The sequence below is a fragment of the Mus musculus genome, chromosome 7 (assembly GCF_000001635.26).
Source record: "Mus musculus strain C57BL/6J chromosome 7, GRCm38.p6 C57BL/6J".
Taxonomy (NCBI): domain Eukaryota; kingdom Metazoa; phylum Chordata; class Mammalia; order Rodentia; family Muridae; genus Mus; species Mus musculus.
The window spans coordinates 10,686,377-10,758,465 of record NC_000073.6 but is presented as its reverse complement, the minus strand read 5'-3'; the positions used below and the strand labels follow the sequence as shown (position 1 = coordinate 10,758,465).

The 72,089-nt window shown below is 38.6% G+C and overlaps 2 protein-coding genes and 1 pseudogene across 3 annotated transcripts; 1 reads left to right on the top strand and 2 right to left on the bottom strand.

Moving 5' to 3' along the window:
• The first annotated feature begins 8,927 nt into the window (after positions 1–8,927).
• Vmn1r71 (vomeronasal 1 receptor 71) lies at positions 8,928–10,964 on the top strand. The gene has a single exon (NM_145848.3). The coding sequence runs from the start codon at positions 9,707–9,709 to the stop codon at positions 10,628–10,630; it is 924 nt and encodes a 307-aa protein (NP_665847.1). The 5' UTR covers positions 8,928–9,706; the 3' UTR covers positions 10,631–10,964.
• Positions 10,965–12,163: 1,199 nt separating this feature from the next.
• On the bottom strand, positions 12,164–22,758 carry Gm5130 (annotated as a pseudogene).
• Positions 22,759–28,297: 5,539 nt separating this feature from the next.
• Nlrp4b (NLR family, pyrin domain containing 4B) lies at positions 28,298–70,673 on the bottom strand. Of its 2 annotated transcripts, none has more exons than NM_001355151.1 (9): positions 70,610–70,645; positions 70,306–70,404; positions 48,064–48,382; positions 42,763–44,317; positions 39,768–39,926; positions 39,175–39,339; positions 33,384–33,554; positions 32,496–32,666; positions 28,298–28,916 (listed from the first exon to the last, which is right to left on the bottom strand). In NM_001355151.1, exons 3-9 carry the CDS (start codon positions 48,338–48,340, stop codon positions 28,823–28,825), a joined length of 2,592 nt encoding a protein of 863 aa, NP_001342080.1. In that variant the 5' UTR covers positions 48,341–48,382; positions 70,306–70,404; positions 70,610–70,645; the 3' UTR covers positions 28,298–28,822. The 2 variants fall into 2 exon arrangements, with proteins under 2 accessions (NP_001342080.1, NP_766069.1); NM_172481.2 differs by lacking the exon at positions 70,610–70,645 and adding an exon at positions 70,648–70,673 and having other exon boundaries at positions 28,308–28,916.
• Positions 70,674–72,089: the final 1,416 nt, after the last annotated feature.

The following is a 72,089-nucleotide window of genomic DNA, read 5'->3' as shown; positions in this document are numbered from 1 at the left end:
AAAAAAACAGGCGAACACATCCTCCAAGTTATAGTGACACAAAACAAAAGGAATGCATACATCAAAAGATGGCAGGGTCCCTTCAGCAAAATCCCCCTCCCCCCGCCATCTTTTGATGTATGCAACACAGGGCCCCCAGTGGAGAAGCTAGACAAAGGACCCAAGGAGCTGAAGGGATCTGCAGCCCTATAGGTGGAATAACAATATGAACTAACCAGTACCCCCAGAGTTTGTGTCTCTAGCTGCATATGTAGCAGAAGATGGCCTAGTTGGCCATCACTGGGAAGAGAGGCCCCTTGGTATTACAAACTTTATATGCCCCAGTACAGGGAAATGCCAGGGCCAAGAAGCAGGAGTGGGTGGGTAAGGGAGCAGGGTGGAGGGAGGGTATAGGGAACTTTTGGATTGCATTTGCAATGTATTTAAAGAAAATATCTAATCAAAAAATCAAAAATAAAAAAAAAAAGATGTTGGGGAGCAGGCCGAGTTTACCACTTAAAAATGGAGCCAGGTGAATGCTCTGATGCAATGCTAGTCTATTGTTAAACCCACCACCAGGGGTTCTTTAGTAAATACCTGATTATGTTGTTCCTCTGGGCCTAGGGAAGAAACCTGTACCAGGGGAATTCCCTTCCACTAACTCTTTCATGTGACAACCTGAAACCCACCTGTTTGCTAGACCATTGTGGATTCCTGTATTTGACCTGTGTTTGTCCTAAGTAATCACTATGCAGACCTGCCCAGAGCTTTTCTAGCTCTGTTCTTTGTAATGCCTAGTTATTCTCACTGTCTCTACTAGAAGTGAATTTGAATGTTACTGAATAGGTAACATTCTTACTGAATTCCAAGCTCACCATGGCTTCAAGGATTTTCTAGGAACCATTGGAACACTGGTGGAGGTTTAGCTATGTCAAAAATCAATCCTTAAAGGCACTTATAATAAAACAATACCAAAAGAGAGCACATGGATTCATACATCAGATTAAAGCAGGGACAGGGTCTGAATATTCGGGCTATGGGAATGCCAAAGTTCCAGGACGCATACTTTCCTTGAAACGCTTCGCCTGGTGACTGCTTTCAGGCCCTTAGGCCTACCAAGCAGACTACACTGGAGTGGATGTAGCAACACAACAATTAAAAACAATGACTTCATGAAATTCACAGGCAATTGGATGGAACTATAAAATATCATCTTGAGTGAGGTAACACAGATACAAAAGATCACACATGGTATGTACTTACTAATAAGTAGATATTAGACCAAAAGCTCACAATGCTAGTGATACAACCCACAGACCATATGGAGCATAGAAGGAAGGAAGATGCTTTGGATGCTTCAGTCCTTTATTGAGGGGGAAACAGGATGATTGTGGGAGGTAGAAGGAGAGGGGGATCTTGGACAGAGAGAGGAGGGGGAAGAAATAAGGGGTGCAGTAGTAGGAACTGGAGGAGATGTTACAGAGGTACAGAGGGTGGGAAATTGAACAAAAATATGTAGCAGGGGAGGTAAAAAACTGGGGATAGCTCCACTGTAGGATCCCAGACACCAGGGCAATGTGAGGCTCTAGGGATCCCATGGGAATGACTTTAGCTGGAATGTGCAGAGAAGGAGGAGATAGAACCTGTTGAGGTAGGCATGGCTCCTGTTTGAGGGATGGTGCCATCCACCCATGTCAAAGTTTTTTAACTCAGAAATGTTCCTGTACAAAGGAAGAACAGGGACAAAAAATGGAACAGAGACTGGAAGAGGGGCCAACCAGGAGCTTCCCTACCTGGGGATCCATCATGTCTCAGACGTCAAATCCAACACTGTTGCCATGATGAAGAGACACTTGCTGACAGAAACCTAAATGTGGTGGTTCTTTGGAAGTTTTGGCCAGCAACTGACCAATACAAATGTGGATACTTGGAGGCAACCATCACACTGACTTATAGGAACATTGTTGGGAAGCTGGCAGAAGGACTGGAGGAGTGGAGGGGGATTGCAACCCCATTGGAATAGGTTGCAACATAGTTTGGTCTGACCACCCAGTTCTCCCAGGGTCTAGACCACCAAACAAGGAGTATACATTGAAGGATCCATGTCTCCAGATACATACCACCTTCATTCTGCTAAATACAGACAATAAAACTGATCCCTAAGGTCTTATTTTTATAATGGTGGACTAGTACATCTCGTAGCCCTCATAAATGAAAGTACTGTTTGCAGTCTAAGTGATTCATACCAAGACACACAATCAGACCCATATTAGAGAATGGCCTTACCTGACAGAAACAGGAGGGGAGTCCCTTCATTCTGGGGAGGTTTGAAGCCACAGCATAGGGGGATGCTGGAGCGGTGGGATGGGAGAGTGTGGGAGGGTGGGGGAATCACCCTCATATAGGCAAGAGGAGGAAGGAAGGTGGATGTGGGTTGAAGGTTGGGGGAGGGGTAAACAGGAAGAGGGATATCATTTGAGATGTAAAAGGGTGGAATGATTAATTAAAAAAAAACAAAAGAAATAAACTGAAAAAAATCAATATCAATTCCAATAGCTTGTACTATTTAGGAATCAATTATCTCTAGAGACTAAGAGCCCATTATTAAAAATATTATATACTTGACTAACAGAGCATAAAGAAATCTTCTGGTCACCATAAAACTTTGTCTACTAGATAGTTTCAAATTGCTGGAAATAATAATGAATATTACCTTGGTATGGACCCTGACAGGTATAACAACAGCAAGCTGGTGCAATAGTGTTATAAATATCATGAGAGTAACCAACCAATTTAAGGTTGAGGTCCACTTCACAAGATGGAACTTATATATGTTAACATTTTAAGGAACTAGAACATGTAGTTGGAGAGGACAAAGACCCAGGGACGAATTTACCACCTTCATTCTGCTAAATACAATAAAACTGACCGCTAAGCTCTTATTTTTATAATGGTGGATTAGTACATCTCTCAGCCCTCATAAATGAAAGTACTGTTTGTAGTCTAAGTGATTTATACCGAGGCCCACAATCATTAAAGATGCTGAGAATAAGAGACATTGGAGGCCACAGCTAAAAATTAGACATCTATTTGATACCTCTTCCTCTCAAGACTCAGGGATGATCATGCAGGAAAAGACAAAAAGTGTGTGATAACCACAGTTGGCAAATGATTTCAAGCAAAGATGTTTTGTAAAGACAGAACAGGACACTTGCACATGAGATTTCATTTGTTATAACAGTATGCACAAAACCTTCAAAAAACCAAACCTGACAAAATTCCAGCAGACAGGAGGTTGTCAGGATATACCACTCCTAACTGAAGAGTTTTTGACCAGAGAATGTGTCCTGTTTTTTTGGTTTTGTTTTGTTTTGTTTTGTTTGACTCAAAATTTGCAGGGATATCCCCACACTTTCATAGATGCCCTGTACTAGCCACACATTATTATCACACATTAGAATTAATATATTTGTTGGTGTTGTTATTATCTATCTATCTATCTATCTACCTATCTATCTATCTACCTATCTATCTATCTATCTATTTATCTATTTACATTCCAAATGTGTCCCTGTTCCTCATCTCACCTCCCAGATTGTCTTCCAACCTCCCCATATCCTTCTTCATCATCTTCATTATCTTTGTTGTCATATTTGTCTTAGTTGTTGTTGATGTCCTCCCTCTCCTCTTCTTAGTTGTTGTCATCATTGTCATTTCCTCCCCCTCCTCCTTCTTCTTCCATTTTTTTTTTTTAATTAAAGGGGATAATGAAGGATGAATTTGACTAAAATACATTTAGATGTATGAAATACTCAGATACATTTAAGTATTAATTGCTCAAAATATTTTCTTTTTTAAATTAAATTGATTTGGTTTGAAAGAAGTCAGAGAAGCCTGAATTCAATGGGACTTACAAACTTTTCTAAAGTTCTCAATCTGACCTCAAAGTTTCTAGAACCTTCTACAGGAGAGCTAGTCAGTCATCCTCCAGGGATCATGAAAACTTGGCATCTTTTCAAAGCACATAGTCCCTTAAGAGATATTCATGAGAAACTTTAATTTTAAGACTTTTTAACTCTTAACTTTAAGACTTTTAAGTGTCTTTTTTAATTAGCAACTGGGGAAAGATTCATGAATAATGTTGTCTCCCTAAGTCAGTGCTGTTATTGTCATTGCAGGTGAAATGAAAATTGTCATTCTGGAGGGAGGTTAAGTCACAGAGTCACAGACCTTTCTCTTAGGCTTCCGTTGTCTGTGTCTCCCATGATGCTGGTTATATATACTGAGTCAGGATATATACACTGAGCCCAACCTTCTGCACAGGTAAGAAGCCAGGCGAGGATTCTTTCTTTCAGAATTTGTTGTAGAGCCAGCAAAGAAGAAAAGCATGTGAAAGTCCTCATGTCTGATAATGGCAACCTGGGGTATAAACACATCTATGGAACAGACAGACAAGGCACAAGTATAATTCAACAGCCAACAGGTGAGTGAAAAAGACAGAAATGTTTATAAACTTGTGTCAGTCCTTGTTGGTTCTTACTATAATATAAGCCCCCCACTGAGGGTGACTGTGGGTAACACCAGGGAAATGCAGCCTGTCTGTGAATATGTTTAAGGACTGTGGTCATACATCAATGTGATAATTCAAGTTACATTACATTATGTGTAGAATAATGTTGCAGATATTACTATAGGTGAACTTATCCTGGATTCACAACATAGTAAACACTCAGATGAAAATATAAGAAGCATACAACCGTGGGAAGATACAGGATGTTCTGGAGTAAAATGTATTTTATGTGAATTTTTATGTGAATTTGTCAGTACTTTTATGAGTTATAGAGACAATAACTGTATTGTATGATCCCTGATACAATAACTAGTTTGAATCCTCTCTCTTAAATTGGGAAGAGATGACTGAATTGAAGTTGAAGACTTAGTATAACAGCAATGATATCAAATGTATGTTGATTTAGTCATACTCTAATGTTAATCCTAACCTCATTATGGTTTCCAGTGCTGTTTTGTTGTTGCTAATGGAATGCAGGGCAATATACATGGAAAGTTAAGGCTCTACCCCACAGCTATGTTCATCTCCACATGTAGTTCTTTCTTTCAGTTTGGAAAATATTTATCTTTTCACATATTTCCAAGGTTTGTTTCCAAGGTTTGTTTCTCTTCTATTTGGATGCATTGCCAATTTTATTATAATAGGTTCATTAATATAAGAAGTAGTTTGCATAGAATTTTAAATAAGATATTTTAGTAACATAATTTGATCTAAAGGCATTTCAGCACACTTTATTTTTCATGTTGTGCTTTGTACAAAATAATGGTGGTACTAATTCAACTGTAACACTAGAGCTTTTACTCCTAAATTATAACTGTGCTTTTTTTTTTTTCTTGTGAAACCACAAATACCAGGCCTTGTCAGATGTAACTGGGATGGGACAACTGTTTCTCAGGTAAGATCATAGTAAAACACTATATTTTATTATTATCTCAAAAGTTGTATAAGCATTTGTCATCTGCCTATGAAATCAGATGTTATGTGAAAATGAAAACACATGTGAAAGATTAATTCTTTATTTATTTTTTCTTTATATTCATGAATGTTTTGCCTGCTTTTAAGAGTCTTTAGAACAAGAAAAGAAAGTACCTCTCATAATGTGACTTATGAGGTCACTGAAAATGGGTCTGATGTGGTCAGTGTGAGAACTTTCAAAGCAAAGAAATTGAGGGAAGCAAATTAACATATTGTCTGGAGAAGAAATTTACACATATGAGCCAATTTAAATTAAATTCATTCCTGACTTTCTAGCTCTTTGCCATTACTAGGATCATGCTGGTATTTTTGGTGGATATGTCAATGAATATAAGGGATTGAATGATGATAGAATGTGATCAGGCATGATTGTGAGACCTGGGCACAATAGAGGAAGCTTTTCATGTCTCATTCACTGAGTGGCATAGAATTGTGTTCACTGTCAGGAGATGAATCAAATCAGGGGAACAGCTGCACAGGATATATGATATCATTTTAGATAAACACTTTCAAAGAGAGAACATGTGAAAAACCAATATCATTGGAAGCTTAGTTTTTGTTATTATTCTTGTTCGAGTTTTGTTTGTTTGCTCTATACATGGTCTGTCAATGTTTCCTGACATTTGCTATATAGACCAAGATTATTCAATCTCAGAGAGATTCCCCTGCATCTTCCTCCCAAGTGCCAGCACTAAGAATACACATCTTTTCATTCCCTGTGGATCCACACTATTATCAGGTAAGAGAGGATGTAGAATTTGTGGTACAGATTGATATGCATACAATGAAAGTATATAATTTTTCAAAATATATTTACCATTAGACATTCAACTGTAAACAGAATAAAACGAAGGGAATATTTACCAGTGATGATATTTTATTTCAGTAGATATGACCACACTGTGCTTTTGAGTGCAGAATACTATGGCTATGAAGATAATGAGGCATTTCCAGATTGAGCTCCGTGACCTCAAAGATCTGAGCACAGGAGTGGTACCACACTGTGGTGGATGCTGGTTACTGTTTCCTTCTGTTAATATTGCTTCTTACCTACATTCTTTTCTACATTGAATGCAAATGATAAACACTTACTTCTCAAACACATTGTGCACATAGTTCTTAATCTTTATTGGTTAAGGAGTTTCAAATGTTATAGCAGGTTTTAGAATGTCAATAACTGTGAGCAAATTTTGCTACCTAGGTGTTGCAGGTTGGTTCCACTGGAATCATCCCTTGGAAATGTAAATGTCTTGTCATTAAGAACAACTTGAGGTAGGTAAAACTTTTAAAAACTTCTAAGTTATAGGCATAATGACTTTATGCACTCAGTAAATGTTATCTTTGTGTTATACAAGTGCTTATTTCTCTGTTCTCAGATCTTGTTTCAATTTGGACATGGCATTGAAATGCTTATGTGAAGAATATCCTGTCTCAATTTTTACCATATATTCATTGCCTTGTCAATACATGTTGATCATCCAATGGCTGAATAGAAGAGAGAATAGAACTGGACTTCTGCTATCTAGGGGAAAGAGAGAGGGGGACAGAGAGACAGAGACAGAGACAGAGAGACAGAGACAGAGACAGAGACATAGACAGAGACAGAGAAAGAAAGAGAGGGAGGAAGAAGATTCAGTTTGATCGGCAATGAGTAAGTACTTTGTAAGAGTTCGGTTGAAGCATGGAAGGACCCAAATGCAAGTATCTTGGGTATTTTTGCTGGGAGGTAACCAAATTGGTTTAGGGGGTTAATATAGATCAAATGACTGCCCAGGTATTATGGTAAAGCTTTAAAATAAATCTAAGTCTTTCTGTGTCGTTATTGGGGAACTAGCTAGGATAAAGAAGTACAGTCACAATAATAATTTCCAACCTACATTTATATGAAAATTAACATTTATACCAGGGATGTTGACTTTTTACTTGTCCTATGTTGGACTCTGTGTATCCTAAATGATCTCACATTTCCTATATCAATGTTCATCATATGGGAACTTTAAAATATTCCCTAGAAGCCTGCTGTTGTATTCTTAGTGCTGGCACTTGGGAGGAAGATGCAGGGGAATCTCTCTGAGATTGAGTAATCTTGGTCTATATAGCAAACGCCAGGAAACATTGACAGACCATGTATAGAGCCAACAAACAAAACTCCAACAAGAATAATAACAAAAACTAAGCTTCCAATGATATTGGTTTTTCACATGTTCTCTCTTTGAAAGTGTTTATCTGAAAATGATATCATATATCCTGTGTATCATGGTAAGATGGAACATCAAACATATAGAGAATGGGTTTATGATACTGTTGTAACAATCTTTAAGTGGATTCACACATCAATAAGCATAATTGTTCACAAGTATTGGAGGGTGTATGTTGAGATTATGGTCTCATACTATGATTCCATAAGGTTCAAGTACATTTACCAGCTCCGTTCATCCAGAAACATAGCTAAATTACCCACAATCTCTTTTTCCTTCCTTTCTTCTCATTTTTCTTCATGTATCTTTCCTTCCTTCTTTCCCTCCCTTCTTTGTTCCTTGCATCCTGTCTTTCTTTTGTTATTTCTTTCTTTTCTTATTTCCTTTCTTTCTTTTTTGTTCATGACATGCACTAATAAAACAAAAATAGTAACCCTCTCAAGAAATTTTTACAGATAAATCATAATGTGGAACACAGTAGATAGAGTGAAAAAATATTATAAATTTCTCAACAGTTCCCTTTAACTTTAACCAAATCAGATCTGTTTCATTTTTGAATGTAGTAGACTCATTTGTAAAATTATGAGACTGGGCCACATTTTACTTGTATGTGGCTTTTATAAATGCACAACAACAACAACTATTGTATATGTTGAAGGTTTTCTTAGTCTACATGATTTTTGGAATGTGTGAATCTGTGAGATTGCATCAAATCAGAAGCCTTTTCTCACTAAGTCCCATGACCTGAGTATGTGTGTGTGTGGTGTGTGACTTTTCAGCTCTTAATTTGTTACTTGTACTATCATTCTGATATATTATACAATTTAAGAATTTTATTATTGAGTTTAATAATTTTTAGTTATTGAAGATAAATATAAGTTCGTGGCAACTCAAAGACCACTGTGCTCAAGAAAACTTCACAACCTGGGCCTGTATTTAGCAGGCTTGATGACTGCCTAGAGCAAAAAATTTTTTACAGAGTATGCTAGAATGCATTTTACATCCAGCTTTTAAAGGCACAAATCCTGAAAAAAAATCTACATCCTGATTGGAATTTGTTATATGGAATCAACGTAATCAAGCAGTAGTATAGAATCACGTTTTATGCAGTTAGCTTTGGCATTTTGACCCTCATTGTATACAACTGAGGTAAGTCCTTTTTGTGAGTCTGTTCATGGAGGGTCAGTTTCAGATTAAAACCAACAGGACCCAAGCAGAAAAAAGACAGAGGAAACTTAGATCCTTTAGAAGACTAAAGATATATTCTGAGTGATGTTAGCTATTTCTCATTACTTATCACTTGATTTCAGATGAATTATACATCTGAATAAAACATTATTGTTTTATTAAGGAAAACTGAACATGCTTCAGAGAGTATATAAGCAACAAAATTTGAACAGCATTTTTTTTTTCTTTCCTTCAGGTGAGGTCAAAATGGAATGTGGTAGATGTGGGAAGTGTAAAAATGAATTTGATCAGGGTAAAGTATATGAAACACCCAAATGAATGAAAATATTTTGTTGCAAAAAATGGAGAATTGCTTTATTTAAGTTTTGTGGTTTTTACTGAAGTTGATTTCTATATATATTCTGAAAATTCTTGTTTTTTAATATTGACTATCACTTTTCCTCCTTTCTCATAGGCCACTATTGCATTATCCTGAGTGCGGCACATTCTAGAAAACTTGACATATTTCCTTTTATTGATACATACATTCTCAGGTATTGAGTAATCCTACAGTAACAAGCATGGAAAGTAATCACTCCTTTCAATGATTTTGGCATGAGGGTTTTGTTGTTGTTTTTAATGTGGTCTATGTTGGCCTTGTACTTGCAAGTATAAAGAATCCTCTATTTTATCCTCTTAGTAACTCCATGGATTAAAGGTGTCCTCTTTCACCATAGTCTAGAACCAGATACCATTATTCATTTGACCAGAAAAATACAGTGGCTATGTTGTAAAGGAAACTGTTCTGAATCACAAAATGGACTTCTGGAATCTGGCAATCAGAATTATTTTCTTATTACAAACTGTGATTGGAATTCTGGGAAATGTTTTCCTTATTTTCTACTATCTAGTCCTTTACTACAGAGAATGTACATTAAAGCCCACAGATTTGATTTTAATGAATCTAATGGCAGCCAATCTGGTGATACTTCTCTCTATAGGTGTGCCCCAAAAAATGGCAATATGGGGACTGAAGGAGTTCTTGAATCATTTAGAATGTGAGATTCTATTGTTCGTTCAAGGATTTAGTCGAAGTATGTCCATTTGCACCATCTGTCTCTTGAGTGTTTTCCAAACCCTGACCATCAGTCCCAAGAAATTTTGTTGGAAGTATTATAAATCCAACGCAGCCAAGTACATTGGCAGTTGTACTTCCCTACTCTGGGTCTTGCACGTGTTGATTAATTTCATTTTCTTTCTGTACACATTTACCAAGAGAAATAACACAAATGTGACAAGGACACGAGATTTTGGGTATTGTTCACTTATAGGGAGTGATGACATCAGTGACTCACTCTATGCAGCTTTGGTGGTATGCCCTGAAGTCTTTTTTTCTGTGCTTACTGCCTTGGCAAGTGTCTCCATGATTGTCATTCTGTACAGACACAAGAAGAGTGTCCAACACATCCGTAGCACTCATGGTTCCAGTCGATATTCCCCAGAGTCCAGAGCCACTCAAAACATCCTCACAGTGGTGTCTACTTTTCTGGCCTTTTGTTCTCTCACCACCATCTTAAGAGGCTTTGTAGCTCTTTTCCATGGTCACAGTTGGTGGCTGATGAATATTAATCACCTCACTTCTCTGTGCTTCCCCACTTTTGCACCCTTTGTTCTTATGAGTCATTACTCCATTGTATCTAGACTCAGTTTGGTCTGGTTAAGGAAAAAAAATATCTCATAATTCTCTTATTACCCAATTGTTTACTCACTCTTAACCCTAATAGGTCAATAAAGAACATTAAGAGAGCCATTCCTTGTCTTTCTAAGATTAATAATGTATGGTGAAAGGGTATTTATTTGTATCACCTGCCTCTTGAGTGTCTTCCAGACAATGACCTTCAGTATAATGAAATCCCTTTGGAAGGTTCATAAAGACAAACCTGCCAAGACCATGAACAATTCCCTTTCTCTTCTCTTGGTCTTGCACACGTGGCTCAACTTCATTTCCTTTGTGTACACATTCACCAGGAATGGACAAATGTGACAAGAATATGAGGTTTTGGATAGTATTCCATTACAGGCACTGATGATATAAGTTGACTCATTCTCTACTCGATTTATCCCATTGTACTCTTCAAGTACAGCTACTACAGTTTTTCCTTTGTGTGGATGATGTGCAAGGAAGCTAGTAAACCAACTATCCATAAAGCTTCCCTTCTTGTGGCTTTCACGCTATCAAGTATTCTTGACTGCCTGACTGCATCACAGACATCTGGTGGGTAGTACATTTTAACTGCAAGGCAAACTAAAACCATGGCTGGTCATAAAAATGTAATTCATGTGACCCTTGTCCTAGGACAGCTGTTCTGGCCTACACCAGTACCAGAAAACTGCTTAAGTGATAATTCCCAGGGCCTTTGTTTGTACTTTTGCCAGAAGCAATATTAATTGGCTGTTCATGATCTTGTAGAAACAATCCTCCACAAAGGCATTATCCCTAGCCACTGAGAGCAAAATGTTGACTTAGATCTTTCACCTTGTACCAAAACTGATAGAAAATGAATGATACTTTTAAGTCATCCTGGCACTGTTTATTAGTATTTCTTCTTTGCCCTGTTATTAAACATAGATTGTTTTCTCATACAATATAACTATGATACAGCTTCCTCTCCCTCTGCCTCTTCCAGTTTCTTCCTACGTCTTCACTCATCTTGATCAACTTCCTTTCTATTCTCATTAGAAAAGAGCAACAGGCTTCTGTGAGAAACGAAAAAGCATAAAAACACAATATATGATAATAAACAAAAACTATCATATTGAAGTTAGTCATGACAAGCTAACAAAGAAACAAAAAGTCCTTGAAAGAAGGCAGCAGAATCAAAGCGTCTTATTTCCACATAGAAGTATGAAACTAAAGTTATAGCGTATATTCTAAAACTATGTAAGCCCGGTGATTGCTGAATTAGTCTTATTGAGTTCATATGAGCTTTTTATAGTGGGAGATTGTCTCCTGATATCCTCTGTCTCCACTATCTCCATCTTTTCTTCCTCCAGACTCTTCGGCTGGAATCTGGATTTCTGACCCGTAAGCAGAGAAATTTAAAGGAGACATCTCTTTATTTTATTTTATTTTTTTTTAGGCTGAACATTATAAATACAAATTTTATTTAAACTTCTTGTGTGATTCAAGTAGAAAAGTCCGCCCTTGACTGTTACACACAATGGAGAGCCAACGACTTCTGCCTCCTGACAACCACTTCTCTTTCTCCCATGCTGTCATCTTCTTTCTTGTAAATCAAGCTTTTAATAAATTACAAGTGTGTAATAGGTCCTTGTCCGTTGTCTTTCTAGCTACTTAATGCACTGCTGCATAGCAACAACCTTGTTTTCTGCTGTATCTTTGTTGGTAGTCTGAGAGTCTGAAATCTGCACTGGCTTGGGTGAGCGTGGGAATTTTTCTGGTACCACACATGCAAATATCCATTGTAGAAATCAGTAGCTGTTAGTGTTTTCTTAAGCATTAGTGATTGAACACCGATCCAGCCATCCTTACAGTGAACTAGTAGCATTTGTGATGGTCTGTGGTACACCACGGACCTCGGAGTTACAGTTTGTCCTGTTAATTTCGGATCTGCAAGAATGGAGTTGTTAACTTCTATGAGATCCAGAAGTTTAATGGTGTTCTCCATCCACAGCATCCGCAGTGGGACTATATCCCCAATGGCAAGGTGAAGTCTGAGTACTTGCTCTGAGGTTTGCTCCTCCCACTTGACACAGATGGTGCCAGCAGAGACCTTGGTTGCATTTGTCACTCCCTTGGTTGCCTGTGGCCTTCCATTGTTCAGACTTTCAGACAACTTTTTCAAAACTGAGATAAGCATGTTGGCACCAAGTTTTGACAACACTGCTTCCAATTCCTTTGATGTGCTCTTGGGAGGCACAGGGATGGTTTCCTGTTGGAGAATTGGGCCTATATCAAATCTTTTGAGTCTAATTTGCATAATCGTTACACCAGTGACAGTGTCTTTATGAAGCACCTTGTGGATTATTGGAGCGGAACCATGCCACCTCGGGAGGCAACTGGGGTGCACATTCAGTATGTCGTCAAAAGCCGGCCAAAGGAAGCCACTACCCCAACATCATATTCTCCAGATTCCACGTCAGGCCACTCATACACCTGGAGCTGAGACTGAATAGCATATTGCTTCACAGGTAGTCTTTTGGGGGATAGGGAAGGCACTGTGACAATCTCCAGTTTCTCAATTAGCTTTTCCTCTTTGCTGTCTCAGGCAGCGTGCAGCGCTAATAATTTTTGAGTTAATTTTGTGTCTAATTGCAGATAGTTTATATGAGTTATAAGAGACTCTGACTTTTGACTTTTACCTTCCTAATATTTACCTCCTTAATCTCTGTCAGTTGTTTTATTGGTGGCACTGAAACTGAGCAGTAATAGATATGCCGAGAGTAAACAAGGTTGATTTGTCCCTGACTTTCATGGACTTGCTTTGTGTTTCTTTCCATTTAAGTTAATGTTGTTATGAGCTTCCTGTTCACTGCCTTTGTTATACTTTTCTATAATCTTTGTATCTTAATCTTTCCAGGATTTTTATTTTATTATAAAAGGGTGTTGGATTTTGTCAAATGCTTTTTCTACTTCTAATGTGTTGATCATGTATCTTCATTAATCTTTCATTTGTGTATATGGTGGATTACATTTATTAATTTCGATATATTGAACCATCCCTGAATCTCTGGGATGAAGTCTAATTGATTATGGTGATTATTCTTTTTGTAATTCAAGTATTTTATAGAAATTTTTTTGTCAATGTTTATGAGGAAAACTGCTTTGTAATTCTCTTTCTTTGCTACATCTTTATAATGTCTGGATATCAGGGAAGCTGGCTTTATAAAATAAACAGATCAGTGTTCCTTTTATTTGTAATTTGTTGAATAACTTGAGAATTATTGGCATTAACTCTTCTTTGAAAGCCATGTAGAATTCTGTGATAAAACCATGTGGCCCTGGGTTTTTTCTTTGTTTGTTTGCATGGTTGGGAGAACTTTAATCCCTGCTTATATTTTTTTAGAGTTTATTGATTTGTTGGTTTGTTTGGTTCGCTTTTTTTTTGTGTGGGGGGGCCGAGGGTTATTTGATCTCATCCTGATCTTGATGTAAATTTGCTAAGTGGTATGTATTGAGCAAATTCTTCTTCTCTTCTTCTTCTTATTTATTTTTTTTTTTTTTACATTAGGTAGAGTACAGATCTTTAAACTATATCCTTATGATCCAGAGAATTTACTCAAGCTCTATTATTATGTCTCCCTTGTAATTTCTAATTTTGTTAATTTGGATATTCTTTCTGTGTCTCTTAGTTCATTGGATAATGTTTTGCCAATTTCCTGATTTTTCTTAAGTAATCAACATTTTGTTTCATTAATTCTTTGTGTTGGTATGTTTGATTTTGTTATTTCTATTTTATTGCTTTCAATCCAGAGGTTGATTATTTTTGGCATCACTTGAGTGTGATTTTTTTTTTTTATTTTATTCTAGAACTTTCAGATGTGCTGCTCCCTAGGTTAATTCTCTCTGCCTCTGGTGATATGTGTTCACTCAAGGCAGATTAGATTTTATTAAAGACAGGATATTAGGAAACTGCTCTCAGGAGAGAGATCACCACAGAGAGAGAGAGAGAGAGAGAGAGAGAGAGAGAGAGAGAGAGAGAGAGAGAGAGAGAGAGAGAGAGAGAGAGAGAAAATGGCACAAAGTAGCTGAGAGAGAAGAGGAGAAGAAGCAGGGAGACAGAGACCAAAAATGTTTGGATCATACTGGTGGAAGGATAACCCATCCCCTGGGCTAGAATGTTCAAGGTAGGGCTCAGGATATGCCAGGTAGGGATGCTGAGAGAACCTTGCTTTGGGGTCTAAAATATGGACCTCAGTGCCCCCCATCCCAATCCTAGCCCTTGTTGATGATAAATGTATAAGAGAGGGCCATAATCATTCATGACTACTTCCTGTTAACTTTGGAACCAAGATTTGTTTTAACTCACTATGAAGTTGCACTTCTTAGTATAGTATTTCTTTGAGACTGGAACCAACTATTTCATCTCAATTTAAATGTATCTTTTGAAGAATTCTTTTGCTCTTCTGCTCTGCTCTTAATCAAGGTGGTGGTATGGCCACAACTTGACTCTCTTTATCCCAAATTCAAAAGAGTTATGTGCTGTCACCAAGTGTGTACACTTTTTCCTGTCATCATGTGTGAGATTTAAAATGAGGAGGTTGGTTGTTTGTCATCACCTTTGAAATGAGTGATTTCCATAAAAATGTGCTTTTTACATGCACAAGGTCTAAACCAAGGATGGAGAATGGAGTTGGGTGTGAAAATTCCACTCCTCTCTGTTGATCTGTAATTGTTAGCTTCTGGGAAGGTCAATTTTCGTTAAGAACTGTCCCTGTCCACATTCTAGTAAAAGACCACATGTTCAAGAATACTTGGATAATACATATTGGCATTGATGGGAGAGCAAGGGATGACATAAATTTGGGTGGAAAGAGAAAAAGGATGGATTTGGGAAGTGTTAAGAGGGTGGAGAGCATGAATATGATCAAAACACATGATATTAAATTCTCAAAAATAATAAAATTATAAAATGTGCATTTTAAATACCTTCATCAGGAAACAGAAGAGAATAACACCTAACTCAATTGCTAGTAGGACTAAAAGTCAAGTTAGCCTTTCTCAGGATCTCAGTATTTGCCATTATCCTTGGAAGGTAAGATAGGCTGAAAGTTACAGAGATGACCCAGCAGTTAAGTTCCTAGACTGTTCCTGTAGAACATAAGTTCACTTCCAAATACCTGTGACAGACACTTCACAGCTACTTGAAACTTCAACTCTAAGGGATCTGACGTCCACTTGTGGCCATTGCAGTTACGTATGCTCATGTATTCACACACACACACACACACACACACACACACACACACACACACACACACACACAAAAACACACACACACACACACACACACACAAACCTATGATGCATTAATATTTGAACCAGTAGATTTGGATAATGCCGAAGGGACTCTTTAATACAAAACATAAAACATCAACAATATCCGTTATCTTGATGTTCAGACCTTGGTTAAGGGCTTTTCATGCATAGCCAATTAAAACTTCCCTAGAAAACTTTTAGGGTAACATTATTGCCTGGACCTACACTAACACTCCACTAATCCAAAAAAAAGTCAAGTTTCCTGTTAAGAGATTCTAATGCAGTGCTTAAAGATACTTACCATTTTATTGAATGCTTAAGAAACCAGTGTGGGCAACAGTCAAAGAAACTGCAAAATGCATAAAGCTCCAAAGCCAAAACATACAGAAAATCCAGGACATAATGAGAAGACAAAACTTAAGGATAATAGGTATAGAAGAGAGTTAAGATTCCCAACTTAAAGGGTCACTAAAAATTATAGAAGAAACAAAATTATAAAAGAAAACTTCCGTAACCGAAAAAAGAGGTGCCCATGAACATACAAGAAGCCTACAAAACTCCAAATAGATTGGACAAGAAAAGAAATGACTCCCATCACATAATTTAAAAACACCAAATGCACTAAACACAGAAAGAATATTAAGGTGCTGGCGAGATGGCTCAGTGGTTAAGAGTGCCTACTGCTCTCCCGAAGGTCCTGAGTTCAAATCCCAGAAACCACATGGTGGCTCACAAACCATTGGTAACGAAATGATGCCCTCTTCTGGAGTATCTGAGGATAGTTACAGTGTACTTACATATAATAAATAAATAAATAAATAAATAAATAAATAAATCTTAAAAAAAAAGAAAGAATATTAAAAACAGTAAGTAAAAAGGTCAAGTAACATATAAAGGCAGACCTATCAGAATTACACCAGACTTCTCACCAGAGACTATGAAAGCTACAAGATACTGGGCAGATGTCATACAGACCCTAAGAGAACACAAATGCCAGTCCAGGCTACTATAACTAGCCAAACTCTCAATTACCATCGATGGATCAAGCAAGATTTTTCTTGACAAAACCAAACTTACACAATATCTTTCCATAAACCCAGCCCTAAAAAGGATAGTAGATGGAAAACACCAACACAAGGAGGGAAACTGCATTTTAGAAAAAGCAAGAAAGTTATCTTTCAGTAAACTCAAAAGAAGATAGCCACACAAACATAATTCCATCTCTAACAACAAAAATAACAGGAAGTAATAATCACTTTTTCTTAATATCTGTTAACATCAATGGACTCAATTCCCCCAAAATGTCATAGACTATTAGACAGAATACGCTAACAGGACTCAGCACTTTGCTGAATACAGTAAACCCATGTCAGTGACAAACACAGACACTACCTCCGAGTAAAAAAGTTTTGGAAACAATTTTCCAAGCAAATGATCCCAAGAAAAAAAAATAAAGGAGCCATTTGAATATAAAATAAAATCAACTTTCAAACAAAAGTTATCAAAAAAGATAAGGAAGGACACTTCATCATGGTCAAAAAAAAAATCTACCAAGATGAACTCTCAATTCTGAACATCTATTCTCCAAATGCAAGGGCACCTACATTCATAAAAGAAACTTTACTAAAGCTCAAAGCACACATCACACCCCATACAATAATAGTGGGAGACTTCAACACCCCACTCTCAGGAATAGACTGATCATGGAAACAGAAACTAAATAGAGACACAGTAAAACTTACAGAAGTTATGAACCAAATGAATCTAGCACATTTATAGAACATTTCATCCTAAGGCAAAAGAATATACCTTCTTCTCAGCACCTAATGGTACCTTCTCCAAAACTGACCATATAATTCGTCACAAAACAGGCCTCAACAGATACAAGAAGATTGAAGTAATCCTTAGCACCCTATCAGATCACCAGATATCTGACAAGGCTGGTCTTTAATATCAACAAAAACAATGAAAAGCACACACACACATGGAAGGTGAACAATGCTCTAATCAATGATAAATTGGTCAAGGAAGAAATAAAGAAAGAAATTAAAGGTTGTTTTGAGTTTAATGAAAATGAAGACACATCATACCAAAACTTATGGGACACAAAGAAAGCAGTGGTTAGAGAAAAACTCATAGCTCTAAGTGCCTCCAAAAAGAAACTGAAGAGAGCTTATACTAGCAGCTTGACAGCACACTCTAGAATAAAAGGAAGCCAATGCAGCCAAAAGGAGTAGATAGCAGGAAATAGCCTAACCCAGGACTGAAATCAACCAAATGAAGCAAAAAGTACTATACAAAGAATCAACAGAACCAGGACCTGGTTCTTTGAGAAAATCAACAGGATAGATAAGCCCTTAATAGACTAATCAGAGGATAAAGAGAAAGTATCCAAATTAATAAAATCAGAAATGAAAAGGGAAACATAACAATGAAACAAATTTTACAATAATTATCATTTGTTGAATATTAATAGTTGAAAATATTAAGATCATATATTTATTTATTTATTTATTTATTTATTTATTTATTATGTATAGCTCTGGCTGTCCTGGAACTCACTTTGTGGACCACGCTGGCCTTGAACTCAGAAATCTGCCCACCTCTGCCTCCCAAGTGCTGGGATTAAAGGCGTGTGCCACCACGCCTGGCTTTAAAATCATATTTTATAAAAATGAATGCAAGGTAATTTGAATACATTTAGGCTGTAAAAGTAATTAGCATTTAATAAATAACAGTATATTTATTAGAAATTAAAAAAAGAAACCAGTGTGGAATACAGGAATAAGACAGGCATTTTAGTATGACTGTTTTTAAATGGCCTGTCTGAAATTTTAGTGCAAACAAAAAGCCACATTTATCTTGTAAAACATATCTGAATGAGATAAAAATAAATCATATCTCATTGGAATGCTTTTGACCTGTAATTTTTTTTTATACAATAGAATAAAATAAAGATCTTCCTTTCTTTCTTTTGGAAAAATTTTAAATTTAGAATACACGCATGGTGCATGTACTTGCATCAGAATGTCTACCCTTGTTTTCTATTTCTGCTTACACACTGCTGCTGATGCACAAGAACTGATATTTTTTCTTTGTCTCAGAAACTACAAATGCCTCAAATGCATTATCAAAGTTAGAAATTTACAGTATAGAAAGATGTTAAAAAAATAAATCAATAAGGAGAGAGTGGGCATCCTTGTCTTGTGTCCAATTTCAGTGGGATTGCTAAAAGTATGTCTCCATTTAATTTAATATTGGCTGTTAGTTTGTAGTAAATTATTTTTATTATGTTTAGGTATGGGCCTTGAATTCATAATCTTTCCCAACTTTTAACATTAAGTGGTGTTGTATTTTGTCAAATGCTTTTTCTGCACCTAAGGAGATGATCAAGTGATGTTTTTCTTTGAATCTGATTATATTGTCAATTGTGTTAATGAAATTTTGTATATTAAGCCAACCTTGCATCCCTAGGATGAAGCCTACTTGATTGTGTTGAATAATGGTTTTGATATGTTCTTGGATTCAGTTTGCAAAAATTTTAATTGAGTATTTTTGCATTGATATTCATAAGTGAAATTGAAGTTCTCTTTTTTGGTTGAGTCCTTGTGTGGTTAGGTATCACAGTAATTGTGGCTTCATAGAATTGTGGCTTCACTCTTCTTTTACAATTTGATGTCTTTATTGTTTTTTTATTATACATTTTCTTTGTATACATTTCAAATGGTATCCCTCTGCCCTGCTCCCCTACCCACCCACTCCTGCTTCTTGGCCCTGGAATTCCCCTCTACTGGGGCATATAAAGTTTGCAATACCAAGGTGCCTCTCTTCCCAGTGATGGCCGACTAGACCATCTTCTGCTACATATGCAGCTAGAGATATGAGCGCTGGGAGTACTGGTTAGTTCATATTGTTTTCCACCTATAGGGTTGCAGACCCCTTCAGCTCCTTGGGTGCTTTCTCTAGCTTCTCTATTGGGGGCCCTGTGTTTGATCTTATTGATGACTGTGAGCATCCACTTCTGTATTTGCCAGGCACTGGCATAGCCTCATGTATATGTATGGCTGTATGAGTTTATGTGTACCACATGTGTGCACGTGTCCGTGTTAGTCAGTAACAAGATCCCCTATAATCAGTGTTATGGAAATTGTGAGCTGTCATGTTGGGTGCTGCGACCTGAAGCTGAATCCTCTGTGAGAGCAGCAAGTACTTTTAACTGAGGAGCCATTTCTCTAGACCCTCACCCCACCTTTTGTGCTTTAAAATTCTCATTCTCCCTCCATATTTTTTCTAAGTCCAAGTTCAGGAGATGCTGATATTTCCTCTAATAGAGTGATATATCCATGCTATGAGATGGTGTGCTGATACATGTTTAACATCCAGAACCTTCCATAAAACACTGACTTGGTGACTGGAGAGATTGCTCAATGCTTAAGAGCATGGGTTATACTTGTAGAAGGCCCAGCTTTAATTCCCCACACTTACAACTATCTGTAATTTCTGCTCCAAGGCATCTATTACCATCTTCTGGCCTCTAAGTCAGAAATAGTCATGAAGGCAAATTCCAAACACATATAATTTTTTTTAAATTAAGGTACAATTTTAATTTGTTATTGTACATGTGTGTGTGTTTGGGGGGGTAGTGGATGTGCACATGAACATGTGTATGCCTACCAGAGATTAATATAAGGAGCCTTCAACTGTTTTCCACCTTATATTTTGGAGACATTGTCTCACAGTGAACCTACCAATCATAAACTGGTCAGTTACCTTAAGGGAGCCCACTGTCTCCACCCTTCACCCTGGCCCTAAGGTTACAGACATATGAGACCACAATCAACATTTTTTATCTGGATGCAGAAAATCTGAACTCATGTCCTTCTAGTTCTTCTGCAAAAAACTATTTGACTGAGCATCTTTGCAGCTTCTGCTTGAGCCATCTCTGTGCTATGAATTTTATACCCCAACTGTCATCTGTTTCAGTTTCATGTAAACAGCCAGAATCTAGATAGGATTCCATTGATTCAATCTAAGCTTTAGGGTTTTGCAAAGAAGACTTGGAGAAGGGAGTTGATAAACTTTTTTTTTTTTTTTGGTCAAGCCCAAACAATAATGTTTTCCTAAATCTTAGTCCAAACTTAGGCCTGTGGCTATCTGTTCTCATGCACACACACACACACACACACACTTGATTCTATTTCTATTTTTGCTCTGTATTAATTACTTTCCAAATATTGAAGTAAAACACCATGACCAAGGCAACTAGTAGGAAGGGTATATCTGCATAAAACCCTAGGGTTCCAGCTAATAAGAGTCTATCACTACAGCGACTTGGAAGAGTGGCAGTAGAAAGAGAAAGCTGAGCTACATCTTGAAACAAATAAATGAAGCAGAGTGCATATGCATACACAACATGAGTATTTGTAGATACTTTCCATGATGGACTGTCTTTCCCATGGGTTAAATCTAGTGTTGATCCCACCGAGAACCCCAACATCCTATGCTCTAACAACTGCCATTCCTATAAAGTCAACTCTGAAACCCCAATGATGTTATGCCCCCTGAAGTCCACACACAAAAGGAATTCCAGAGTGAAGAGGACCCTAGTCCCCTTCAGTTATTAAAAGCTACCTATGAAGTCCTAAGTATTGCTCATAATGAGTTGATTGTTAGCTTTGTCTAAATGTTAAACTCCTTTACTATAAATGACATCACTTATAATACCTCAGTCCCCGAATCTACAAAGCAAATAACTGAAGATGGCAACAAATAGGCCTTAATTGAATCACTTTGCAATCACTTATGACAAGGGTTATGTTTAGGCAAGAAGTACTCCAATAGTATCCATATCTTTGTATACAGACTATCACTTCGGTTTATCACAATGGGTAAAATTTAAGTATACCAGAGGATGCTTGGTTAGCCTAAGTCCAGGCATCCACATGGAAGTACTTAATGCCTTCTCTGACTTTTCTGTTCTGGTTTAGTGACTTACCATTCAGGGAAAAATGTTCTCAACTATCTCATAATAATTTGAAAAGAGAACCCATTACAGCCATTGTTTTGCCTACCCTCTTATATGTCAGTAGAGTAAGAGTTATAGGAACAGGGGCCACAGCCTTAGAATTACAGGGCTCCCATTACCTGCTCCTTAAAAGAAGCTATTGACTAGGACATTCAAATAGAAAAGTAAATGACAGCTCTAGAAAAATATATCCTTCCTAGCTGAAATGGTTTAGCAAAATAGAAAGGGCTTAGATCGACTTTTTCTGCAGCAAGGAGGGCTATGTGTGGTCTTGGAGAAGAAGTCTATGAATATACAGACTATACAGGGATTGTTAGAGAAATCATAGCTGAATTAAGGAAAAGATTCCAAGTAAGACATCTAGAGAAGGAACAATCTCAAGTGTTGCTTACATTACTTACTCAGATGCTTGTGGAAAGAAGTATGAAGGAGGGCAGAGTAAGACATAGACTCCGAGAGGTGGGCAAGTGCCTAAAGCAGATTTGTTTATTACAGAAACTGGGCAGATATTTATACTCCACTCTCAGCATCTCATTGGCTCCCAAGTAGCCAGATATGATGCTGTCCTTTTCTCAATAGTTTGCTCCAATGCTTGATCTAGCCTCAGAAGTCTATAGCTATGCTATAAATTTTACATTGGCTCATTAAGGAAGTATCAGGGCATATATGACAGTATTGCTGGTGGGCCTGATTAGCTATGTTCCTCCTACATTTGCACCCATTTGTTTTTATTTTTGATAGCCCAATGGGAGTCAGAATTCTTCACTCAGGCCTTGTTGACCACACCTCAGGGTCAAGAGTCCCTACCTTAGATTGACCTGCCAAGAAGGTGCTTACCTGTCATTGACTACTGGCCCTCAAAGGACAGCCACCCCTGACAGCATATCAGAGTATAAGGAGGGAGCCTAAATAGAGGCCTCTCTAATTTCTGTGAGCCAAGCTCTAATCACCCCTCTGGACTGGTAAGAGCTAATATTACTTGAATGGTAGATTTGTTGATAGAGTATTGCCCGGAGATGAGCTGTACAAGTCACTTAAGCAATATTATTATCATCATTATTATTATTGGCCTCCAACTATATCATAAGACACTATCCTTTTTATGCTGTTCTTAACCTTTTCCATTAATCCCATATCAAAAGCAAGAATAGCTACCCTAGCATCATTAAGCTTGCATAGACGTTCTCTGAGTAGGACCTAACAATTGTAAAAGCAATAGCCTTTAATTATTGGGAATCTATGAGTCTATTGGAAAACAGCTGAAAATCAAGTAACCATTCCTGCAATTGAGATTGTTGTTTGTAAGCATGAGGTTTCTAGTTGGAGTATCATCTGATAAGGTAGCATAACCAACTCCATTAAAACCTTTTTAATTTGCTGGTCAATGAACATATATATGCTGAAGTTTTCCACAGAAGTATCTATATAGTGTTTTCAAAAGACCACTAGTGTTTGTTATCCCTCTATGTAATCCCTCCTTTGCCCTAATCTCCTACTGCACCCAATTTAACTATTTTTCCTTATTCCCTTTAAAATTTTTACCACAGTATTTTTCTCTGCTTCCTTGAAAATCTACCCCCATAAATGCCCTATACACAATTAATTACTGCTAAGAATATTCCATACAAAGCCCCCATCTGAGGAATCAAAGCTAACATCCACAGCTGGGAGGAAACTGGCAAAAATTGTTTTACTGCATCTGCATTACCAGACTGAGAGTGTTTCCAACTCCATCAGTTAAACTAGGAATTTTCTAATTTTTTAATGGCTAAAAATATCCCATCATGAAAATATACCACATTTTCCTTACCTATTCATCAGCCGATGGACAGTTAGCACATTTCCACTTCATGGCTATTGTGAAATGAATAGCAATGAAAGTCAATGTTTCTTTATCTTTCTTGATTACAGCAGAATTTTAGAAGAACTCGTGTACCTGATCATAAACATGGAATGGTGGCACCTAAGTTTTGAAGTAGCCTTTAATCAGTGATTGTTATGAGATTTTATGGGATTATTCTTTTGAAGGATTCTCAGAGATTTTGCATATGTTAGTCTGGAAACATGCTTGGCAAAACAGGAAGTCTCCTGTGGCTGAGAACTACTTAGGTGATAGATCCTTGAAGACAACTCCTAGGTCACATAACAAGTTTTTGGTGCAGAACCTGAATTGCTAAAGATGCCTTGTTATGTAACAACAAAAAGAGTGTCTAGGAGGCTGTTAGTTTAGTCCTTGAGAAGCCCCTCCCCTGCTGCTGAGAAGGCTAAATTCATCATGCAGTGGCCATCTTTTCTTGTATCATTCTTATCATCCCGAATAAGCCAGAATACTAACAGGGAACCAAAGCCAAGTACTCTCAACACTCTCACAGCAAGTCCAGAATTAGGTTACAGGTTGTTCCTCTCACATGTGACAAGAGCCTCCCCCATCGTCCATGTTCTTAAAATATTTCAGTTTCGGAAATCACCTGAACACCCTAAAAAAGACTGTCCTGAGGTAACAAAGCTTCTCAAACTCTATTCTCCACAACACCACCAGATACTGCTTTAAGATAACAGCAGGTCACCAATTAACCTGAACAACTAAACTTTAGTGCCCCTTCTCAAGAACTCTCAGATGCCAGACAGGTACTTCTGACAATCAACAGCCTAAATTTTCCTATCTATTGTCTAGACTGAAGGGTGGGATCTCTCCACCATTTCCTGGTCCTTCCCATTTTTTCCCTGGTCTTGGGACTCCTTTTCCCAGCTACAAGGACCATTAACCTTATAGTTTCAAAAGTACATCCAATACCATTTTGCCCTTAACTCCTTAACATCACCTCTGCCTTAGGAAATCTGTCCCAACAGATTTCAAATCAAGTACTGGCTGGATTGGAAACAATAGAGCCAGCCCTATCAATTTCATCAGAAATGACTTCCAGTTTCATCAGAATCCATATGCTTCACAGACTACACTTCCCTAATATCAGGTTGTCTCACAGAACCTGAACATCAACTGACACAGTTTGCTTTTCCTGGCTTTAATGATTAAGCCAGATTCCTTAGGTCCCCTAACAACAATGTTCCATTGTCACCAGGAAGCCACCAGATAGAATAAAAGATACTTCTCAGAGACTCAGAAGTCCAGTAGTAGAACAAAAAGGTAGGAATAGAGTGAGTCTGGGCAGCCTTTATCTCATATATTTGTCTCTTCTTCCATTCCCTCTGTCCCTCTGGGCCAAATAAAGCTCCTTAGTGCTGAGAACATGGTACTGGGAATCCTGAGATGATACTTTCCCCAACATCCAGCACTTATGAGGCAGTGTCAAGGGTATTGGCAAACAGGTACCTCCGTGGCCAGCTAAAGGGACACAATGACAGCAGGGCCATTAGGCTTCTCCATCGTCTTCCCAAGGTAACCTGATTCAATGGGACAAGTCACCACCAGCTGCCCAGAAGTGGCACATTAGGATTGTCAACTTGTGTTGCATGTTCTCCAGCATATGCCATGCATAAAAGTCCATGTTTCTCCTCACCTCTCTCTTTCTTCCCTTTCAGTGGCAGCCTCTGTGCCCTTGTACCCCTCACTTTAATAAATCTCTCACATGAGACCAGTCAGATGTAAATTTTGTCACATTTCATTACTTAAATCCAACAAGGGATCTGTTGAGGTCAGATTTGTCTACAAAATGAGCTTTAGGAAAACCAGAGTAGTTGGTAACAGAGGTAAGGCCTGTCTTGAGAAAAAACAAACAAAAACCCCAAAACAATAACATCATCAAAACAAGACATAAGAGAAAAAAATCCCCTAAATACTAAATATGAAAATCTAGCATCTGTATTTTACATGCCAGTTTAAAAATAAAGGTTAACACATATAGAAACATTCTCATTTATTACTTCTTTGAATATTTTGTATAATGTGTTTTAATCATATTCACCTCTCCTCTAACTCTGCCAGATCCAGCTTTCCCTTCCACAATGCTGTGAAACAGTTTTCTCTAAGATTAAAATTCTGCCACCTTGAAGAGAAACTCCATAAAACACAGGATGTGAAAGTGAGCTGAAAACAAGAGGTTCTTTTTAGGACAAGACATTTACAAGGAAGTAACATAAGAAAGTGTTCTGTTGGGGAGCTGCAATACTCTGCCCAGACATAGCTCCTTAAGACATAAAGTAACTTAATCAACATATCTCCAGAAAGGATCAGAAATGGACCAGATACATTAGTGTCCCCTGCTTCCACTGAAGACTTAATAGTAAAGACTATGCAGAGTCCAGCCCCCTGACTCTATTCCACAAGCTTCAAAGACCATGCCAGCAGTTTGGACATAGATACCAGCAGGACTGCCTAGATGAAACAGGCCAGTTGGCTGGCTGGGAAGTACACTCCAACCTACTGAGCTGCCTATAGGCTGTGCAGTGTGCTCCAGGTTCCTATTTCTGGGATATGAGTGCTCAGCCATGTTGGAGTGGGCTTTAATGATGTAGTAGACTTTGTGTCATTTCTGCTCCTTTGAGAACCCCCAATAAAACACACTGGCTCACTAATGTTGGACTCAGGTGATACATTCTTTGTTCTATCCTTGTTCCCTATCTAGGGTGAATAGAGCTAGTTCATGTCTCTCTAGGAACGGTGTCACCTAACACTTTGCCACTAAACTGTATTCAGGTTTTGAATAGCCTTAAATATAACTTCTGCTGTTCCCCTATACTCTTGGATGTTTAGCCTTCCGCTGGATTATGGTCAGTCACATTACATTAGCAGTGGCCATACCTTTAAAGAAATTGGATTCTCTTTTAGGAGTATCAGCTGCCAATAGATACTTAGCTAGAGGAGGGAGTTCATGCCTCCCTCCCCTATGGTGGGATTTTCCTTGAGACAAAGTCTCATGTAGACTACAGTAACCTTAAACTCCTTATGCTGTCAAACTGAAACTTCCAAGCTGTGTGCCTCTTTTTGCAGAGTACTGGGTTCACAGATGTATGATACCATACCTGGTCACATGAACGCGTTTTATGAATTTATTTTATGTGCATATTTGAATGTGGTCAGAGGCCTACTTTTAGAAGGCATTTTTCTCCTTCCTAGAGAATGCCAGAGAGGGAACTGAGGCAATCCTTCTTCGTGGCAAGAACACTTAACCACTGAACCATCTCACTGATCCCATTTGAACATTATAAAACATCACTAAAATGGTATTAATTCAGGCATATATAGTTCATATTTACTTTGGGATTTACTCTACAAGCTCAGAGATAGATACATTCATATGTACATATACGCATTTAAACATGTATATTTTTCCCCACTATCTGTGGTGATAGGCACAAGTAGCTATTGGGTCAGACCAACAGAAGATGTGGTTTTTTTTTTACATAACTAAAAAAGTCACTATTTATACTTGAAACACTTGGTTAAGCATATATGGATTATGCTGTAAATCTATTTGTCTTATAACAAGGCTACTTTTGAAATTTACAGAGAGAGAGAAATAAGACAGGGTATGATTTAAAAGAGCATTTGCTCTATTTGTAGTGTTTGGTAGAAGAAATGAGTGATTTTTTAAAATGTGCTTTTCATATGTACAACACCTGTGTAAGCCCAAATTAAGTCAAAATTTCAGCAGGAAGAGTAGAGTTGGGTATGAAGGTTCCACCCCTATCTAAGAAGGTGTATCTGTTAGCTACTGAAAGAAAGAGTCAGTTTTCATTAAGTACAAGACCCTGGCCACATTCCAGTAAAAGATCACATATCCAAGAAGGCTTAGATAACACATATTGGCATTGATGGAAGAGCAAGTATGACACAAAGTTGGGTGGAAAGAGGATGGATGGATGGATGGATGGATGGATGGATGGATGGATGGATGGATGGATGGATGGATGGATCTGGGGAGAGTTAAGAGAGAGGGTGGGAGAATATGATCAGAATACATGCTATGAAATTCTCAAAGAAATAATAAAATTATAAGAATGTGTTTTTTTAAATGCCTTCATCCAGAAACATAAGAGAAAATGTCCAAATCAGATTGCTAGTAGGAATAAGAATTAAGTTAGATAGCCTTTTTCAGGACCTCAGTATGGCCATCATCTTTCTAAGCCAAGATGGATGAGAGATTAGAGAAATGATACAGCAGTTAAACTCACAGACTGCTCTTGCAGAATAGAATGTAAGTTCACTTCCAAATACTTGTGCCAGAAAACACAAAACTGTCTGAAGCTCCATCTCTAAGAGATCTGAGATCCATTTGTGGCCTTGGCGGGTAACGATGCTCATGTACTCATTCACACATGTACACACACACACACACACACACACACACACACACACACACACACACACGCACACTCACACCCAACTGTATATGCATTAACAATTGAAACTAGAAGTCAGTAGATTTGGATAATGCTTATGTTATTCTTTAATACAAAACAGAAAAACAGCAATAGTTTCCATTATCTGAGTGTCCAGTTGCTCATGCTACTGCTATTGGCTTTACATGCATAGCCAACTAAAACTTCCCCACAACCTTTTGGGTATCATTATTGCCTGGACTTACACTATAGCTCCAGTAATACAAAATAAAGTAAAACTCTTGTTATGAGATTCCAAACAACTACTTAAAGATATTTTACCCTTTATTAGGTGCTTAAGAAACCTGTATTAGAAAAACATCATTATAAGACAGTCATTTTAGCATGAGTGTCTGAAACTGTAGTGCGAAAAGGAAGCCACATATATCTTGTAAAACTCATCTGAATGTGGCAAAAAGAAATCCTGTCTCTGCAGTGTTAGTGACCTGTAATTTTTACACAATAGGACAAAATAAAGATCCTCCTCTCTTTCATTCAGAAGTAGTTTGAGTTCACAATACATCCATTGTTCTTGCATCAGAATGTCCACCCTTGATTTCTGCTTCTGCTTACACACCATTTTCGATGCTCAAGATTTTATTTCTTTCCATCTCAGAAAGTAGAAATTCCTGGGAATCGCTATCAAAGTCAGCCATTCGCAGTCTAGAAAGATGTAAAGAATAAACAGCATTAACTCACTCTTTTTTTTACAGTTTAAAGTTCTTATTTTTTATGTGCATTGCCTGTTTGAACTTATGTGGACCACATTTATGCAGGTGCTCATGGAAGTCAGAAGCCACCTGTTCCCCTGGAACCAGTGTTATTGCAATTGTAATCAGTCATGTTGAGTGCTGGGAACCGAAGCTGAGTCCTCTGTGAGAGCAGCAAGTACTCTTAACCGAAGAGCCATTTCCCTAGACCCTAACCCCTCCTTTTATGCTTTCCAAATTCTCATTTTCCCTCGTATTTTTTTCTAAGGCTAAGTTCAGGAGATGGGGATATTTCTTCTCATAGGGTGGTGTATTCATGCTATGAGATGGTATGCTGATAGATGTTTAAAATCCATGCTCTTCCATAAAAACTGCTCTGGGGACAGGATAGATAACTCAGTGGCTAAGAGCACTGGCTAATCTTGCAGAGGATTCAAATTCAATTCTCCACATTACAGTTTACAACTATCTGTAATTCCAGTTCCAAGGGATCTGATACCAACTTCTGGCCTTCAAGCCAACATATATATATATGCATGCAGGTAAAACACACATACACATACAATTTTAAAAGTGAAAGGAAAAACTTAATTTGTATATATATGTGTGTATGTGTCTGTGTGTGTTGTGTGTGTTTAAGCATACTCATGCCTGTCAGAGGTTAAGGGGAAATGTCTTCAATTGTTTGCAACTAATCTTTGTGAGTCAGGCTCGCTTTTTATTTTATTTTATTTTATTTTATTTTATTTGATATTTTCTTTATTTACATTTCAAATGCTATCCTGAAAATTCCCTATAACCCCCACCCCCGTCCTTGCTCCCCCACCTACCAACTCCAAATTCTTGGCCCTGGCATTCCCCTGTACTGGGGCATATAAAGTTTTAAGACCTAGGGGCCTCTCTTCCCAATGATGGCCAACTAGGCCATTTTCTGCTACATATGCAGCTAGAGACACGAGCTCTGGGGGTACTGGTTAGTTCATATTGTTGTTCCAACTATAGGGTTGCAGACCCCTTTAGCTCCTTGGGTACTTTCTCTAGCTCCTCCATTGGGGACCCTGTGTTCCATCCAACAGATGACTGTGAGCATCTACTTCTGTATTTGCCAGGCACTGGCATAGCCTCACACGAGAGTCAGGGTCTTTTAATAAACCTGCCATTAATGGACTGGATGGCCAGTAAGCATCAAGAAGCCTACGGTCTCCACTGTTCTTCCTCTACCTAAGGTTGCAGACACATGAGACCACAATCAACTTTATTTCGTAGGGATGGTGAAAATCTGAACTCAGGTCTTCATAGTTCTACTGCAGTCACTTTACTTGACTGAGCAATTTACTTTACATGGCAATTGTAGTATATGTATGTCTGTTTGAGATTTTCCATGGTGGGATAAGAGGACAAGAAGAAACAAATACACTTACCTAGTTTCATAAGATCTACAACATTATAATGACACCTATACATTTTTAATTTCTCATGCCAAATAATGACTCTAAAATTGCAGATCAAATCTGAGGGACTGATACCTTGACCCCAGGTACAGAGTAAACATGGCTGAATTAGAATCAATTGCAGAGCTAGAAGGCTCCTAAAATGATAGAAACCTCACCTCTTTCTACTTTTTTGTTATACATACACTACTGCTTGGTACCCCCTAAACCTTCAGGTAACACCAAGTAAGAAAGAAATCTTGCAGGCACACAACATATCCAGTGGCATGGGAATTTCAAGAGTAAATATTAAAGAAGTGAGCCTGGATGTTCCTTCCAAGAGAGACAGGTAGAGTTATAAATATTTTAACCCAACATCTTATAGGCATATTCAACTTGCAGCTCATGGGCCACATGCAAAAGACTGCAGCTATGAAAAGGTCTATCAGGAAAGTATAAGTTTACTCTGAACAATAAGATTTTGTTTTGTAAAATGACTGCACAGTTTATGAGAGTGAACTGTGGGTGTGCCATGTTACAATGTTAAAAAGTTAGACACTATGATAAGGTTTCATGTTCCTAGAAATAAGTGTCTTAATAACTACCTAAAGTGACCCTGACCTTGGAGATCTGAAGAGATAGCTCTCTTAGTGAAGTGTTTGCTACATAAGCATGAGGACTTCTGACTAAGTCCTAATGCCTACATAGGAAGCTGGAAATATTGGCATATGATTGTGGTTCCCAAGAACCAATGAAGCAGTGACTGGCAGGTCCCTTGATGGCTAATCCATCTTTCAGAATTGCTTCATCCCAAGGTTTGAGTGAGAGATCCTATATCAAAAATAATGAAGTGGTGACATCTGATGATGGAGGACCATGAGAGCTTGGCCTCTTGTCTCCTGTACACAATCAACACACACATGTGCACCTGAGCTCATATACTTTCATAAAAATTACTTTAATCACATGTTGACTTGAAGGCCATAGGGGAGAAAATGAACTACAGAGGTAAATGCTGAGAAATTTAAAAATAATATTATTTAGTGTATATCACACTTATAAAATATCTTATGCTTATATAAAGTACTCTGAATCACATATTTATATGAAAATACATAATATAAACCTTCATCTACAAGCCGACTACCCTAATGCACTTAGCCTATCTTAAATGTTCTCAGAGAACTCACATTAATTTCCAGGTGAGCAAAAATCAAATTGCTTCATATAAAGACCAAATTTTATCTTAAAATACTGAAATGTTAAAAATGATATCTCATGTAATTAATGACTACTGTGTTGGAAGAAAAACATAAGTAACTGAGTATAATTTTATATCGTAGATCAAAACAATCTTAAGTCAGGATTCTCTGCAAAAAAATGTTATATTTACAAGCATTTTTTATGTATTATCATTGTAAAAGTACGAAGTACCACCATTACTTGGATCCTCCCCAGTCACAGGGCAAGGAGGAGCTTCATACTTATTCTAATAATGCCGCAACGTCTACCCCTTCCTCTGCCCAGTGAGAGAACATTGCTTGTATTTATTTTAACTTGAATTTTAAAAGAATATTTTGTAGTGTCCCTTCCCCAAACACCAGTTAGTCCCTCAGTGAAAGGTGGAGTTTCTTGACAAGATGTGCTTACTGGTTCTGCAGTAGCAGTATTATCATTGCTGTGACCAACCCCCTTATTATTGAACTATTTACATGTTGAGTATGGGTGTGTAAACAGGCAGAGGTCAGAGGCCAACCTCAGGAATCACTCTTGATTTTTGAGATGGGGTTTCTTATTGTTCTGGAACTCACAAATTTGAATAGACTGCTTGTCTGTGTAAATTAAGGATCTTCCTGTATTTACCTTTCTAGTACTGAATTACAACTGCAAAGCCCATGCATGGATTTTTTGTGTAATTTTTGGGAAAACAACTCTAGTCCTTATTTTATATGGTAAGTATTGTATGGACTGAGCCATCTCCCCAACTCTTATTTCTGTCAATCTAAAATGATTATATTATTAGGTGCACATTTCAAATCTCAATTGATCCCTTCTTTAGCCATAAAAAGTCATATTATAAAGGAGAACAGAGGCCAGCTCACTTTAGCTCATACAAGGTACACGTTTGGTCTTTCATAGCCTTACACAGCACAAACAATCCACTGAAGCCCAAGGAGTTCTTCGCCAGGTTGATCCTCCGCAGGCATTTATATCGCGTAAAAGTAGAAGCAAGGTCCTTACAACAGGCACCAGTCAGTTGACAGGCTTCCAAACTACAACAAAAAGGAAGTTCTTTGCCAGGGTAAGAAGGCATGTGCAGGGGAGGTGACTTAGTCATTTAGAGTGTGCCAACTGTATTCCCTCTGAGAACAGTCTCGTAAAAGCCCAGGGATCTCTGGGATATTGAGATGTAACAGGTAGTTGTGAGCCACTGTGTGTAAGCTTAAGGATTATATCCTAGACTCAGATTTTAGCTCCACAGTCTGTTTCCTGATCCAGAATAATGAGGAAAAATTTTATATACACCACTGCCACGCCATCATGCCTTTTTCCCAAACAGAAGAGATTACACAATTCTATACTGTGACTTTGAATGAACCCTGCCTCCCTTAAACTGCTTCTATCTGATATCTAATCACAGGCACAGTGACTAGAAAAAGAAATCAGTAATATACCCTCTATCTAGAACTTGAGGTCTAGTTTTCCATCTGTTGATATACATTCATTTTCTAGCATGCATCCAAACTTCTTAACCATCCCTTCAGCATAAATCATAATTCCCCTCTCTTTCTTAGTCCCTTATGTATATATTCTGAGTGGCTTCCCACCATTTACCAAAACCATGACACAGAGGTCAAGGCACAGATCTATCTGGCCTAAGGAAGGGTCTTCAGAAACCTGAGGTAAGTGACTCTACCCTGCATATTCTCAGGAGTATACATTAAAGATTCCTAAATAAGGCCTCTAAGGTCAAACTCAAGGAAACCTACCTTAGTGAATGCAGAGCAGAGTTTGGGAGAGTCAGAGCTCTACAGAGAGCCTTCAGCCCTTCATCCTTCAGGTTATTGTAGCTGATGTTTAGGTATCTCAGGGATTTGTTCTGCCTAAGAACATCAGAAAGGTAGTCCCAAGAATGCTCACAGAGGGAACAGTTAGCTAAACTGTAGGGGGAAAAGAAGAGTATATGAATGGGCAGAAAACCTTATACAGAATAAGTATAATAAAATATTCAAGCAAGGGGACGAACTTTTAGCTTATCCAGCACATCTCCCTTCATTTCTTTGGACTCACATCAGATTTACCATTGAATCTGAGTAAATCATGGACAATGCTTATGTTTGGAAGACATTACCTGAAGCTAACCTAAATCTTTCATATTAGCAATGCCTCAGTCCCTGTCTATAATGATAATTTTTAAATTACCTGATTATTGCAATATAGTCAATGATATCAATGTTGTCTTGTATAATAAATAGCATGAAAATGTATATATTTGAAATAATGTATAGTAGGTTTATTCTCAATCTGCTTTTGTGACAATGTCCTTATGAAAATCAATTTTGGGGAGAGAAATTTTAATTTAGCTCATTATTCCAGATTATACTTCCTCATTTTGTGAAGTCAAGGCGGGAGAACATTTAAACATCTCTTCATACCACATGTAAAGTCAAGGGCACAGAGAATTCATACATACATGGCTATCTTTTCCATACTTCAATAAGCCAGGACCCAAACCCAGGGTAATAGTGATGCCTAATGTGGCCTGGGTCTTCATGTCTAATTAACAAAATCAATACAATCTCTTACAGACATTCTCCTGGACCCATCTGATCTAGGCATTCCTTCATTGATACTTCTCAGATGGTTCTCCATTGTGCTAAGTTGACAGGTAACATTAAACATCATAATATTAAATATATAGGTATACATAATATGAAAAATTGAAATCACGTGGCACTATCCAAAATACTAAACCATCTGTCTTTCTCTCCTGCCTTCTAAAAGACCTTAATATTCTTCCATGTTAGCATACAGAATTACAAGAGAGGCACATTCAGTATGAAATAGGGTCAATGATCTCATAGGCATTGTACTCTGTGACTACCTGAGTTGAGAGACCATTCTATATTTCAAAACCAAGTTATTGACATAGTTCTATGTGCCTATGTTAGGGACTTCATTCTAGTTGACCATCTTTTGCAATTTAGTACATTTATACCTTGGTATTTATGGGTAGGAGCAATGTGTGTGCATGTGATGTCAGAGTCATTGTGGATGTAAAAATATGCAGGCACTCAAGAGTTATATGTACAGTGGTTCAGTTCAGCATGTGTCCAAACCTGTTGTTACTCTCCCATATACTAGTTCCAACTTCCTCCAATCTTGATATACTATGCAGTACATTTTAAATATCAACTAATTCTCATACTATAATGACTAGGGAGTAACAAAAAGAAAAACTACAAATGTTGTCAGCAACAATTAAAAATTTTAAATGATTATTAATGGCTATATATGATATGTGAGGGTACATATCGCAGTAATCATGTAGAGGAAATACAACAGCTTTGAAGAGATAGTTCTTTCCTCCCCAACCTTGTTACAAAGGTTGTTTTGATGGTTGAACTTGAACTTGAAGTCCTCCTGTGTCAGCCTCCTGCACAGTTGGAACTACAGGGTTATGAAAGCAAGCCTGGTTGGTGTATGTGTGCATTAGAACATGTTTTAAATATTTCATTTTTAACTATGTACATTTGTAAATGATATGGGTGGGTCTGTCCATGTAAGTGAGGGTGCCTGTGTAGAATGTTTGATCCCTCAGGCCTAGAGCTAAAAGTTGTGATGTAGCCTGGCATGGATGCTAGAAAAAAAGGGTCCACTGAAAGAACAGTATGTGTGTTTGTAACTCTCAAGCCTCCTCTCCAGCAGTGCTCCCATGCTTCCATGCCCCCATGGTTGTCTATGTCTCTTAGGTTTGTGATTTTAAACTTCGGTAATAGGACTGTATCAATCGAAAGATATTATAACTACTTAATTTGTCTGTGTGGTTTCTGAGAAGACTTGGTTTCTGTGATGTTTCTGCCTTAGACTCTAGACAGGTTTCCTACTGATGACCTTCTTGTTGTCAGCATGTAAGTACAAAATTCTATAATAATCCAAGGAAAGAAAGAATTCAGAACTTTCAAAGCATCCTTTGGCTATATTCTAAGCCCAAGGAAAGAGAGATTGGACAACTAACCTATCCTTCTATGGATTCAAACAATACCCTCATATCACTGCTATTAAGAGTCTCAGCCACCTTTCCCCAACACAGGCAATACTTTCCCACAGGAAGCATTTGTCTTTCACTGTTTTTTAATAAATAATATGGTCTACTGGGATTAGGATCCAGTGTCTATTTCGATCCCTTGTTGTTCTATGCTGCAGTAGAAATCTAACAATGACTTTGAGCATCCACTTCTGTATTTGCCAGGCAATGGCATAGCCTCACAAGAGACAGGTATATCAGGGTCCTGTCAGCAAAATATAGATGGCATATGCAATAGTGTCTGCATTTGGTGGCTAATATAGAAGTGGATGCTCACAGTCATCTATTGGATGGAACACAGGGCCCCCAATGGAGGAGCTAGAGAAAGTACCCAAGGAGCTGAAGGGGTCTGCAACCCTATAGTTGGAACAACAATATGAACTAACCAGTACCCCCAGAGCTCTTGTCTCTAGCAGCATATGTAGAAGAAGACGGCCTAGTCGGCCATCTTTGGGAAGAAAGGCCCCTTGGTGTTGCAAACTTTATATGCCCCAGTACAGGGGAACACCAGGGCCAAGAAGTGGAAGTGGGTGGGTAGGGGAGTGGGGGGGTATGGAGGACTTTTGGGATAGCATTTGAAATGTAAATGAAGAAAATACCTAATAAAAATATCTTTTTAAAAATGGGGTACAGAGTTAAAGAATTCTCAACTGAGGACTACCGAATGGCAGAAAAGCACCTAAATAAATGTACAACATCCTTAGTCATCAGGGAAATGCAAAGCAAAAAAACTCTGAGATTCTACCTCACACCAGACAGAATGGCTAAGATAAAAACCTCAGTTGACATCAGATCCTGGTAAGGATGTGGAGAAAGAGGAACACTCCTCCATTGCTGGTGGGATTGTAAGCTGGTACCATGACTCTGGAAATCAGTCTGGTCGTTCCTTAGAAAATTGGACATAGTATTACATGGGGACTCAGCTATACCACTCCTGGGCATATACCCAAAAGATTCTCTAACATATAACAAGGACACATGCTCCACTATGTTCATAGCAGCCTTAATTATAATAGCCAGAAAATGGAAAATACCCATATGTCCTTCAACAGAGGAATGGATATAGAAAATGTGGTATATTTATACAATGGAATACTACTCAGCTAATAAAAAAGGATGAATTCATGAAATTCTTAGGCAAATGGATGGACCTAGAAACTATCATCCTGAGTGAGGTAACCCAATCACAAAAGAACACAGATGGTATCACTCACTGATAAGTGGATATTAGCCCAAATGCTCAGAATATCCAAGATAAAGTTCACAGACCACATGAAGCACAAGAAGATGACCAATGTGTGGGTGCTTCATTTCTTTTTAGAAAGGGGAATAAAATACTCATGAGAACAACTATGGAGACAAAGTGTGGAGCAGAGACTGAAGGAAAGGCCATTCAAACACTTTCCCACCCAGGGATCCATTCTATATACAATCACCAAATCCAGATACTATTGTGGATGCCAAGAAGTACATGCTGACAGGAGATTGATATAGCCTTCTTTTGAGAGGGTCTGCCAGAGTCTGACAAATACAGAGGCAGATGTTCACAGCCAATCATTGGACTGAGCAAAAGATCCCCAGCATGGTCCCCAATTGAGTAGTTAGAGAAAGGACTGAAGGAGCTGAAGGGCTTTGCAGATCCATAGGAAGAACGACAATATCAGCCAACCAAACCCCTCAGGGATCCCAGGGACTAAACCACCAACCAAGGAGTACACATGAAGGGATCGATGGCTCCAGCTGTATATGTAGCAGAGGATGGCCTTGTTGGACATGAATGGGAAGCGAGGCATTTGATCCCATGAAGGCTAGTTGCCCCAGTGTATGGGGAATTTGAGGGCAGGGAGGTGGGTGTGGGTGTGTGGATTGGGAAACACCCTTGTATTAGCAGGGGAGGGGAGATTAGATAGGGGGTCTCAGGGGGGAGGCTGGGAAAGGGGATAACATTTGAAATGTAAATTTTAAAAAGTCCAATAAAAATTAACTTTTGACCTCCATACTCATTTCCAGCCCTCTCCCCCATTTTCTGTCATTAGCCGCCACAACCTGGAATTACTATCTCTGCCTCTAATATCACAATCCTATATATCTTTGAATTTTATATGTAAAGCACATGGCATCTTTTGTCATCAAATTCCTGCCACCAACAATATCTAAGAGTCATCTAGATTTAATATCTAGAGCCATTGGAGTTTCATCAAGCTTACTTTCAGTCAAAATTTCAGCTTTTCAGGTAGGAATACCTTCCACAAATGGCTCAGGAAGCACCCATCTTTCAGCAAATGAAGTCATGCATCCAGAGACACACTCAGGAGTGAGAGTACTGAGTCCTAAGACAGGTAGGAAGCCATGAAATCTGAACTGAAACAATGGTTTTCAATGTGTATATTCTCATCTAGAAATTAACTTTCACATTCCATAATCAGTTCAAATTAATAAAAATATACATTAGACTTACTCATTTTTTTATTTCATGTGTGAGTATTTTGCCTGCATGTGTCTGTGTACTACATGCATACCTAGTGCCTGCACATGTCAGAAGGTATAAGATTATGTGAGTCTAGAGTTACAGATGGTTGTGAATCACCACAGGGAGGAGGAGCATTGAACTCTAGACTTCTAGTATAGTAGAGTAAGAAATGCATGTAACAATGTAGTTTTAAATTATTATAAATTACATTTATTTACTTATTTACATTCTATGTGAGTGCCCAAGCACAAATGCTACAGCATTTAAAAGATTATGTGGAGATGTGTAGCAAACAGGACAACCTGTAGAACTTTGTTCTTTCCTTTTTGCATGTGGGTCCTGGAATAGAACTCAGGTTGTAGGGTTGGCAACAAGTGCCTTAACCAACTCATTCATTTCATTGACCTTAGTGATCAGGTTTTAAAGTGAGGAAATCTACACATGAATAATAGAAAAATAGGACACAAATGCACAAATTAAAAACTGTAGTCCTGTGATAATATTAATGTTAACTTGACAAAATCTAATATCACCTAGAAAGGGAGTCTCAGTGAGGGTTTCTCTAGATAGGGACATTCTATGGCCCCGTTTATGGGTGATTTCTTCATGAAGTCAACTGAGATGGTAAGACCTGTTCACTGTGGGTGGACATTACTCAGGAAGCAGGACCCTAACCTATATAGGAGTGGAGGAAATTAGTTGAGCAGGAGCTTGTGTCCATTAATCCACTGCTCTTTGTTCTTGACTGTGCATGTGATGTGACTATGCCTCTAGTTTTTGTTTCTGCTTTTTGTTTTGTTTTTTTTGTTTGTTTTTTTTTTTTTTTGTTTTGCTCCTCTGACTAGCCACACCAATGGCCCATAAGCTGAAATTTTGAATCCAATTAAAAAAATCAATTATTGCTTAGGTCAGAATTTTTTTCTTTTTTTTAATCACAAGTGGATCAAAATTAAGATGCCCCATTTGAGGAGACTCAGTGAGCTAGGTGAACACAAAGACTTACTCCAGTATGCGTATGTTGCACTCTGCCTGGTTCAAGATATCACACAACATTTCCACATCACTGTGGGAGAGGAATGTGCCTCTGAGATACAATTCCTCCAAATTGTAGCTTTGAATCAATTCCAAGAATAGGCGCTTATCACATAAAAAGGAAACATTATATGCCCTGCAGAATAAAGAGAGGAATCCATCAGTTTACAATCAGCCTAAGCTCTAATCTTTGGCAAGATGCCATATTCCATAATGGCAACATCACTCTAATTTTGTAACCCAGTAACAAAGCTCATTGGTTCTCAAACTGGGTGATTTTTCTTTTCCATGTGGAACTTTGAGAAACTTGCAGAGGCAAGGTTGGCTTTTACATGAGGAAACTATGAGCACCTAGAAAGCAGAGCCCTATAAATGCTCTTATCCTATAATTCATGGGATAGCTCTAAATGAAAAACAGTCAGCAATAGGCATTAGTGGTACCAAGCAGTGAGATACCACTTTAGACTATATAAGCTTTTGTTTATAGAGTTAGCTGAGAGATGGTGGGAAGACTTTTCTGTTACTTCCATGATATGACTAAACCAAAGTCTACTTTAAACTTACACAAGTGTTTTAAGGATACAGCTGGAGTTCTTCAAATAAGAATAAAAGATTTTAAAGACTGGTTCATTGAAAATAGTGTCTTCTATTCTGAGTGTTTTGATATCTTTATTCCTTAGGAACACAGAGCATATTTGATGCCAAAGTATGAGTAGCTTTCCCCTGTAACAGAGGAGAAAGAAATACATTTTATTGTTAGACAATTAATTCAAGGGGCTGGAGAGACGGCTTACTGGTTAAGACCATTTGTTTTTCTCTCAGAAGAACTGAGTTCATTTTCCAATACTAACATGCTGGCTCACAACCATCCATAACACCAATCTCACAGATATATGTAACCCCCTTCTGTCCACCATGGCTACTGTATGCAGTCCAAGTACATGTACACATGTAGACAAAAGCATTCAACCCCATAACATAAAAATAAATAGATGATAAAACCTGCCAGCAATTTCAGATCATATTCATTTACAAAAAGTTAAGTCACAGCACATAAATGTAGCAAACTGACTCCCTATACTGAGTAAGGGTAGCCAGGTGAGGTCATTTCATATTTGCAGTTCTTAGTCAGACACATGGCAAGGTAGTGGGATTCTGGATGTTATAGCTTGAGTGTAGAGATTCAATTAATGTCTACTGGAAAGGGCCAGAGGATTCTGAGAATCCTACACACTGGGGATCAGGTTTGTCTGATGCTTTCACGTATCCGCCCCCCCCCCACTCCCAAAGCAGAATAAGACAATATAGATGGCCTGGCAGTATTGAAGTTAAGAAAACCTCCTTTATAGATAACCTTGGTACATTTAGAATGAAAAAAATGATTCAGGATGCCAGAGCCAATGAGATAAAACCTTGAAGAAGGATCTCCTGGCTCAAGCTTCAGATGCAACTACTTCCTCAGTTTATAATCTTGGATAATGTACATGACTTCTCTGCCTACTATTCTCACCTCCAACGTGGTAATCAAATTTGCCTTGTAACATTTCTTACTTTGTGTGTGTGTGTGGTGTGGGAGATGGTGTATGTGCCACATCATATGTGTTGAGGTCAAAGGACAACACACAGGAATCAGGTTTCCTACTTTGTGGTCTAAGGAATTGAATGTAGATCATCAGACTTGAGGGCAGGGACTTTTATCTGTTGAGTCATCTTGCCAGTTAACATTACACATTCCTGAGTAGTAAACTAGTTAATTTAATAAATGTTTTTGTGTGTATATGTGTGGAGTACATAAACACATGCATGTGTGTTCATTTATGTGCTTACATATGGAAAACTTGTCTCTGCCAGTTTAGTGCTGGGATTATAGGAACATGCTACTAGGCACAACTGTTTTGTTTTGTTTTGTTTTGTTTTTTTTAATGTGGATCTAGGTAATGAAACTGAAGTTCTCATATTTGTGCAACTGAGCCATCACCATAGTCTCCATGACACTTAATGTTTGCAAGGCAGTTTGCAGCTAGGAGATCAAAAAAATCTGTATATGATGTTCATGTCTCAGATGGGTAGAAAACACATATGACATAGATCATTACACTTGGTGCTCACAGTATGGTTGAATAATATCATTGCTGTTTGATAACATGGCCACTTTAACTACAAAAAGGAAGGTCCCAAGGATAAATTCCAGGGCTCTTAAACTGCCAAATTAACTTATGCTATTGCTGTAGAAGGATTAAAAATTCAATGCTAGTTTTGATTATACAAAGAATAAAAGGCTAAACAATGTCTTTAAAAAAAAAGCTGGAATTGAATTCCTGGTAACATGCTGGCCCAGTATAGATGAGGACCTGGATTATATCCACACAATGGGAGGGGAAAAAAAAAGGCACGTGATCATAAATTATCCACATATATTTTTGTTGTTCAAGGTTTTTTTTTTTTTTTTTTTTTTTTATAAATACAGAATATCATTCCTTAGGCCAGACTCACCTGGAACCGACTTTGAGTGTAGCCTAGACTAGTTTAAAATGCTTAGAGCAACTCCTGCTTCTGTTCTCTGAGTGCTGGGGTTGCAAACCTGATATTCCCATACCTTTTAATATTTTTTATTCCTTATATGCACTGTGTCAAGAATTGTAGGCTTGTCTTACACTTGCTAAATAAGCAATGATGACCCTGAGTTTTTGATCTGGCTCCACTATCAGAGAATTTTGATTACATGTATGTACCACTATACTCAGTTTTATATGATGCTGGGGAACAAATCCTTTCCCTGTGCATTATAGCAGGCAATCCTCTGTGAACTGAACTACTTCCTGGGCCCCTATACACATGAACTGATGCAACACTGCTAAATATATATGCATAGCTAATAATTAAGAAACATATTCAGGCATGGAGGCACATGCCTTTAATTCCAGGACTCTGCACAGGCAGGTGGATATCAGAGTTCCAGACTTTTCACAGCTACATAGTGCGATCCTGTCTCAGAAAAATTACGAAAAAAATAAGTATCAATAAGATGAAATAACATATCTTTAAAAGAGTCAAATTGGGGCTCAAGATGGCATCTATCAGACTGTAGATAATTCAGTGGTTAAGAGTGTTTGTTTCTTCTAATATTAAGAATATGGATCCCAGAACCCCCTGCCATTTAACTATAGTTCCAGGGGATCTGCTGACATCTTCTGGGAATTGAGGCCATTTACACATGTGTGCATATTAAGATGTAGCTACATACACACAAAATAAAAATGAATCTTAAAAAAAAAGTGGAAGCTATTGTCAAAGCAGGTGAGTTTGTTTTTTCACATATATGTGAGTGTATGTGTTTCTGTATAGGAATACACATATAAGCAGACATACATATGCCTACATGTATGTACACACACACACAACCTGTTGAGTCTGTTTTTGTTGTTTGTGTGTATGTTGTTTCTAGGCTGAACACTTGCCATTGCACAACCAGTAAGGGTGAATTTTGAATCTGTCAATACATAAGGAAAGCTTATGAAATGGAACAAACAGTAAAGATAGTGAAAAGATTCACATATACCTCTGGCCTAGCTCTTCATTCAGCACATTTTGAGCTGAAATGGAGAAGTCTGTCAGTGCAGAGCCATGGCTTAAGCAGTAGGCAGCAACAATAAAATCAGAATAACCCTTAACCACAACGTCAATCTGTTCCCTACAGTTCATTGCTGACTGTACAAAGACTTCCTCTTCCATCTCAAACAGACAGTAAAAGAACTTCATGGTATTTATTTTTTTTACGTCAGGATGTAAAGTGTCCAATAGGAGTTCCAGCCACAAAAACAACTGTCGCCTTAATTCTTTAGATAAGTGGTAGCCAAAAAATGCCTCCAGCTTTTCTTGTTCTGTTTCATGTAAAAGACCAAAGAAGAAACAGCCCAAAAAAACCCACTGTTTTTTGATCTTGTTTAGAAAAGTAAACAGGAATGTTTCTATAAAGTAAACACCCTGACAAGAGTGATCCATTTCACTATGTAGCAGATAAAACATGGCCGCACAGAACTCCTGGACAGACGGGTGGAGGAATATGTAAGAATTTTCAGATTCCCTGCTCTGCTCAAGAATTCCAATATCCAGCAGTGTGGGGATGTCAGAATCCATGATCCCATTTCTCCTTAGAGCCTCCTCATTAAACACAGATATATCAGTCCACATGCCCTCTACAGCTAGAAAACACAAGTTATCCAGCAGGTCTTCGCTATTGTTACTTGGATTTTGGGCATTGTGGGGAATGAACAAATTTAAGATGTGAGTGGTATACAGGGAGGTGGTACGTCGGCAGATGGAGACTGGGTCTTTTCCACTCTCTATCTCATTTTTAAGACAAGTAGCCACCATGTAGCAGACCACAGGGGCCTGACATACAGTGAACAGCTGCTCATTTTCTCTTATCAAACTGAAGGCCTCCTGGGCAATGTTCCTATCTTGGAACAAGCTGTGGAAACACATATTAATATTGTTTTCCTTGAATCCGGTTATTGTTCTCACATTTGTGTACTCAATCCAGTCCTTCAAATCCTTAAAAGTCTCACAACTAGTGGAGATGAGGAGAGATGATTCAGGGAGTATCTTCTTCCTGAGCAAACTGCTCAGCAATACATTTACTGGCTGCTTCTCCATGCAATTGTAACACAGCTGCGAATCCTGTTGGGTAACATTCCATTCCATCCCTTCTAAGCTGTCAATGATGAATAAGAGTTTCTCAGGTTGGGATAGGATCTCCTCCATGGGAGCTGAGGGGCTAGGCCACTCTCTGGAGATCAGATCAGCCAGGCTTGCTGTCTGCAATTGCTTCACATCATGACAGCAGAAGTAGAAGATATAAGAGAATTTGTTCTGAAATACCAGGCCTTCTGACCAGACAATCATTAAATTTTTTAACAGAATAGTCTTGCCAATTCCAGCTACACCTTGCAGGACAACCATCTTTGGATTGTTTTCAGTTCCATTTGGTACAAGAAGGTTCTCAAGATGATCATATTCATCCTGGAAGAAATTCTGAATACTGATGTTGAACTTTCTAGAACAATCATGGGTCAGCTTCTCCTTTAAATGAGCTCGATATATTGTTGAGTGTGCTGTCAGAGAGTGGGAAAAAAGGCCACAATATATCAAAGTTAAGTTAAACATTTACTCATATATAGTCTGATTTCAATATTTTCATTTCAGAATGTACACTTAAATATTTTTTGAATTTCAATAATGTGTTTGTGGGTCCCAATAGAGGTCATAAGGGTTAAATACACCCAGAGATGGATTACAGCTGTCTATGAGTGGCCCTCCAGGGTGCTGAGAATTGAACTCAGGTTCTTTGCAAGAGTGGAACGTGCTCCTAGCCACCTCCCCCTTATGATGTATGTTTTTAGAAGTCTATGGACCTAGAACAATGCTAGTTAATTTGAGAAGATTTTCACTGGCCTAGGAGCACAGTTGCATTTCTTTGTGTCTCATGAATATTTTACAGTTAAGCTGTCATTCTGCTGGTTCAGAAGCTGGCACTTGAAGTGAGGTTGTCCCTTTCCATGATTTCAGACCCAAACCTGTTTCTCTATAGAGCTTTCTTGGGTTCTTGTATGAGGATGGGTTGAGCCCTAACTCTGCAATAGGAAGGGAAGAGAATAAAACACCTCAAAGAGTAACCCTTGAGATCAGCTAAATCATGAACCATTTTTTTAAAAAATTGCCTCCTTATATAAAAGTACCTGCAGTGGGAAAAGAAGCCAGCACTAGAACAGCTGGGAACTCAGCCATGGAGAAACAGCTCAACTGGGAGCTCCAACTAGCTTCCCCTCCCCAACCTGGTTTCTGTTGGATGTGAGAGAGTAAAACTTGATATTATGAGTGCCTGATTTGGTGATGTAACTTTCCTAGCACTAACTGCTTTTTCAATTGGAATAAAGCTTGAGATGATACTCTCTGCTCTGCATGGAAATCCCAGTTGTTGGCTTAAAGAAGGTTCCCCTGTCAATTTCTACCAGAACTTGAAACCCAAATTTGATGATGCTTTGCTGTGTATCTATGTCTCTATCTATATATCTATCTAGGTATCTAGTCATCTATCTAAATATCTAGGTCTCTCTCTCTCTCCTACCTACATACCATATATTTCTATCATTTGCTAGTTATTATTTTACTTTGACTTGCTATGTATTTAATAAACATATTCATTCGAAGCAAAAAGAATGGCATTCATAGATAATATGCAGGACTATATAGTACTTTGTGCTGCGTGCAGCTGCTCTATTGGGACAGCAAAAATTCCAACCATGTATGGCAGGATGCATGGCTCTCCAAACTCTTAACATCAGTGTCTTAAACCCTGCCACATACTCAGATGTGTATACCTAACACAGTGTAATTATACATTGTTTCAATAAGACCACAAAACTGAAAAATGGTATTATTATCAATATAAGATTGACTGCATAATGATGAAAATGAGTAATGTCACACTGATATTAAAAGTATAGAATAATGGGACTAGAGACATGAATCAATAGTTAAGGGAGCTGGCTATTTTGGAAGAAGTCCTGAGAATGGTTTCCAGCACACACATCAGTTGGCTCACAATGCCTATGACCCATCTCCCCAGTGCCTGGATTCTGCAGCCTCTGCACTCACACACATAATCCCATACACATTTATGCATGTGTGCAATTTTTGAAAAGATACCTTAAAACTTTCAACATACACAAAATCATATATATATATATATATATATATATATATATATATATATACATACATATATACATGTATATATATGTATATATACATACACATATATGTATATGTGTGTGTATATATATATACATATATACATATATATATATACATGGCATGAAAGCAAAAAGAGAAAAAGGACTTATGGGGGGGCAAAGAGAACTAGGGGCAGGGAAATGAGTGAAGGGAGAATCACAGTAGGGAATACTGCAAGCAAAGCACAGTGATACAACACACACACATTAAACATTGAAACATTTTGTATGCCAAGTATAACGTTCATTTTTAAATGTGCTCAATAATAATTAAAGGCAGGTTAATGAATCAGGGGAAACTGAGAAAAAGCAAGACAAATTTTATACCTTCATAAAAGGTCTGAAATAAATTTAAGAATCAACAGATGGGGGCTGATGAGATGTCTTAGTGGCATTTTTCATCAAGCCTGAGGTCCTCAGTTTATTCTACAAGATCTGAATGACAGAATCAGAATTAACTCAGAAGTTGTTCTCAGACATCCTTTTGTGCATCATAGTACACAAGTGTGCATATGTGTACATATGAAAAATATGTGTAAGAAAAGTCAAAGGAAGTCAACAGGTTGACTACAATATTGATTAGATATAGCTGTACAGGGGAAAGAGAGCCTAAGGTCAGTTACTAACAAAATCCAACCTAGAGTCTAGAAAAGAGAAAAAGAGACATACAAAAGACATTGTATGGGGATGTAATATGTGGGGCTCAAGAGATGGCTCAATGGTTAAAAGCATTCAGAAGACCTGGGTTTATATCCAAGCACCCCCATGGTAGCATCCACCTTTTGTAGGTCCAATACCAGAAGATTTGATGTCCTCTTCTGGCCTCCAAGGGCACTGTCCACACATGGGGCACATACATATATGTAGGTACTTTCACATACACATAAAATAATTTCTAACTGTTCTCATATATTTTGATAATTAGTTAAAGATTTAATATGTGTGACTAGAATCTCAAAATAGGGTGGGAGAGAAAGAACACCACAGAAACAATCGTGAAACAAATGTAGACTGAAGAGAAAAGAAAATTTTCTAGCCACAAATATAATATTATCAGTGAATCCCAAGCAAAATGATCATAGAAAAAGAAAAAAGAAAATTATAATAGTAAGACAGTGGAACCTCAAAGACAAAGAAATAAATTAAACCTTAAAGCATCCATGGTATCTTCCACTAGGATAAATAAAAGTATGACTCTTAGGATCATAATGTCTATGAAACATGTCTTTTCTTTTATAAGCTTTTTTCAAATATATAATTGATATGTATATGGGATAGTGAAGAGGGGAGGGGTAGAGTACACATGCATGAGGAGGCCAAAGGTCCACATTGGGTGTCTTCTTCAGCCGCTCTTTGCTTTAAAATAAATATTTGTTTGCTTTTAAATTGGGTAAATAGGTGCTTTTGTCTGCATGAATGCATGTGTACCAGGTGTCTGCAGTGCCCTCAAAGAATAGAAGAAGGCATTGGATCTCCTGAAAGTGTAGTTACAGATGGTTGTGAACCACCTGATATGTTCTAGAAACAGAGCTGAGTTCCTCTGTAAGAGCAGCTATTCTTAATAACTAAGTCATCTTTTTAGGCCCTCCATCTCAATTTTAGAATCAAAAATTTTCAGCTAGCACAGAACTTGCAACGCTACCTGTCCATATTGCTACCATGCCTTGCTTTTATGTGGTTGCTGAGATCCAAAGTCAGATTGTCAAGTTTACATAGCAAGTACCTTGCAGACAAAGCCATCTTCTTTTCTTTCAGGTGTCTTCTCTTGCTGCTGCCTTAAATCCTCAGTGCTACCATTTCACTCTAGAGTTAAGTCTCCAGCTTAGATTTGAGGAGAACATTAATAGTGTCCTGTGTAGTAGTTTAACCATCTAGGTCAGGGTATGCTACCCTTATACATTTGAATACATAAACTAGATCTAACATGTCTGCATGAAGCTGCCCCCTTTGTCAAGGAGAATAATGTGCCATGACACCTGCTGTCCCCATGGTAGATAAACATGAAGATGAGTTATCAAAGCTATGACACAAACCTCACTCTCTTAAAACAGCTTTGATCGACTCACCAGCAATCTCTCCTGTTGCCCTATTAGTGATAACATTCCTCCCAATCATCTGGAAGACTCTGAAGGTCGTATCCCAGGCTTGATTCCCGTCACAATGTTTTACCAGTAAGATGGCAAGGTCTTCCCGAGATGCTTCCTTTACTTCAGTCCAAGAAATCTGTTTTAGACCCATTTGCAGAATTTCATGTATGAGTAATTCCTTAAAATACATGAATTCTATCTTGTTTAGCTCTTTCCAGTACCATATAAAGCCAAAATCTGAAAACAGAGATGCCATTTTGTCTAAACGAAGATCGACTTGTCTTCAGAGAGAATGGATCTGTGGAAAAATTAGGCAAGCAGCTTAGTAACAAAAGAAGAGGGATGGTGCAAAGAGCTGGGGAATTGATTAAACTGGTAAAGCGTTTGCTGCATAAGTTTAAGGACATAAGTTGAAACCTCAGCATTCATGTAAGATGCAGGGAGTGCAGCCACACAATTTTTAACCTACAACATGTTCTACCTGCAAGATGTGCTGGGGTAAGGGTGAGGCAGAACTTTTGATCACCAGTGACTGGTACAACTTGAGGCCCATACCATAAGGAGGCACCCATGCCTGCCACTGTGTTGATAGCCAGGAACTAGTATCTGGTCATCAGTAAGATTAAGGATAGAACCAAACACAATGGGAGGGAGAGAGACGGGGGGGGATGATTTCAAATGATTTTTATGCTATTCTTAGAGATTGGTGCCTGTGCCAATGGTCTTCAGAGGCATCATCAAGCCACTGAAAGGAACAGATGCAGAGGCCAAACAATAGGTCAAGCCTGGGTGAACCCACTAAAGAGGGGAAGAAGGAGTGTAGAAGCCACAGGGTTGAATGACACCATGAGAACACATCCCACAGAATCAGCTAAACAGGGCTCACAGAGGCTTAGAGACTGGCAGGACAACCATGGACCCTGCATGGAATGTGCACTAGGTCCTCTGCTTATATGTTTTGGTTGTGTAAATTTGTGTTCTTGTGGGGTCCCTAAAAGTGGGAGCAGTGGTTGTATTTCACTTTTTTGCTTAAACTTGGTACAATTTTCCTCCTGTGGCATTGCCTCATCCTACCTTGATATGAGGGATTTTTCCTAGTCTTATTGTAATTTGATATGCTGCTTTCAGTTGCTATCTCTGAGAGCCCTCAGATAAAACAAGGGAGGATTGGATCTAGTGGAGAGAGGAAGTATGTTTGTGATGGGGACTGGGAGCAAGGAAGGTAGGAGAAACTGAGGCCAGAATATAATATAGGTAGACAAGCAAGTAAACACAAAAAGCAGGATGTGATGGCACAACCCTGCAATCCTAGCAATAAGGAAGATAAACACAAAAGGATTGCTGGGGCCTCTGACCAGCTTGTCTAGCCAAATTTGCTGAGCTCCTGGTTTACTGAAAAATCCTGTCTCCAAAATCAGGTTGACAGTAATTAAGAAGATACTTGATGTCAGTATCTGGCTTCCACACAAACACTTCAATCCCCATCCAAACATATTTGCGGTCACTAACTCATCACATACTACACTGTTCGTTGTGTGTGATAAATATGGGCAGAGAGGTTTACAGTATGGTGTCATTTTAACTCTCATCCCATTGAAAGGATCACTAAAACAGCACAGTGGTTCTCAATGGTCTCAAAGTTGAAACCATTTTATACAGTTTCTCATTATTTTGGTGACCACCAACTATAATGTTACTTTTCCTAATTCTGTAATTGTGTGACTTCATGAATACCGATGTACACATATGCTTTCCTAAGGTCTTGGGTAACCCCTGTGAAATAGTCATTCAACTCCCAAACAGATCTCAAACTACAGGATTAGAACCACTGCTACATCACTTGGAGAACAACAAAGTAAGATTTGTTACTCTAAAGAGTTACTGATGTGGCTGGAGTGATAGCCCAGCACTTAAGAGCATTTGGTGCTCTTGCAGAAGACCCATATTTGGTTTGCAGTACCCACACTAGGGGTCTCACAACTGTCAGTAACTTTAACTCCAGAGGATATGACACCCTGTTATCTACTCTGCAGGCAGAGCACACATGTGGTGCTCCTACATACACTCATAAAAAGACACTCCCACAAATCATAAAAGAATTACTGGTCCCTCTAACTCTGATGATACCAGATGCAATGCTAATACTGGACCATGTTTATGATTCTCTTAGGATAACAGTATTATGTATGGTACAGGATACACCTCTGGCATAAAACAGCTATAAATATAAACAGGTAGTTGAGTCTAGTGGCATGAACCTGGTATCCTATCTACTTCAGAGGAGGAGGCAGGAAGATTACAACATTAGGTCTGCCTCACAACATAGTGAAGTATATTCAAGCCTGAGCAAATTAGTGAAAACCCATGTCTCAAAGAAAAAGTGGGACAGCAGAGATGGCTCTGCAGTTAGGTGCACTGGTTGGTTTTCCAAAGAACTGGTGCATATTGCATTATGCACCAGTTAGATTCAGGTGATAGTGGGGTGCATTGCAGCTCAGGGTTTTAGTATACTGGCTGATTTTACAGAGACCCTGAATTAAATTACCAGCACCCATATCAGATGGTTCATTCAAAGGCATCTAATATCTTCTTCTGACCTACCAGAGGTCTTAGGATCCCTTGGCGGATCCTGTGTGGGTCCTTGTGGGTGTCCGGAGACTCCCCGGGCCAGGGACCCCGGTGCTGCAGTGGACCAGAAGGGATTTGAGCCCCGGATCAGGCCGGGTTATCTGCTTCCTTCAGTTTTTTTTCTGTTATTATCCTTTGAAGGACTGGATTCGTGGAAAGATAATGTGTGAATTTGGTTTTGTCTTGGAATACTTTCGTTTCTCCATCTATGGTAATTGAAAGTTTGGCTAGGTATAGTAGCCTGGGCTGGCATTTGTGTTCTGTTGGTGTTCTTATAACATCTGTCTAGGATCTTCTGGCTTTCATTGTCTTTGGTGAAAAGTCTGGTGTAATTCTGATAGGCTTGCCTTTATATGTTACTTGACCTTTTTCCCTTACTGCTTTTAATATTCTATCTTTATTTAGTGCATTTGTTGTTCTGATTATGATGTGTCATGAGGGATTTATTTTCTGGTCCAGTCTATTTGGTGTTCTGTAGGCTTCTTGTATGTTCATAGGAATGTCTTTCTTTAGGTTTGGAAAGTTTTCTTCTATAATTTTGTTGAAGATATTTGCTGGCCCTTTGAGTTGAAAATCTTCATTCTCATCTACTCCTATTATCCATAGGTTTGGTCTTCTCATTGTGTCCTGGATTTCCTGGATATTTTGAGTCAGGATCTTTTTGCATTTTGCATTTTCTCTGATTGTTGTGCCCATGTTCTCTATGGAATCTTCTGCACCTGAGAATCTCTCTTCCATCTCTTGTATTCTGTTGCTGATGCTTGCATCTATGTTTCCAGATTTCTTTCCTAGGGTTTCTATCTCCAGCGTTGCCTCACTTTGGGTGTTCTTTATTGTATCTATTTCCCTTTTTAGGTCTTGGATGGTTTTTTTCAATTCCATCACCTGTTTGGTTGTGTTTTCCTGCAATCCTTTAAGGAATTTTTTTGCTTCCTCTTTAAGATCTTCTACCTGTTTAGCAGTGTTCTCCTGTATTTCTTTAAGTGAGTTATTAAAGTCCTTCTTGATGTCCTCTACCATGATAATGAGATATGCTTTTAAATCCGGGACTATCTTTTCAGTAATGTTGGGGTACCCAGGACTGGGTGGGGTGGGAGTGCTGTGTTCTGATGATGGTGAGTGGTGTTGGTTTCTGTTATTAAGATTCTTAATTTTGCCTTTCGCCATCTGGTAATCTTTGGAGTTAGTTGTTATAGTTGACTCTGGTTAGAGCTTGTTCCTCGAGTGATTATGTTAGACTCTATCAGCAGACCTTGCAGACCAGCTCACTTTTGAGTTTCAGTGGTCAGAGTACTCTCTGCAGGCAAGCTCTCCTCTTGCACGGAAGGTGCCCAGATATCTGGCGTTCGAACCTGCCTCCTGGCAGAAGTTGTGTTCCACTCACCAGTGGTCCTAAGATCCCGTGGAGAGTCCTGTGAGGACCTTGAGGGTGTCTGCAGTCTCCGAGCCGTAGGTGCCCTGGTGCTGGTGGCGACCGGAATGGATTTGTGACCCTGGTCAGGCTGGGTTTTCTGCTTGCCTAATTAATGCAATCTCAGGTCCCGCGCGATTGGATTGGAACAGAAGTTGTGTTCCACTCACCAGAGGTCCTAAGATCCTGTGGAGAGTCCTGTGGGGACCTTGGGGGTATCCGCACTATCTTGTATTTCTTTAAGGGAGTTATTTATGTCCTTTTTAAAGTCCTCTTTTATCATCATGAGATGTGATTTTAGATCAGAATTTTACTCTTCAGGTGTGTTGGAGTATCTAAAGCTTTCTGTGGTGGGAGAACTAGGTTTTGGTTTCTGTTGCTCATATTCTTGAGCTTGCCTCTCGCTTCTTCCAGGAGGCAGGTTCAAACACCAGATATCTGGGCACCTTCCCAGCAAGAGGAGAGCTTGCCTGCAGAGAGTACTCTAACCACTGAAATTAAGGATAGAGCTAGTCTCCCAGGTCTGCTGATAGAGGCTAACATAATCACCTGAGGAACAAGCTATAACCAGAAACAACTATAACAACTAGCTCCAGAGAATACCAGATGGCGAAAGGCAAATGTAAAAATCGTACTAACCAAAATCAAGACCACTCACCATCATCAGAACGCAGCACTCCCACCCCACCTAGTCCTGGGCACCCCAACACAACTGAAAAGCTAGACCCAGATTTAAAATTATATCTCACAATGATGGTAGAGGACATCAAGAAGGACTTTAATAACTCATTTAAAGAAATACAGGAGAACACTGCTAAAAAGTTACAATTCCTTAAAGAAAAACAGGAAAACACAACCAAACAGGTAGAAGTCCTTATAGAAAAACAGGAAAATACATCCAAACAGGTGATGGAAATGAACAAAACCATACTAGCCTTAAAAAAGGAAGTAGAGACAATAAAGAAAACCCAAAGTGAGGCAACGCTGGAGATAGAAACCCTAGGAAAGAAATCTGGAACCATAGACGTGAGCATCAGCAACAGGATACAAGAGATGGAAGAGAGAATCTCAGGTGCAGAAGATTCCATAGAGAACATAGGCACAACAATCAAAGAAAATACAAAATGCAGAAGGATCCTAACTCAAAACATCCAGGAAGTCCAGTACACAATGAGAAGACCAAACCTATGGATAATAGAAGTTGATGAGAATGAAGATTTTCAATTTAAAGGACTGGCAAATATCTTCAACAAAATTATAGAAGAAAACTTCCCAAACCTAAAGAATGACATGCCCATGAACATACAAGAAGCCTACAGAAAAATAAATAGACTGGACCAAAAAAGAAATTCCTCCCGACACATAATAATCAGAACAACAAATGCACTAAATAAAGATAGAATATTAAAAGCAGTAAGGGATAAAGGTCAAGTAACATATAAAGGCAAGCCTATCAGAATTACACCAGACATTTCACCAGAGACTAAGAAAGCCAGAAGAGTATGGACAGATGTTGTACAGACACTAAGAGAACACAAATGCCAGCCCAAGCTACTATACCCGGCAAAACTCTCAATTACCATAGATGGAGAAACCAAAATATTCCACGAAAAAACCAAATTCACACATTATCTTTCCACGAATCCAGCCCTTCAAAGGATAATAACAGAAAAAAAACCAATAGAAGGACAGAAATCACTCCCTAGAAAAAGCAAGAAAGTAATCCCTCAACAAACCAAAAAGAAGACAGCCACAAGAACAGAATGTCAACTCTAACAACAAAAATAATAGGAAGCAACAATTACTTTTCCTTAATATCTCTTAATATCAATGTACTCAATTCCCCAATAAAAAGACATAGACTAACAAATGGCTACACAAACAGGACCCAACATTCTGCTGCTTACAGGAAACCCATCTCAGGGAAAAAGACAGACACTACCTCAGAGTGAAAGGCTGGAAAACAAATTTCCAAGCAAATGGTCTGAAGAAACAAGCCGGAGTAGCCATTCTAATATCGGATAAAATCGACTTCCAACCTAAAGTTATGAAAAAAGACAAGGAGGGACACTTCATACTCATCAAAGGTAAAATCCTCCAAGAGGAACTCATAATTCTGAATATCTATGCTCCAAATGCAAGGGCAGCCACATTCATTAAAGACACTTTAGTAAAGCTCAAAGCACACATTGCACCTCACAAAATAATAGTGGGCGACTTCAACACACCACTTTCATCAATGGACAGATCATGGAAACAGAAACTAAACAGGGACACAGTGAAACTAACAGAAGTCATTAAAACAAATGGATCTGACAGATATCTACAGAACATTTTATCCTAAAACAAAAGATTATACCTTCTTCTCAGCCCCTCACGGGACATTCTCCAAAATTGACCATGTAATTGGTCACAAAACAGGCCTCAACAGATACAAAAATATTGAAATTGTTCCATGCATCCTATCAGACCACGATGGCCAAGGCTGATCTTCAATAACAACATAAATAATGGAAAGCCAACATTCACGTGGAAACTGAGCAACACTCTTCTCAATGATACCTTGGTCAATGAAGGAATAAGGAAAGAAATTAAAGACTTTTAGAGTTTAATAAAAATGAAGCCACAACATACCCAAACCTATGGGACACAATGAAAGCATTTTTAAGAGGGAAACTCATAGCTTTAGTGCCTCCAAGAAGAAACTGGAGAGAGCACACATTAGCAGCTTGACAACACATCTAAAAGCTCTAGAAAAAAAGGAAGAAAATTCACCCAAGAGGAGTAGACGGCAGGGAACAATCAAAATCAGGGGTGAAATCAACGAATTGGAAACAAGAAGAACTATTCAAAGAATTAACCAAATGAGGAGTTGGTTCTTTGAGAAAATCAACAAGATAGATAACCCATTAGCTAGACTCACTAGAGGGCACAGGGACAACATCCTAATTAACAAAATCAGAAATGAAAAGGGAGACAAACAACAGATCCTGAAGAAATCCAAAACACCATCAGATCCTTCTACAAAGGCTATACTCAACAAAACTGGAAAACCTGGATGTAATGGACAAATTTCTAGACAGATACCTGGTACCAAAGTTAAATCAGGATCAAGTTAACGATCTAAACAGTCCCATATCCCCTAATGAAATAGAAGCAGTCATTAATAGTCTCCCAGCCAAAAAAAGCCCAGGACCAGATGGGTTTAGTGCAGAGTTCTAACAGACCTTCAAAGAAGATCTAATTCCAGTTCTGCACAAATTATTCCACAAAATAGAAATAGAGGGAACTCTAGCCAACTCATTCTATGAAGCCACAATTACTCTGATACCTAAACCACAGAAAGATCCAACAACGATAGAGAATTTCAGACCAATTTCCCTTATGGATATCGATGTAAAAATACTCAATAAAATTCTCACTAACCGAAAGCAAGAACACATTAAAGCAATCATCCATCCTGACCAAGTAGGTTTCATTCCAGGGATGCAGGGATGGTTTAATATACAAAAATCCATCAATGTGATCCATTATATAAACTCAAAGACAAAAACCATATGATCATCTCGTTAGATGCGAAAAAAACATTTGACAAGATCCAACACCCATTCATGATAAAAGTCTTGGCAAGATCAGGAATTCAAGGCCCATACCTAAACATGATAAAAGCAATCTACAGCAAATCAGTAGCCAACATCAAAGTAGATGGTGAGAAGCTTGAAGGAATCCCACTAAAATCAGGGACTATAAAAGGCTGCCCACTTTCTCCCTACCTATTCAACATAGTACTTGAAGTCCTAGCCAGAGCAATTCGACAACAAAAGGAGATAAAGGGAATACAAATTGCAAAAGATGAAGTCAAAATATCACTTTTTCCAGATGATATGATAGTATATATAAGTGACCCTAAAAATTCCACCAGAGAACTCCTAAACCTCATTAACAGCTTCAGTGAAGTAGCTGGATATAAAATTAACTCAAACAAGTCTATGGCCTTTCTCTACACAAAGTATAAACAGGCTCAGAAAGAAATTAGGGAAACAACACCTTTCTCAATAGTCACAAATAATATAAAATATCTTGGCATGACTCTAACTAAGGAAGTGAAAGATCTGTATGATAAAAGCTTCAAGTCTCTGAAGAAAGAAATTAAAGATCTCAGAAGATGGAAAGATCTCCCATGCTCATGGATTGGCAGGATCAACATTGTAAAAATGGCTATCTTGCCAAAAGCCATCTACAGATTCAATGCAATCCCCATCAAAATTCCAACTCAATTCTTCAATGAATTAGAAAGAGCAATCTGCAAATTCATCTGGAATAACAAAAAAACTAGTATAGCAAAAACTCTTCTCAAGGATAAAAGTACCTCTGGTGTAATCACCATGCCTGACCTAAAGCTTTACTATAGAGCAATTGTGATAAAAACTTCATGGTACTGGTATAGCCATAGACAAGTAGACAAATGGAATAGAATTGAAGACCCAGAAATGAACCCACACACCTATGGTCACTTGATCTTCGACAAGGGAGCCAAAACCATCCAGTGGAAGAATGACAGCATTTTCAACAAATGGTGGTGGCACAACTGGTGGTTATCATGTAGAAGAATGTGAATTGACCCATTCCTATCTCCTTGTACTAAGGTCAAATCTAAGTGGATCAAGGAACTTCACATAAAACCAGAGACACTTAAACTTATAGGGGAGAAGGGGGGAAAAGCCTCTAAGATATGGGCACAGGGGAATAATTCCTGAATAGAACAGCAATGGCTTGTGCTGTAAGATTGAGGACTGACAAATAGGACCTCATGAAACTGCAAAGCTTCTGCAAGTCAAAAGACACCATCAATAAGACAAAAAGGCCATCAACAGATTGGGAAAGGATCTTTACCCATCTTAAATCAAATAAGGGGCTAGTATCCAATATATATAAAGAACTCAAGAGGGTAGACTCCAGAAAATTAAATAACCACCTTAAAAGATGTGGCTCAGAGCTGAACAAAGAATTCTCACCTAAGGAATACCGAATGGCTGAGAAGCACCTGAAAAAATGTTCAACATCCTTAATTATCAGAGAAATGCAAATCAGAACAACCCTGAGATTCCATCTCACACCAGTCAGAATGGCTAAGATCAAAAATTCAGGTGACAACAGATGCTGGCGAGGATGTGGAGAAAGAGGAACACTCCTCCATTGTTGGTAGGATTGCAAGCTTGTACAACCACTCTGGAAATCATTCTGGCGGTTCCTCAGAAAATTGGACATAGTACTACTGGAGGATCCCGCAATACCTCTCTTGGGCATATATTCAGAAGATGTTCCAAGTGGTAAGAAAGTCACATGCTCCACTATGTTCATAGCAGCCTTATTTATAATAGCCAGAAGCTGGAAACTACCCAGATGCCCCTCAACAGAGGAATGGATACAAAAAATGTGGTACATATACACAATGGAGTACTACTCAGCTATTAAAAAGAATGAATTTATGAAATTCATAGGCAAATGGATGGACCTGTAGGGCATCATCCTGAGTGAGGTAACACAATCACAAAAGAACTCAAATGACTTGTACTCACTTGATAAGTGGATATTAGCCCAGAACCTTAGTATAGCTAGATATAAGGTACAATTTGCAAAACACATGAAACTATAGAACAACGAAGACCAAAGTGTGGACACTTTTCCCCTTCTTAGAATTTGAAACAATCACCCATGGAAGTAGTTACAGAGACAAAGCTTGGAGCTGAGACAAAAGGATGGACCATAGAGACTGCCATATCTAGGGATTTATCCCATAATTAGCCTCCAAACGATGACACCATTGCATACACTAGCAAGCATTTGTTGCAAGGACCGTGATATAGCTGTCTCTTGTGAGAGTAGGCCAGGGCCTAGGAAACACAGAAGTGGATCCTCACATTTAATTATTGGATGGATCACAGGGCCCACAATGTAGGAGCTAGAGAAAGTATCCAAGGAGCTAAAGAGATCTTCAACCCTGTAGGTGCAACATTATGAACTAACCAGTACCCCAGAGCTCTTGACTCTAGCTGCATATGTATCAAAAGATAGCCTAGTTGGCAATCACTGGAAAGAGAGGCCCATTGGACACACAAACTTTATATGCCCCAGTACAGGGGAATGCCCGGGCCAAAAAATGGGAATGAGTAGGTAGGGTAGTGGGGGGGAGGGTGTGGGGGACTTTTGGGATAGCATTGGAAATGTAATTGAGGAAAATACATAATAAAAAAAAAAGAAAAAAGAAAGAAAGCAGAACATTGAAATGGGTCCAGCCAAAGGTTTGTGATATTACCCTGCTCATTGTAACTCCCTTCTAAGAGCCATGTTCCACAGCATCCTGAAACATTGACACCAAATAGGGACCAGGTATTAAACCACACATTATCTGTGGGGATCATTTCAGATTTAACCATGGAGAGGAATATGTCTCATTTAAGCTTTAATAATTGTGTTCATCATTGTATTAGTTACTTTTGTGCCTCTGTGATAATACATCATGACCAAAAGGAAAAAAAAAAACAAAAAACAAAAAACAAAACAATGCAAGGATGGAAAACACGCCCTAGAAAAAGCAAGAAAGTAATCCTTCAACAAACCAAAAAGAAGACAGCCACAAGAACAGAATGTCAACTCTAACAACAAAAATAATAGGACGCAACAATTACTTTTCCTTAATATCTCTTAATATCAATGTACTCAATTCCCCAATAAAAAGACATAGACTAACAGACTGGCTACACAAACAGGACCCAACATTCTGCTGCTTACAGGAAACCCATCTCAGGGAAAAAGACAGACACTACCTCAGAGTGAAAGGCTGGAAAACAATTTTCCAAGCAAATGGTCTGAAGAAACAAGCTGGAGTAGCCATTCTAATATCGGATAAAATCGACTTCCAACCCAAAGTCATCAAAAAAGACAAGCAGGGACACTTCATACTCATCAAAGGTAAAATCCTCCAAGAGGAACTCTCAATTCTGAATATCTATGCTCCAAATGCAAGGGCAGCCACATTCATTAAAGAAACTTCAGTAAAGCTCAAAGCACACATTGCACCTCACAAAATAATAGTGGGCGACTTCAACACACCACTTTCACCAATGGACAGATTGTGGAAACAGAAACTAAATAGGGACACAGTGAAACTAACAGAAGTTATGAAACAAATGGACTTAACAGATATCTACAGAACATTTTATTGTAAAACAAAAGGATATATCTTCTTCTCAGCACCTCATGGTACCTTCTCCAAAATTTACCATATAATTTGTCACAAAACAGGCCTCAACAGATACAAAAATATTGAAATTGTCCCATCCATCATATCAGACCACCATGGACTAAGGCTGATCTTCAATAACAACATAAATAATGGAAAGCCAACATTCACATGGAAACTGAACAATAATCTTCTCAATGATACCTTGGTCAAGGAAGGAATAAAGAAATTAAAGACTTTTTAGAGTTTAATGAAAATGAAGCCACAACATACCCAAACCTATGGTACACAATGAAAGCATTTCTAAGAGAGAAACTCATAGCTCTGAGTGCCTCCAAAAAGAAACTAGAGAGAGCACACACCAGCAGCTTGACAACACACCTAAAAGTTCTAGAAAAAAAGGAAGCAAATTCATCCAAGAGGAGTAGACTGTAGGAAATAATCAAACTCAGGGCAAAATCAACCAAGTGTAAACAAGAAGAACTATTCAAAGAATCAACCAAAAGAGGGGCTGGTTCTTTGAGAAAATCAACAAGATAGATAAACCCTTAGCCAGACTCACTAGAGGGCACAGGGCAGCACCCTAATTAACAAAATCAGAAATAAAAAGGGAGACATAACAACAGATCCTGAAGAAATCCAAAACACCATCAGATCCTTCTACAAAAGGCTATACTCAACAAAACCGGAAAACCTGGATAAAATGGACAAATTTCTAGACAGATACCAGGTACAAAAGTTAAACCAGGATCAAGTTAATGATCTAAAGAGTCCCATATACCCTAAAGAAATAGAAGCAGTCATTAATAGTCTCCCAACCAAAAAAAAAAAAAAAAAAAAAAAAAAAAAGCCCAGGACAAGATGGGTTTAGTGCAGAGTTCTATCAGACCTTTAAAGAAGACGTAATCCCAGTTCTTCACAAACTATTCCACAAAATAGAAAAAGAAAGTACCCTATCCAACTCATTCTATGAAGCCACAATTACTCTGATACCTAAACCACAGAAAGATCCAACAAAGATAGAGAATTTCAGACCAATTTCCCTTATGAATATCGATGCAAAAATACTCAATAAAATTCTTGCTAACCAAATCCAAGAACACATTTAAACAATCATCCATCCTGACCAAGTTGGTTTTATTCCAAGGATGCAGGGATGGTTTAATATACAGAAATCCATTAACATAATCCATTATATAAACAAACTCAAAGACAAAACCACATGATCATCTTCTTAGACTCAGAGAAAGCATTTGACAAGATCCAACACCCATTCATGATAAAAGTCTTGCAAAGATCAGGAATTCAAGGCCCATACCTGAACATGATAAAAGCAATCTGTAGCAAACCAGTAGCCAACATCAATGTAAATGTTGAGAAGCTGGAAGCAATCCCACTAAAATCAGGGACTAGACAAGGCTGCCCACTTTCTCCCTACCTATTCAACATTGTACTTGAAGTCCTAGCCAGAGCAATTCGACAATAAAAGGAGATCAAGGGGATACAAATTGGAAAGGAAGAAGTCAAAATATCACTTTTTGCAGAGGACATGATTGTATATATAAGTGACCCTAAAAATTCCACCAGATAACTCCTAAGCCTGATAAACAACTTCAATGAAGTAGCTGTATATTAAATTAACTCAAAACAAGTAAATGGCCTTTTTCTATACAAAGAATAAACAGGCTGAGAAAGAAATTAGGGAAACAACACCCTTCTTAATAGTCACAATATAAAATATATTGGTGTGCCTCTAAGGAAGTGAGAGATCTGTATGATAAGAACTTCAAGTCTCTGAAGAAAGAAATTAAAGAAGATCTCAGAAGATGGAAAGATCTCCCATGCTCATGAATTAGCAGGATCAACACTATAAAAAGGGGTATCTTCCCAAAAGCAATCTACAGATTCATTGCAATCCCCAGCAAAATTCCAACTCAATTCTTCAAGGAATTAGAAAGAGCAACCTGCAAATTCATCTGGAATAACAAAAAACCTAGGATAGCAAAAACTCTTCTCAAGGATAAAACAACCTTGGAGGAATCACCATGCTTGACCTAAAGCTGTACTACAGAGCAATTGTGATAAAAAACCTAGTAAAGACATCAGGAGTCATAGATGCAAGCTCCACCAACAGAATACAAGAGATAGAAAAGAGAAGCTCAGATCAAGAAGATACATACTATAGAAAACATTGACACAACAGTCAAAGAAAATGCAAAAAGCAAAAAGCTCCTAACCCCAAAAATTCATGGATTCCAGGACAGTATGAAAAGATCAAACCTAAGAATAATAGGTATAGAAAGTGTGAATATCCCCAACTTAAAGGGACAGTAAACATCTTCAACAAAATTACAGAATAAAGCATCCCTAGCCTAAAGGAATCGATGCCCATGAATATACAAGAAGCCTACAGAATGTAAAATCCAGTGGACCAGGAAACAAATTAATCCTGGCATATAATAATTAAACTACCAAGTGCAGAAAACAAAGAAAGAATGTTAAAAGTGATAAGGGAAAATGGTCAAGTAACCTATAAAGGCAGATATATCAGAATTACACCAGACTTCTCAACAGACACTCTTAAAGCCAGAAGATCTTGGGTAGATGCCATAAAGACACTAAGAGAACAAAAATGCAAGCCCAGGCTATTATCAATTATGAACATCTATGACCCAAACACAAGTGCATCCATATTTGTAAAAGAAACATTACTAAAGCTCAAAGCACACCTCAGACAAGAACAGTGGGAAACAACACCCCACTCTCACCAATGGATAGATCTTGGAAACAGAAACTAAACAGAAACACAGGTAAACTAAGAGAAGTCATGAACCAAATGGATTTAACAGCTATCTATAGAACATTTCTACCTAAAACAAAAGAATATACCTTCCCCACAACTCATGGTACCTTCTCCAAAATTGACCATAAAATTGGTCACAATATAACCCTCAAACAATCCAAGAAGATTAGAATAATCACATGCATCCTATCATATTAGGACAGACTGAGGGCACAAGTGAGGTTGCCTCAATCCCACTTGGGAAGGAGAAGAAAGCAATCACAGAAGTGGGTGAGGGAGGGAGATACCTGGGTTTGAAAGGTGACAGGGAGGAGAAGAGGGGAACATAATCAGATATTGGGGGGAGGGGATAGGACTGAAGCCCTAAGGGCCAGCAGAAAGAAAGGAAATTGGCACTCTTGGGAGGTAGGAGGTGGGGTGGGACCTTCTAGAATGTACCAGAGACCTGGGAGGTGAAAGACTCTCAGGACACAAAGTGATGGACTTTATATGAAACATCCTACAATGGGGAGAGGGAACTTATATAGTCTACCTGTAGTAAAATGACAGGTCATCAAGTGGAGGGATGGGCTTGCCACCCCACAGTCAAAATCTCTGACCCAGTAATGTTCCTTTCTGAAAGAACTTCAAGAACAAAAACAGAGAAGAACCTGAGAAAAAGGAGGTCCAGTGACAGGCCCAATTTGGGATCTAGCTCAGGGAGAGGCCCCAAGGACTGACACTATTACTGATGCTATGGTGTGATTACAAAGAGAGGCCTATCATAACTGCCCTCAGAAGTCCCAAAAAGCAGCTGAAAGAGTCAGATAGAGATATTTACACCAATGGACAGAAGACAGTGACCTCTGAGGTTGAATTACAGAAAGGCTGGAAGAAGCTGTGAAGGAAGTCGGCTCCATATGAAGATCAGCAGGCTCAACTAACCTGGGTGCCCAGTATCTCTCAGAAGCTGAGGCACCAACCAGGCAGCATACGCCAGCTGATTTGAGGCCCCCAACACATATACAGCAGAGGACCGCCAAGTCTGGACTCTGTCAGAGTAGATGTACCACACCCTCAAGAAATGCGGGACCCTTGGGGGGGGGGTGGGTATGGGGGACTTTTGGAATAGCATTGGAAATGTAAATGAGGAAAATACCTAATTAAAAAAAAGAGAGAAAAAAAAGAAATGTGGGACCCAGGGACTGGGGAGGTTTGGTGGGGTGGGAGGTGGGGACATCCTCTTGGAGTTGGGGGTTGGAGAATGTATGGGATGTGGAATAATCATATGTAGACCAGGAGGGGAATAAAGTCTGAACTGTAAAAAAAGATTAAATAATAAAAAATGAAAAATAAAAATAAATTATGACAGTATATTCAACAAATAATACTGGCTCAAGTGCTGGTCGACATGTAGAACAACACAAATTGATCCATTCTAATCCCTTTATACAAAGCTCAAGTCCAAGTGGATCAAGAACCTACTCATAAAACCAGGTACACTGAATGTAATAAAAGAGAATATAGGAAAGAACCTCAAATACATCTACACAGGGGAAATTTCCTGAACAGAACACCAATGGCTCAGGCTCTAAGATCAACTATAGACAATTGGTATCTCATAAAATTGAAAAGCATCTGTAAGGCAAAGGACACTGTCAACAGGGCAAACAGGCAACCTACAGATTCGGAAAAGATGTTTACCAGTCCTATATCTGATAGAGGACTAATATCCAATATATACAATGAGCTTAAGATGTTAGACTCTATAGAACCAAATCAACCTGTTTTTAAAAGGAGTACAGAAATAAACAATGAATTCTCAACCGAGGAATCTTGAATGGCCAAGAAGCACCTAAAGAAATGTTCAAATTCCTTAGTGATCAGGGAAATACAAATCCAAACGAACCTGAGATTCCACCTCACACCAGTCAGAATGGCTAAGATCAAAAACTCAGATGACAGCAGATGCTGGTTAGGATGTGGAAAAGAGGAACACTCCTCCATTGCCAGTAGGATTGCAAGCTGGTACAACCACTCTGGAAATCAGTCTGGCAGTTTCTCAGAAATATTAAAAATAGGACTACCTGAGAACCCAGCTGCACCACTTCTGAGCATATACTCAGTAGATGCTCTAACATATCACAAGGACACATGCTTTACTGTGTTCATAGAAGTCTTATTTATAATACCCAAATGCTATTAAAAACACATTATAACAACCTTGATGTCCCTCAACAGAGGAATGGGTACAGAAAATGCAGTACATTTATACAATGGAGTACTAATCAGCTATTAAAATTCACAGGCAAATGGATGGAGCTAGAAAATATTATCCTGAATGAGGCAACCCAGTCACAAAAGAACAAACAAGGTCAGAACTCACTGATAAGTGTATGTTAGGAAAAAAGCTTAGAATACCCACAATATAACTCACAGACCATATGAAGCTCAAGAAAAAGCAAGGCCAAAGTGTAGGTACTTCTGTCCTACTTAGAAGGGGGAACATGATAATCTCAGGAAATAGAGGGAGGGAGGGACCTGGGAGGGAGAGAAGAGGGGAAGAAAAAGGGGGGCAGGATCTGGTATGGTAGGAGGCTAGGGAGAAGAACAGAGAGTCAGGGAATTGAATGGAGATGTGTAGCAGTGGAGGATGGGGTACTGGGGGAAGCCACTAGAAACTTTCCAGACGTCAGGAAAGTAAGATGCTCCCAGGACCCAACAAGGATGACATTAACTGAAATACCCAATAAAGGGTATAGATAACCCATAGAGACCACATCCATGGCACCAAATTGAGGGATGTGCACACAGAATTACCTACTCATCTCAAAATTATTAACACAGAATTGTTCCTGTTTAAAAGAAATGCAGGGTCTAAGAGTAGAGCAGAGACTGAAGGAAAGACCATCCAGAGACTGCCACACCTAGGAATCCAATCCATGTGCAGACATCAAACCCAGACAATAGTGCTGATGCCAAGAAGCACTGGCTGACAGGAGCCTGGTATAACTGTCCCCTGAGAGGCTGTGTCAGAGCCTGACCAACACAGATGTGGATGCTCCCAGCCAGTTATTGGACTGACCAGCACTGGGATCCCGATGCGAGAGTTAGGAGGAGGACTGAAGGAGATGAAGGAGACTGCAACCTCATAAGAAGAACAATAATATTGACCAACTAGACCCTTGGAGCTTCCAGGTACTAAATCAACTAAACAGTATAAATAGAGGAACCCATGTATCCAGATTCATATGTATCAGGGGACTGCCTTATCTGGCATCAATAGGAATGGAGGCCCTTGGTCCTGTGGAGGCTCAGTGCACCATAAGGGAATGCTTGGACAGTGAGGTGCAAGTTAGTGGGCTGGTGGAGGAGCACCCTCATAGAAGCAGGAAGGAGGTGGATGGTAAAAGGAGTTTGTTAAGGGGAAAATGGGAAGGGTGATAACATTGGGAATGTAAATAAATATAATAACCAATAAAAATAAATAGATATTCAAGTTGAAAAGAAAGGGGGCTGGTTTACGTATCAGTGGTAGAGTGCTTGTGTAGTGTGCACACTGCATTATGTTCAGTCTTCAGTACTGCAAAAACAAAACAATCAGCTATGACAAAACTATCCAAAAGAAAGCTTCACATAACTATAATAGCCAGGAATTTTAACTCTAAGGGAAAAATATAGACAGGAGGACCCTCATCAGATATCAGATGCAGACAGAAATCATCCAAAAAACATGAAAATCTTAACCTATATCCACCTAGAAAATCCTCAATCTAAAGCAAATAGACTTATGTCTAAGGAGTGAGAATGTACATGAAGAAGTGTCCTTTCAGCAAATCTTGCTAGAAAAACACAGTCTATGTACAAAATAAAATGTACTGGCTTAAGTCAGTAAAGCTCCCTCAGAATGACACCTGATGTTATCTTTCAGTCCCCACATATACCTGTGCATACACATATATCATTCACTCTTATGAAAAGATGCTAAACTTTATTCATCACTAATATGAAAATGAAAAATTAGATATCCTCAATACCCAACAAACTGAGCAAGTGACTGTGGATGTGGCTCAGATGGTAGAACATTTACCTAGCAAACGGTAGCTTGTTACCATTATAGCATCACATGCAAACAAATGAAGGAAGAAGTATAAAACCTACTCTTGGGTGGCCTTAGGATTCATATGCGAGTACACAGTGGAAAAAGAAAATCAACCCTTAAAAAAAAAAAAAGGCATCTGAAAGTGCAGACTCTTAGTCCTGTGTGTATCCCCACGTGAATATGACAAATAAAATAAATCTAATAAAAATGACAAGTACACATGTATGTTCAATCCACACTTGGTGTACTGAGAATGCAACTTCAATGCAAGCTGAGAAATACATGTATCTGAAAAGATCACTACTGGAATCTTTGAAACAACTGACAAAATCATCAATGTAGTATATCAAGAATCCCAAGCCCAAGGGGAGACGTTACTCAACATCTAGACTCTTTACAGGGAAATGAAGAAATCAAGACACAGAAAAAAATTGGAGAAAATTTCAGAGTGGGCAGGTGGAAGTCAGTCACTTTTGTTGGACAGCTTGAGGAAGGATAGGAAAATACTGAATTGTAGTGACATGGGGGAGGGACCCCATCTCGGGTTTTGACTGATGAAAAAGTCAGAAGTCAGACTCCACTGACAAGTACCTAAAGGCCTGATGACACTGTATGTGATCTTCAAAGGACATCTTGTCTAAGAGAATGAACTGTCATCACGTAGGGCCAGGTGACTACTTCCTGAAGCTATCCCCACCAAGTATAAGAAAATATAAAAGGATTTAGGCTGTGTTTACTTCTGGCTAAAACAGAGGTTCTCAGTTTGTGAACAATGAGATCTTAAGGATAAAGTAACCCTTTCACTGGCGTCGCATAGCATATCAGCTACTCTGCATACCAGACACTTACATTATGATTCATAACAGCTACCAAAGTTACGGCCAAAGTAGCAACTAAGAAATGTTATGGTTAGGGATCACTGCAACGTGAGGGACTCTATTAAAGGGACACAGCATTAGGAAGGTTGAGAACCACTGGGCTAACATTTAACATATAACTTTGTTTCCCTAGCACTCATGCCTTCTGTCCTAGAGGATACTCCTCATAAAGCCACCTCAAAACTTTGTATCTTGAGAAAAACCCTTCAACTTATAACCTTATTACAAGTAACAATCTTGTTTGAAATATTTTGGAATCCTTTTTATGTATATGTGTGTGTGTGTGTGTGTGTCTGTGTGTCTATGTGTGTGTGTGTCTGTGTCTGTGTGCACACACATGATATGCATGTGCATCATGTGTGCTAATAGGCCAGAAAATGGTATCAGTGGCCTGGAATTTATGTTATAGGCAGTTGTCAGCCACTCATGTGGAAAACAAATGTAGTTCCCTCTGGAATTGCAGCAAACATTCTTAATCAGTGACCCGTTTCTCCATCACCACAAATTACACTCTTTGGACAATGTTAGAAAGAGGTGTGTGGGGGGGGGCGGGGTGTTTCTTAGCAACCTTTAGAGGTTTAACTTGAGAGACATAAAGATGGAATGTACGCTCACTGCAAAGAAATTAACTGTGAATATTCCTTGAGAATCTGATTTGCTATCTGGTAAGTTCATTTTCTTTTCTTTCTCTCTCTCACCCCCAATGGAGCACTTTTCTATTTTTCTTTAATAAATCCAACTTGGTCTCACATCTGGCTTGCTCTGAAATTAATTTCTTTGTTGAAGCAGCAAATCCTAGATTTTCCTCTGTGTGTGGTGGAGGGGGGTGGGTCAGGGGGGCTGGGGGGAGGTGGAGGGTTTGAAAAGTATTTCCCAGTCAGCTATTAGAGTGGTGTGGGGCTATACTCCTATCATTACTGACAACCCAACTAGATCAGACCCTGTCGGAATGAGAAAAGTATCAGATTCCAGACCAGACTTCTGCTCCGGCCATCATACCTACAGCAGCCCCTCCTCTCTCATGCTCACTGTAAGAAATAAATTGCTGTGTTCCATTTTCAGTGTGCTTTGATCTTAGAGATCAAAGAATCACATATTGAAACCAGGAATCCCTAGGCCTCTAACAAGTGGCTGACAGTTTGCAGAATTGCAAATTTACAGTCTTCCTTGTGACTGAAGCTGCAAACAGAGAAGGGGGCAGTCTCAACAATGAATATTCCTTAGGTGATGCTTTGCTTCCTGAAGTATCCTGATGAAAGGAATTTGAGAAAGCATGTAAATTCCAGAATATGGAAAGGAGAACTATAAAAACCTGTCTGTTGGGCATGATGCAGCTGTTGCTCTCACAAACTCACAGTGGATGGGGTTGCCCGAGCAATATCTAGCCTATCAGCATTCTGGCATGGATAAAAGAGGGGGTGTCAAGGACTCACTCCTAAATGAGGAGCAAAGGCACTTGATAGCTACTGAGGAGGAGAACCATTCTTCCATGAGAAGGGAACCCCCCATGGTAGCTGCCAGTGTTCAAGTGAGTGACCCCACAGCTGTGCACACATAGTACTGGATTACACGTCTTGAAATTTCATGATGGAGTTCATACTTTAAGTGAGAAATAAAAAGAGAAACCCAGATCAGAAGAAAATAATAGTTGGAGAGAGAGAGAAAGAGGAAGAGAGAGAGAGAGCTCTCACAGGAGTGGAAGGTTTAGAGGATGCACAAGCACACAGAGGAGTGCCAGAACCCATGTATTTAAGGCATGAAATGGTAATAGATATTTAATATGAAAACACAGCCGCCTATTTAAAAACAATACAGAATGTGCTGTGTAGATCAGGCTGGTCTCAAATTCAAGGAGCCTGCCCTCTGGTGGGATTGGGTACATTGTGTGACAGTATGACTACTTTTTTTATATATTTAATCCTTTTTTATACTTCTTTTTCATTAGACTTTTGGGGGCCTTTCACAGAATCTAATGGCATTTATTTTTACTCTACTCTCTTTCTTTCATTATTATTTTATCTGGTTTTGTGGCTGGGATCAGGGGCATGAGCCATCATGCCAGGCTAAATAAGGTTTTACATTGGCCAGCAGTATTCTACTGCTGGTAATTTCCTGACTTTGATAAACTGTGGTACTAAACAACAACACTTTTATTTTCAGAACACAATTCCTGAGTTATTTGTGGTGAACATTAATGATAAATTTTCAGAGATCTCTGCTACATAATGACAAACTATGTGGTTCAAAACTATAGAAATTCAGTTAGAAATGTAGGTTGTTTGGTAGCATGCTTGCCTAGAATGTAGGGAGCCCTGGATTCCAGCCCTAGCAACACAAAGAACACCTGGTGTGATGGTACACACCTGCAATAGCAGAACCTGGGAGGTGAAAACAGGTGGATTAGAAGTTCAAGGTCATCTTTGCCTTCACAGCGAATTTTCAGCTATCCCACTGTCCTTCTAACTCTGTTTCAAAGAACCAACAAATTCCAACACCACCAAATCACTAAGAATTAACTATTTATGTGCAGGGGTCAGCAGCTTCATATTCCCTCCCTCAGGGAACCCCTGGCCTGCAACTTCTGAACCCGTATTTTGCTGAAAATCTTTGGTCTCTCCTTTCTTTGCAGCCACTTAAATCCAGTATCTGCCTTGATTATCACATTACATTTTCCTGTGTTCCAGTCTCCACATGGTTACTCTTCAACAACAAATTAAATCTACAGCAATATCTTTTTTTTTAACCATTATGTGAAGTATAAGAGGTCAGGGCTTTAACACATTTGTTTAGCACAGGAGAAATAACTCAAACCTGCAGCCCACAGGTAAAGACCTGTTTTTATTGATATGTAGCCAGTCTTTGCCCACATATTTTCCTAATAGCCAAATGAGGGGGGGCAGGGAAGTGAATTTTTAAAGGGTAAACTCAGATGAAGGGTTTAGACACAAATACTGGGTGTGTCCATAACTGCATGCTTCCCTGTGGGTTCTCCCAATTCTCAGTTTAACACTCATTAATATAAATGAATATATCTCTATCCTCTTCATTTTCAGGTGTCCAACCCTCATGATGTCTACACATTGTAAATTTTCTCTTTGTATCTGGGATGCCTAAAGAGCACATTCTTCTCCAAGGTCTCCAGCCCAGCCAACAGTCTCTTGGGGTCTCTATACTTACTTCAAAGTCGGAAAAAGCCAGATAAAGTCTGCAGACTTGTCTTTGGATCCAGCTGGAGCAATTGTTGGAGAATTCAAACAAATAATGATTTTTTTATACCTATTAAAAAAAAAGTTAAATAGTTAAACAGTTAAAGTACCACAGTACCACAAAGTATCTTGACTTCCCTGCTAAAGCAAGTCCAAATAACTATGACAACAGATGCAAAATGTTTCTGGTTTGTCTACACATGAGGGAGGAAAAAAAGATGAAAAATGATGCATATACACACAGTCCTCAAATAACAAAGCAAATAAAAGCATACAAGGAAAAAGAAGCAGAAGACAAAATTTGCGGACTCACTGCCCTAGGACTTCCAAGTTAGTCCTTAATACCTGACAGCTGCAACTCAGTAGAAAAAGTCTATGGTACCATGTGATTGGTCAATGAGTCACTCCTTCTCATTGGTGGTGGAGGGGAGAAGGGGTTGGGAAATGGAAGATGGATATGATGTTGAAGGTTTGGTATGGCTCTAAACCCACAGGGCCTGGTATTTTACAGATTGTAAATCTGGTTATGTAGACTTCTGGATGAACTCCAGATAAATAATCTCCAAGACTTCTTCTGACTGAACAGATGGGTCCCATCATCCTCCTTATGACTTGTTATTTTATATGTACCATCACTAGCTTCAAAAGAAGCAGATAAATGAAGGTAGGCAGTCTTTCTGTTCTCATATCCAACACCCCCACTTTCCCTGCATAATCCCAGTTGGGATGGAAATTGGGCTCCTCCTGTCTCAGAATCTCGAGTGCTAGGACTACAGGTGTATACAATACTTGTGATTAAATTTCATGTTCTAACTATGATTACTAATGTTCTTCCTTTCTCTGGACGTCAACTGCGTTTTGAAAATTCTAAGTGGGGGCGGATCCAGCAGTGGGAAGGCTCAGCTGGTTGTACTTGACATCAAGCCTTGAAGACCTGAGCTGATGATGGAAGGAGAAATTTATTTTTGCAAGTTTTCCTTTGATCCATTCACATACACACAATTTATAGATGGATACATAACTGTACTAAATATTTAAAAAGTTAAGTAATAAATCCTAGAAATAAAGAACTCATTAGTGTTAAATGGCATTTACCATGTGTAATTAATGTTGCTCTATTTTATTATTGTTAGTTATTATTAGTAATTTGTTATGCCAAACATATAGATTAAACTTCTGTAAGTATATATATATATATATATATATCGAAAAAATATATGGGGTTCCATCCTATCTTAGTCTCACAATCCTCTGCAAAGCTTTCAATGAAAACACACGCACACACACACACACACACATATATATATATATATATATATATATGATGTCAGGTTTTTCTATTGACTTTGTATTGATCAAACCTGCCTTTATATCTTTTTTTGTTTAAATAATGACTGGCTAGGTATGAAACACAAGTATGGTCTTTGAGAACATCAGGCAAGTGTTCTACCACTGAACAAGAACTCAATCGTGTTCCCTCTCCTGTGTGTCAGGTATTGTCAATGTAGTGCTACCTCCACTCCTAAGAAAAAAAGTAGTTCAAAGTCTGAGAACCTGAGTTTCATATAGTAGACTCATTTTGTGTAAGGAAAGAACTGACTCCCCTGAGCTGTCCTCTGTACTGCCCACATAGACATGCACACACACACACAGACACACACCACACACACTTTCTTTAAAAAGTTGTTATCTTATATGATCTTTTATGTCTTTCTTTCAGGTTTTTGGTGATTTTGTTTTGGACCTCTTTATTGG

Bases quoted from the DNA above. Each gene is read 5' to 3' on its own strand.
- Nlrp4b (NM_172481.2), bottom strand. From the start codon at position 48,340: ATGGCATCTCTGTTTTCAGATTTTGGCTTTATATGGTACTGGAAAGAG. The intron at 33,555-39,174 runs GTAAGTCTTTGT...TTCCCCCTACAG, and splicing joins TGCAACATACGCATACTGGA to TTTAGCTAACTGTTCCCTCT. The intron at 28,917-32,495 runs GTGAGCTGGCCT...ACATCTTTCTAG, and splicing joins TGTACCTTGTATGAGCTAAA to ACTGCGAATGGCTGACTTTG.
- Vmn1r71 (NM_145848.3), top strand. From the start codon at position 9,707: ATGGACTTCTGGAATCTGGCAATCAGAATTATTTTCTTATTACAAACT.